Raw genomic sequence first — 72,089 nt, forward strand, 5'->3', positions numbered from 1 at the left:
TCTCTCATGTACCTCACAGCATCAAGGCCAGACATAATGTACCCTACGTGCCTGCTTGCTAGATATCAAGTTAACCCGAAGGCCTCGCATCTTGCTGCTGTTAAAAGGATTTTTCGTTATTTGAAGGCGTACCCTGACACCGGTCTGTGGTACCCTAGGGATAATAACTTTGAATTGGTAGCTTTCAGTGATTCTGATTTTGGCGGATGCAAAATCGACGGCAAATCCACAACGGCTGGATGTCAGTTCTTAGGAAATCGCCTAGTCACATGGCAGTGCAAGAAGCAGACGTGTGTAGCTACATCAACATGCGAAGCTGAATACATTGCTGCCTCAAGTTGTTGCTCCCAAGTTCTTTGGATTCAACAACAGATGCGGGACTACGGTTTTGAATTCCTAACTACTCCTATTTACGTTGATAATTCTGCTGCTTTAGATATCACTAAAAATCCTGTGCAGCATTCAAAGACCAAACACATCGAAATCAAATATCACTTCATACGTGATTGCTTTGAGAAAAGGCTAATCGATGTTGTTAAGGTCCACACCGATGACCAACGTGCCGACTTATTTACCAAAGCTTTTGACAAATCTAGATTTGACTTCTTATTATTGGTAAACGGCATTAAGGTCAAGCAAGAGTAAACCAACATCGGAAAATCATTTTTTGTAAATATCTTTGTGTGTTTTTAAATTTATCCTAGTTTGTTGATTTTAGGGGGAGTAAATCCAAAAATCTGAAAATCCAAAAACATCGAAAAATTTCAAAAACACAAACAATAGAAAAACAAAAATGAGTTTCCTGGCGAGCAAAAGAGAAAATGATAGTACATCAGTGGTCTATCCAAACCTCTTTAAACCATTAAATGCAAAACGATAAGCAGCTCTATATAAGATGTATCGGTAGGCTCACAATCTTTTTAAAGTGTGCAGGGTGATATAAATCTTAATCGACTGAAGACCAGGTGGGAACCATTCATTGGCATATGGTCTTAGTACCGAAATTTCGTTTGATAGATTGCCGAGGTTCTGAGATATTCGGTCTTTATGCTGCTTATCATCTGGGTATCATGGTTGTATCTTTTACCGAAAAATAACGGGGACGCAAGTCTAGATCTTCCATGATACTATACATACGTGTACATATTGCATACTGCATTCGACCTCAATAAGTGATAAACAATCACATGTCCATATCAAATAAGTGATAAAAATATCACATCTATCCGGGTGTCAAGTTCGTCTCTCTGCTGTACGGAAGTACTGACCTGTTCACGGACTTGCACCTGTGCCCTCTGCATACGAAAATCAAGTTCCTCATCAATAAGTGATTATATCACATAGGACTTGGTTTTCAAATCAAAATAAGTGAGTATCTCACAATTTATACGGTCAAACAGATGATAATCGGTATACTCACCGGTAAGATGAACTCTCGTGCATACCTTGATACGGGAATGTGTCGTGATGTGGATGAACACCGGTCGGTAAGTATAAATCATACCTTAACGTATCCTCTAAACATGATTACATCTGATAAGTTGAGCTTAAGTGGACAACAATACCGATAATTGTTATAGGATGCTTATCTTATTGTTAACTAACTGAACAACAAGAGTGTTTTGGCATGACCGTACACTGATATGATTCTCTTACCCTCGAAACTCGCAAAAAGAACGTCTGTATATATTTATTTACTGCTTAACCTTTATTATTTCTTTTAAACAGTTTCGTCGTTTGGTGCATATCAGCACGACATTAGCGGTGATGTCGTTTGATAACACTCAAAGGATTTTAACTTGTTGTCTTTTAATTTCAAAAATACCAAAAAGATTTTAGGTGTGTTTTAATATAAACTTTATAAAAGCCAAAAAGATTTTATTTCTGTTTTATTTTCGATCGTACGATGTTGGAGCTCAAGTCTTCGTTACCTGAAACCTGACTGAAAACCGAACTGACTAAATCTTCATAAACGGTCAAAATTTGCATGTTTTGAAAGTTAAAATCTGAAATTGATAAATTTATTAAACTTTCAAACTGTCGGACGGTGTTTGATTGTGACATGGTCATTCGTGTGTCATTTGTTTATACTATATTCCAAGCAGTTGTTCTCATTATGCGTTTAGATTTCTTGCATGTGCAGATTCTAAAGGCTGGGAGAACATAGTCGATGACAAGCTCTGGAATGAAGACACGACGAGAAGGCGCTCAAGTGATGAAAATGATCGAGTTGCCGTTGGCCATTATCAACACCACAAGGATCTCACTTCATAAAGATAAAGTCTTTTCACGAGCATAACTCAAGGGGGAGCTTATGTTAAGGGGGAGTTTGTCAACACACTTCCTACATGATACGGGTAGTTTGTTGATACACTCTCTGCTTTCAAGACGTGAAGACTTTGAAGATCCTCCGACATTGAAGACTTGAAAGGACATCAGAGTTTTGATAACTCGAAGACCAAAGACCGTCGAAGTTCAAGATGAGTTTACAACCATAGAAGATAAAGACAAAGCTACAGCCAAGGGGGAGTTTGTTGGTGCACTTGTGTCTGTACTTTGTCTGTATTCGGTCTGTATGTAACAATGTCCTGATTTGTGTTGTAAGTTGACCAAGTCAACCATCCTCCGGTTTGACTTGGACAACAGTTTGTATATTGAAAGATGTTCTGATCGAAGGATGATGTAGAGATCGAAGGATAATTTGGATCCTTCGATCTCATCGAAAGATATGCTTCGAATGATAGACCTCGAAAGGCTATCCTTCGAGGTCCTTGCTAATCCTTCGAAAGCATTGTATCCGAAAGATGATCCTTCGGACCATCCTTCGGATCCTTCGATCTGGCATCATGGGCTGGGTATATATATACCCATGCAATGTATGTGTGAGTTAGTTCTGCCATTTGCACATCCGAGAGATAGAGAGCTTTGAGAGCATTCTGTCCAGGACTCACACACACACACTTAGAGAGTTTATAGAACATTTCTGTAAACATTGAGCTTGTAACCGAACCCTCATTGCATTAATACAAGTTGTGTTAATCGGTGAACTTGTGTGTTTGTTTCTCTACTTGCTACTAACTCGGTTTGCTTGCTAGCTTGGATTCCGCACTCGCTAGTAGGTTTGTATAACAAGGTTTAGGTTCGTAATCCTCCACGAAAAGGGACCTACACATTCTTACGTCTTTTCCCGTCTACCAAACATTGCAAAGTAATGATTCATTCTATTTTTATATGGGTAACCAAACAGGACAATGGAATGGTAATGATCCATTTCATTCTCTTGTTCATTCCTTTCCTTCGTCTATTCCATTCATTCGTTCATTCCATTACCTCGTACCAAACATACCCTTAAGGAATTATTCTGGAATATATGAAGATGATTAGAATTATATAATTTTTATTTTTTATTAAGAGAAAGGTGCCCAGATAGTCTATGTGGTTTGCTTCGATTTCACCTTTAGTCTCTACATTTTCAAAATTACAGCTATAGTCCTCAACTTTGGTAAATTTGTTCTCGGATGGTACCTGGCATGGATGGGGTTAGTTTTCTCAGTTGGATGTGAAATTACAAAAATACCCTTATTGTTAAAAAAATAACAAACAAAACAAAAAGAGTTAATACAAATTAATTAAGGTGGGGCACATTTTTTTGATTAAAAACCTAAAATAGTTCACCATCATCTTCTCCATAACTCCACGTTCACCCCTCAACCACCGCCTCCACCCCTCAACCACCGCCTCCACCTCCTCCAATCACCGCCTCCATCCTCCTCTGGCCCATAAAGTCAGGAGTGGTGTGGATCTGTGGCACACATTAATTCTGTTGCCAAGAACAGCACACACACACACATGAACCTGCCTGCAAAAAGACAATTCGAACATACAAGAATTTTTGGGATTCAAAAGAAGGAGTGCGGCGGAAGGTGCTGCATCGATTACAATGACATTCATGACTTGTATTCATCCCCAATATCCGTTTCTGGTTCCGTATAAAGCTAAACATATCTTCACTTCCACTTCTTCAACCGGCGTAGCACTTTAGGTATACCGTATACTCATTTGTGGGTGGTGATGTGGTGGTTTGTGGGTGGCGACAGGTTTGTGGGTGAGTGTGGTTTGTGGGTGGCAATGGTTTATTGATGATGGTGGTCTGTGGGTGGCGGCAAGTTTGTAGGTGGTGATAATGGTGGTTTGTTGCAGTGGTGGTGATGATGGTGGTGATGGTGGTTTGTGGGCGACCTCTTAGGGTTTTATAAGGTACCTATGTTGACTTTGACCAGCAATATCATTATTTTATATAAAAACGTGAGCCCCATCTTAATTTATTTTGTTTTATATTAAGTGCATTTAGGCAATTTCACACACACTTAAATGAGGAAACTAACCCCCATTCCCGATAGGGACTATCCGAGAATGAATTTGCCAAAGTTGGGGGTTATATTTTTAATTTTAAAAATGTAGGGACTAAAGGTGAAATCGAAGTAAACCATATAATTTTTTTTGCTTATTTACATTTAAATATAACTTATAATAATTTTACTCATACTACTACTTTACTCGAATCAATCTGATTTCGAATTGGATTTGATTCGGTTTTTTATAATTTCAAATTCAAATAGGTTCAAATTCGAATTCAGTTGATGAACATCCTTAGGGTGTAAGGGGTGGAAGCGATAATCATGGAACCAGCCGACTTATTGGTTCATTTGCTGGACTAGTTGAATGTAACTAAAAAATCGAATGACCTCATAAGGTCTTATTTCGAATCTTATAACTTACAAAAAAGACTAAACAATTTTCCTGAACTTGGTGCGAACACCAAACATGTCTCTAGCTAGACCGCCCAAACCGCCCTACCCAATTAGAAATGTTTCAAACCCACAAATTTGCCCATGCCCGGTTCTCAACTTCCTATAGATCTTATAATTGACATTTTTTGCCCTTCATGCATGAAGGGTCGTCTTTAAGGCGTTTTTCTAATTGCCCGCGTCTCAAATGCACTTGTATGTGTGCGTGTGCGTGTGTGTATATATATATATTATCTTGACACAAAAGAGTGTGTTTCTTTGGAGTTTAGAAGTTAAATTTTCATATTGTGCTAATTTTACTCATTTTGTTTCAGTTCTGAAGCTGAGTTTATCGTAAAGGTGGTTGAAACTGTGAGGTGTAATCTTGATTTGAAACTATCGCGTAGAACGCCTACTTCATCATGGGTGGCACCTACCTCATCACGTATGACAGCTACAACATCATGTGGGATACCAACCTTATCATGTGTGGTGCCTACTACATCACGTGCGACGCCTACTTCATCAAGTTTGACACCTACTTTGTCACGTGTGGCACCTCATTCATCATGTGTAGTGCCTACTTCATCACGTCCTACTACATTACGTGCAACACCAATTTCATCACGTGCGATACCTACTCCATCACCTGTTGTGACGCCTACTTCATCACATACGAAACCTACTTCATCACATGTGGCTCCTCACTCATCACGTGTAGTGCCTTTTTCATCACATGTGATGCCAACTTCATCACGTCCTACTTCATCATGTGTGACGCCTCCTTCATCATGCGTGGTGCCAACTTCAACACCTACAATGCCCACTTCATCATGTGTGGTGCCAGCTTCATCACCTGTGGTGCCTAAATCATCACATGTGGCACCTACTACATCATGTGTGATGCCTACTTCATCACGCATGGCGCCTCATCCATCACGTGTGGTGCGTACTTCACCACGTCATACTAAATTACGTGCAACACCAACTTCATCATGTGTGATACCTACTCCATCACTTGCTGCGACGCCTACTTCATCACATGCAAAACGTACTTCATCACGTGTGGTGCCTATATCATCACTTGTGGTGCCAACTTCAACACCCATGAAGCCTACTTCATCACATATGACACCCACTTTATCGGGTGTGGCGCCTACTACATCATATGCTATGCCTACTTCATCATGTGCGACGCCTACTTCATCATGTGCGACGCCTACTTCATCATGTGTGGCGCCTCATTCATCATGTGTGATGCCTACTTTATCACGTCCTACTACATTACGCACAATACAAACTTCACCACGTGTGATACCTACTGCATCACCTGCTGCGACGCTTACTTCATCACATGCAACACGTACTTCATCACCTGTGGTGCCTCATTCATCACCTGTGGTGCCTATTTCATCACCTGTGATGCCTACTTCATCATTTCCTACTTCATCACGTGTAACGCCTCCTTCATCACGTGTGGCGGCAACTTCAACACCCATTACATCTACTTCATCACCTATGATACCTAGTTTATCACGTGTGGCGCAGGCTTTATCACGTGTGGCACCTACTAAATCACGTGTAACGTCTACTTCATCACGCGTGGCACCTCATTCATCACATGCGGTGCCTACTTCAACATGTCCTACTACATTACGTGCAACACCAACTTCATCACGTGTGGTGCCTATTTCATCATCTGTGACACCTACTTCATCACATGTGACGCCTCCTTCATCACGTGTGGTGCCAATTTCAACACCTTTGACTCCTATTTCATCACCTATGACACCTACTTTATTACGCCCAAACCATACTATGAGATATGACGTCTTTCTAAGTTTTAGAGGTGAAGATACTCGTTTTTCTTTTAGTTCTCATCTTTATGAAGCATTATTGCGAGGAGGAGTTCGTACTTTCAAAGACGATAATGCAATCCCAAGAGGTGAAGTACTCAAATCGGAAATTGAGAAGGGAATTATCAATTCTAGGGCTTCAATAGTGGTATTGTCCGAGAACTATGCGAAATCTAGATGGTGCCTTAATGAGCTTTGCTTGATCCTGGAACAAAGAAGGAGGTGTAATCATATCGTATTACCTGTTTTTTATCATGTTGAACCCTCACAAGTCAGGAATCAGTGGCAGTGTTTAGGCATAGAAGCAAAAGAAGGGTCAAAACGGACCTTTAATGCTTATGATGCGAGACGGTGGAAAGAAGCCCTAATAGAGGTTGCTAATTTGACCGGGATGGTTCTTTCAGGGTATGCATACTTTCTCTCTCTATTAGTTTTACATTTCAAGCCTCAGGAAACTACTTTATCAATTAATGCTATTAACCTACTAGGATTAGTCTAATAGAGCATTCAAATTGGAATCTCTATATCATCGATATTCCTTAAATTTAAGGAAAAAGTTACGGTTTTTATCAATTTTGCACTTGATCCGAATCTCTAAATTGGTATATAGTGACTTTCAAAATACAGAGACCCACTATTCATTCGTCATATCTATTTACTATATTTTTTGTGAGTGAAAAAAAAAAAAGAAAATAAATAAAAATAAATAAACAAGTAATATAAAACCAAAATGATTTTTAACTAATATATAGGGGATGAGGATTTCAACGTGAATGCTCTAGTTGTTGTCTAGAATATATCATATCCACGAATCTTGTAGGAGTTCTAAAGTGTTTGTCAAAAGTTTTCTTGACTATAAAAATCATCTTATGAGCTTAATAATCAATCCATTTTTTTTAATAATTCTGATGTTGCAAACCTAGAAATCTAGATTTGAATAAGTATGCAAAAAGTAGTTTTAGTAGAGGTGTTATTTCTGACATGGTAAGGAAATTAAATACAACCCTAACTTAACACGAAATTCACACGTTTAAGTTTCGTTATATGGATTGGGTTTGTGTCAACCGGGACGGGTTAACCCATTTAACTCATCTATATATATTTTTTTTTTCAGAAAGTGTTTTATGTCATAGATTAATTTGATTCTGTAATTTATGCCACAATTATAACTTAAAAGTATAAGATCTTTTAATTAAAATGTAATTGTTTTATACACATTTGTTGATACACTTTATGTGGACGCGACTCGATTCGATTCGGTTCGGTTTGGCTAGTTTAGGTTCTGCTCAAGATCTACGTCGCGACATCCCTTCGTTGTGCGCCCCAAAGATCGACACACGAAGCACGAAGAGCTGCGAACCTTCCGAAGCGCCACATCACCATGACATCACCATGATGTTGTCATGTGATAACCTATTATTCCATGCAAGAATGAAGACAACGTGAATTAAAGATTTCCTCCTGTTAATTGTTGTTGTTTAAGTGTATGACGAAGAACTGCATGTCTGTATTGACAAAGAACCGGGTTTAACTTGAATGACGAAGAACTACATAAGATTAAACCCACGAAGAACCTCATGGCAAATGACGAAAAACCATTTGATTAAAGACCTTCTTCGTCAAAATAGGTGACGACGAAGAACATCTTTGGTCATGTGTAGTCCTTCGTGGGTTCAGGTCAGTTCTTCGTCGATCTGTAGAGACACTTGGCTATAAAAACAGAAGTGTTTCACAGAAACAAACGAGCGAGCTTGAATGAGCTTAGAGAGAGAGTAGTGAGAGAAAGTTCCGGTGTTCTTTGTATTTTATCAAATCTTGTACCGAAAGTTTGTCTAAATCAATATACATCTTGTTAAACGTTGAATCCTGTTATTGTGTTTACTCTCTCGCTCGGTTTGTGTCTTAACGGGATTCCGCACTCGTTTTGGCACCCGAAACAAGAAATCATCGTAGTCCGACGATCCGTATCGGGACTTACAAGTAGCGTAAGGCTCGATTTCTTTGAAAACCAAGTTTCCGGTGTGATTTTCGAGTGGGTTTTTAAGTTTTTCTTGGTTAAAAAATCCAAAACCCAATTGTGTTTCTAAAAAATTCTGCTTTAAAGCTCGAAAATCTATGTTGTTTGGCGTTGTTTTGCTTAAAACTTGTTTAAAAAGGTTGGAGATTATCCGATACAAGTTGTTTTGAGTTTCGACGTTAAAAATTGTGTTTCGGAAAATTTCTCTGGTGAAAATTTTGGCCGGAATCATCAAGTTGTTCATCTGATATTCAAAGTGTTCTTGATATATTCATATTGTTCTTCATATAAGATCTGAGTTTGATCTTATTTGATATATATGTGAAGTGTTTTAATATTTAAATATATTAAGTTAGAATTTTGTGTCCTAATATCATGATGGATAGTTGTTGACTATAGTGGATAAGGCAAGGTGATTGTTGACAAATTTGTCGATTTTCAAAATATCTAACAGGCTGTTGTGTCACTTTGTCAACAAAGAATCATAGTGATGAACAATCTATTCTTCGTCAAAAGGTTTTAGACTACACTCTTCGTCAATTTGTGTTTGACGAACAACCAACCTTCGTCGATTAATTTTTAACGAAGAACTCTGTTCTTTGTCGCCTCATCTTTGACGAAGAATCTCACTCTTCGTGGATAGTTCTTCGTCACCCATACTTGTCACATTTAAACAGAAGCTTTCAAAAACATACTTAACAGTTTGCAAAGATGTTTCCAGTGTCCAATACAAGCCGCTTTCCCCAGTCAGCTCCTCAGGTTTTCGATCCAAATGCCTATCTCCCACCACCATAACTTGTTGCACAATCTCAAGTCCATTCACAACCTCAATTCGATCCAAGTGCTTGGTTTCCTAAACCACAAGTTGCTACACCAAAACCTAAATTCGATCCAAGTGTCTGGTTTCCTAAACCACAGGTTGCTACTCAACTTCAACCTCTATTTGTTACACCTCAAGCCCAACCTCAAAAAGGCAACCACAATCCTTTCAGAAATCCAACAAATACATCCACGTCCAACTCAAATCAAACTGATGAAGGGTGTGACTGGTTAGTACAATGTGGAGGTGGAGATCGAGGAACTGCGTTTTATGCTGAAATTGTCAGGAATGTCAATGATGGTGAATCTTCAGGAAATGATGACAGTTCAGGATATAGTGGCAGTACTGTTGAAGATGGGTCAGGTGTGAGTGATTACAGTTCAGAATCGGACGTGAAGGAGGGAATGGATTCTGAAGCTGATAGTTTGTCCAATGATGCCAAGGAGATGAAATGTCAAAAATCAAGAAAGCTGCTGCTGCATCGAATGACATGGAGAAGTTCTTATCTGAAGATGGATCTTTGGTGAACCTGACGGAATCCCCGTTAAGACACAAACCGAGCAAGAGAGTAAACACAATAAAAGGATTCAACGTTTAACAAGATGTATATTGATTTAGACAAAGTTTTGGTACAAGATTTGATAAAATACAAAGCACGTCGGAACTTTCTCTCACTACTCTCTCTAAGCTCATTCAAGCTCGCTTGTTTGTTTCTGTGAAACACTTCTGTTTTTGTAGCCAAGTGTCTCTGCAGATCGACGAAGAACTGACCTAAACCCATGAAGGACTATACATGACGAAAGATGTTCTTCGTCGTCACCTGTTTTGACGAAGAAGATCTTTAATCAAATGGTTCTTCGTCATTTTCCATGAGGTTCTTCGTGGGTTTACTCTTATGTAGTTCTTCGTCATTCAAGTGAAACCCGGTTCTTTGTCAATACAGACATGCAGTTCTTCGTCATACACTTAAACAACAACAATTAACAGGAGGAAATCTTTAATTCACGTTGTCTTCATTCTTGCATGGAATAATAGGTTATCACATGACATCATCATGGTGATGTCATGGTGATGTGGCGCTTCGGGAAGGTTCGCGGCTCTTCGTGCTTCGTGTGTTGATCTTTGGGGCGCACAGCGAAGGGATGTCGCGACGTAGATCTTGAGCAGAACCTAAACGAGCCAAACCGAACCTAACTGAATCGAGTCGCGTCCACATAAAGTGTATCAACAACATTTGTATTTTTGTTGTAACTTTTAACTTCAAGGGATATTGGATTTAAATAACCTCAACTTTCACCGGTTCCGATAGTATTCCCAACTTTCGATTTGTAACAGAACACTCACAACTTTCAACTTATTTTTCTCTGTCACTCACAAAATAACTGATCTCTACCCAGTTAGTTTTTTCTGATATGGCATCTGACATGACATTTATGTTGACGTTCCATTTGACATGACATTCTTTTGATGACATGTCATTTGGCATGGCACCTTTTGCTAACGTGGCATCAGATGTGCCATATGACGTGGCTTTTTTTTTATGTGGCATCTGATGTGACACTTTTTTGTAATATGGCATCTGACATCTGTTGGTGCACTTGTGTCTGTACTTTGTCTGTATTCGGTCTGATATAAACGATGTCCTGATTTGTATTGTAAGTTGACCAAGTCAACCATCCTCCGGTGTGACTTGGACAACAGTTGAAAGATGTTCTGATCGAAGGATAGCCTCGAAGGATACACCTGATCCTTCGAGGTGATCGAAAGATATGGTTCGACCATGGTTCGACCATTAGACCTCGAAGGATGATCCTTCGAGGTCCATGCTGATCTTTCGTGTAACATGTGGTCGACAGATGATCCTTCGGACCATCTGTCGAATCCTTCGAGCAGACCTGCTGAGCTGGGTATATATACCCATGCATGTGTTGAGAGTTCTAGAGTTCTGCCATTCCCACACACCCGAGAGATAGAAGCTTAGAGAGCATTCTGCCCAGAACTCACTCACACACTTAGAGAGTTTATAGAACACTTCTGTAAACATTGAGCTTGTAACCGAAACCCTCATTGCATTAATACGACTAGTGTTAATCGGTGAATCTTTGTGTGTTTGTTTCTCTACTTGCTACTAACTCGGTTTGCTTGCTAGCTTGGATTCCGCACTCGCTAGTAGGTTTGTATAACAAGGTTTAGGTTCGTAATCCTCCGCGAAACAGGGACCTACAAGTGGTATCAGAGCCTCGCTCTTTACCTTGTTTAAAACCGGGTTGTTTACAAGTTTTGGTGTGTTGAAACACTTGGTTTTGCACCTGTTTTTACTTGTTTTCCTGCACATTCTTTGAGTAAAAACGTGTCTAAACTAACCGGGAGTGTTTTAAAGTGGGTTGGGTAACTTGAAAACTTGTTTTTGAGTGATTTGGTGAATTCCGGCAAATATTCCGGTTAAGGTTCCGGTCACCGGTTTCTGGGTTAAGTTTTCCTTTTTGGGTAAATTACCTTTGAAAATCTTGGTTGGTGGGAAAGTTGTCAGCCTGCCATACCATTCTGCCGAAAGTTGACTTACCTACCCATCACCTTTTCACCAACCCGTCACATCTGTGTCAGTGTGTCAGTGCACATTCGAAAGATATCCTTCGACATCGAAAGATATCCTTCGACATCGAAAGACAATCCTTCGATCAGTGACAGCTCGATAGATAAACATCTTTCGAGTAGTCCTTTGAAGTTCGAAACATATCTTTCGATCAGGGAATCTTTTCGAAAGATAGTTGTTTTATCTCGAAAGATAAGGATCTTTCAAGTGTGAATCTTTCGAGATTTTGAGTCTTTCGAAGCCAGTGCTCGAAAGTCAACAGTGATCCTTCGAACACTGTTGATCATTCGAACAAGTGTGATCCTTCGGAAGTTAGCTATTCGAAAGATAAGTGTCCGAAAGATAGGGATTTGACTCGAAAGATAAGGATCTTTCAAAAGGGAATCCTTCGAGTTCTTGAATCTTTCGAGATCATTGTTCGAGAGTCAACAGTAATCCTTCGAGTACTGCTGATCCTTCGAACAAGATTATATCTTTCGATTGTGATCTGTTTATTGTTAACAACTTTCTGTGATTGCAGATCTTTCGACCAGGAACCTTCGGTTGTGTGATCTCTCGGATTATTCACTTAGAATTTATTTTTCTTGTCAAAGATGAATCCGAGTTGGTGGAATCCTGCTCCAGATAGTGGTAAATATACAAGTTCAGGAGTTACTCCTTCATGGTGGGGTACACCGGCTCCTGATAGTGGAAAATACACGTGTACAAGTCTATCACCATCATGGGCCGAATCTCCAGTATCTACATCTTCACAAGCAAATGCTTTACCATCAAATCAATGGGCATTAGTAACGGGTCAAACTCCGAGTGTACAAAGTATCTTATTAAGCGAAAGCGAAACAGGAAGTTTGAATCGACCCCCAAAACTGATGAGTTTGAATGAATATCCAGGATGGGCTGAGAGGTTTAAAACATATGTTCTTGGTCAAAATACGGAACTGTGGATACGTTTCACCACAGATTTCGATCAAGCCATAGAGGTTGCTGCTTCAGAGACTGCGTCATTTGCTGATCTTCCCGAAGATAAAAAGAAAACGTATGATCTGGAAAAGAAAGCATACGCCATTCTCACCCAGGCTTTGAGCAAGGATATTTATCACCAGTTTGTCAGCTTCAAGACAACTAAGAAGTTGTGGGACGGGTTGAAAACAAGAGGAGTAGGGAATGAAGCAACACGTCAGCTGCGTCATGACCTACTCAAGAAAGAATTTGACAGCTTCGCTTGCATGGATAAGGAGTCTCTGGGAGACATGACAAGTCGTTTCTATCACCTGCTTACTGAGTTGAACAATTTTGGAGTTACAACAACTCAAGCAGAGGTGGTGAAGAAGTTTGCTGATGCCTTACCTCCTCAATGGAGTAGTTTCTTGGAAATTCTTAAGTATAACGGAGCGTTGAGAACTACAACTTTTAACGACTTCGTGCAGCTTTTGGAAAACAAGGATCAGGAGGAAACCTTGAAGGCGAAGAGAGTTCCATTGCCACAGAATCCAGAAGTGTATTATGGAACTTCCAGCTCTTCGTCTGCAAGAACTGGTTCACATGCTCCAATTCAAACGGCGTTTGTCACAAGTACAGATTGTTTTGGCAATCCAATACAAGTTCCTGTTAAGCCGCCTCCCACCACAGACATATTTGGAAATCCAATCCAACCACCTCCTCCTCCGCCTCCTGCTCAACAACAACGTGCATGTTATGGAGGAACATCATCTGCTGGTCAACAATCAAAGCCAAGTACAGTACAGCTCGACACTTCAAGCTTCTCCAAAGTCAGTGTAGAAGTAGCCAAGGAACACATGGAGCTACTTAACACTATAGTGAGCGCGTACTGTGGGTTGATAGAAGGTCAGATTGGTAACATTAATCTGACACAGGAAGACTATCGGCAGATAGATAAAGAAGAGATGGACTTGATGGATATCAAGTGGGCCTTTGCTAGTGCTGTGAGAAGAGCAAAGGATTGGATGGAAAGTACTGGCAGAACCAGCTTGGAAAGTAAGAAAGACACCAAGTATGGGTTCGATAAACAAGCAGTAAGGTGCTTCAACTGTGGTGAACGGGGTCACTTCAAGAGGGAATGTGCAAAGCCAGCACAGCATGGAAACCAGAACCCCTTCAGAAACCAGGGCAACCAGCAGAACCAGAACAGGAATAATGAACGTACATTAGTGCCTGTCAACAATCAAGACAACCGGGCACTTGTAGTTCAGATGGATGAAGGTTGCGACTGGACAATCCAGTTTGGTGGTGATGCTCCTAATGGTACAGCTTGCTTTGCTCAAGTTGTGAAGAATATAGTTAACACCAGTGGTGGAGAATCTTCCGCCAGTGGTGGTGAATCGTCTGAAGATGAAGACTCTTCTGGGTACAGCAGGAGTGTTGATGAAGATTCATCTGGGTCAGGCGATGAGAATGTAGGTGAGACATCTGGTGTCTCGAATGATGTTGACTTTGATGAACTGTTGGAGGAAGCTGTAGCAGAAACTCAAGGAAGATCTGTTCTGATGGATCAAGCTGCTTGTACTTCGTCTTCTCTCCATTCAGCCTTTATGGCTAATGTCGACAGTTCTTCAAGTCAGGTATGTGTCGATGAACCCATTGCTGTAAACTGTGATAATTGTGATAGCTTACAGGCTAAATGTGCTGAGTTTGAGGCAAACATGTCTGAGTTGCAAGCCAAACATGATGCTTTACAAGCTAGTTTGTTTGACTTGCAAGACAAACATGATTCCTTGAATGCTGAGTGGTGTGCATTGCAAAGCAAACACGAGGCTTTGCAAGAAAAATATGATGTGACATTCATCCACAATCAGAAGTTGACTGTGGATCTTTCAAAATGCACAGAAGCCAATATGTTTTATGAAAACCATGAAAAGGAATTTAAGTCAATGATTGAGACATTAAAGAAAGACAAAACTGAATTGACTAAAATGGTTTCCAGAAAACAAACGGACATTAATTTGTACATCTCACGTCTTGAGGCAATGCAAAAAGAAATGGTCTGTGTAAAAACGGAAAGTGAGGCAATCCAACTCAAGCTAGACAGCTATTTGAGCTCTAGCTACGTGTTGGATCACATCATTGACGTTCAGAAAGAAAAACGGGATGTCACATGCATAGGATACAAAAAATGTCCACCACCAGTCAGACACAATTATGATGCCATGCCTGATGAGGAGGATAGAGTGTTCTTCGAACCATCTGTTCCTCTTGATGTGAAGGAGTTTGCAGCAGGACTCGGATACCAGAAAGAAGTATCCTCAGATTCGGATGTGTCAGCAGATACATCTGTAACTGCTGAACAGAAACAGGATCCTCCAGTTGAGGTTGAGGATGCTGATTCTTCAGATGATGAATCTGATGATGCTGCTCCAGCAAAGTCTGATGCGGTAGTCAAAAATAAGGACATACCTCTTGAGAATCACATTCTATGTGATCCCCCTGTCACACCCGCTAAGACTGTTGCAACTGAGTCCTCGTCTGAGAAGGAGTCGGAGAGTGTGACCTTGCTGTACACTTTGGTTGGTGATGATAAAATTTACTCAGACAAAGATTTTCCTATTAAGAACGTTAATCAATCCTTAATCGATAAAGTCTTTGAAAATTCGACAAGTAAGTTTTTGGGGAAGAAAGGACCACATGTTACAGTTACACAGTGTCCTCCAATCCCAAAGGCTGAAGTTCGAAAGCAATTTGGCAACAAGAAATTGCCAACAGTGCCAACACAGCAAAATCACACCAAACCCAAAGGTAAAGCACCGGCTCAAGTCCAGAAGAAGCCGAATCAAAAGAAGAAGAAAAATGTTAACTTTGTGAAATCGACGGGAACGGACAAAATTGAAACGTTTGAAAATAAATCTAACTTAGATTTTGTCAAGAAAGCTACTGTTTTGAAAAGGAATGAACAAAACAGCTCAAAGCCTAGTACCTCGAGTTCACAAGGTTCAACATCATCAGCTAAGAGAACACATGATTCTTCGAGGTATGTTGAACGAAGATCATGTTTTGAGTGTGGAACCATTGGGCATATAATTCGAAATTGCCCTTACCTTCATAAGCAAAAAGGGAAGGTTGATGATCCCCGTGACAAGACTGACCGTAAGCCATCTACTTCCACAAAACAAGATCCCCGACTTGTAAAAGAAAGGGAGAAGAAGCAGAAACGCCAACAGGTCAAAAGGATTGAAAAAGCAATTAAAACCGATGTGGTTCAAAAACAATCTGTTTCTGTAAAATCAACAAATTCAAAAACTTCAAACTGTAATGAAGTTAAAATTTTAAAGAATGACACTGATAAAACAAAACAGACATGGAAACCTAAATCGGTTACTGAATCAGGGGGACCATCACAATTTACAAACCATCAAAGACAAGAAGTTATTGTCATTGATGAAAATGGAAGACCCAAGACCACAATGGCTTGGGTCCCCCTCTCCAACTAATCTCTGAGTGAGTGTGCAGGAAGTTCCAGGAGGAACTATTGATAGTCTTAGGATTGTTGATAGTGGAATGTCCTTGCACAAGTCAGGCGACAGAAGAAATTGTTGCCTTTGATGGAGAGAGAGGAATGAAAAGAAAATGTGGCTGAATGAAGTTGCAAAATTCGACCATATGAAGAACGTGCCGAAAACTTGGTCATTCTGGTTTTGATCGGGTCCTCAGGAACGAATAAAATGAAATGTGTGCCGATGCCTTTGCATGGATTGAACATCCGCACACCATTTCTGAAAGAGAAAGTCAAGACCTTCGCTGGTGAAATGTGGAAGACCAGCCGGACCCGGAGCTTTATGAGCTTGTTGCTGTCAAGAGATTTCTCAGTAGCTGCACATTCGACCTTGAAGTTCACACCGGGTGAATATTAAGTTGGGGGAGTGCTTAGATTCCTTGCAATGCACGGAACAGTTGCAGGATACGCCTTTAAATCCTTAATCTCTCCTATACTTGTCGATATTTTAGCTGCTTTGTGAATTGTTATTATCTCGTACAGCACTCTTTGACCTGACACGTTGATCTCGGATATCACCTCACACGTGATTGTTTCAATGTGAAACTCATCAATGTTGTCATGGTTCGCACCGCTTACCGACATGCCAACTCATTTTTCCAAAATTTGTTAAATCTTTTCTGATAAAACTTAATTTTGGTAAACGGCATTAAGGTCAAGCACAAGAGTAAACCAACATCGGAAAATCATTTTTGAAAATATCTTTGTGTGTTTTAAATTTATCTTAGTTTATTGATTTTAGGGGGAGTATATCCAAAAATCTGAAAATCCAAAAACATCGAAAAATTCAAAAACACAAAAACAATAGAAAAACAAAAATGAGTTTCCTGGCGAGCAAAAGAGAAAGTGATAGTACATCAGTGGTCTATCCAAACCTCTTTAAACCTTAAATGAAAAACGATAAGCAGCTCTATATAAGATGTATCGGTAGGCTCACAATCATTTTAAAGTGTGCAGGGTGATATAAATCTTAATCGACTGAAGACCAGGTGGGAACCATTCATTGGCATATGGTCTTAGTACCGAAATTTCGTTTGATAGATTGCCGAGGTTCTGAGATATTCGGTCTTTATGCTGCTTATCATCTGGGTATCATGGTTGTATCTTTTACTGAAAAATAACGGGGACGCAAGTCTAGATCTTCCATGATACTATACATACGTGTACATATTGCATACTGCATTCGATCTCAATAAGTGATAAACAATCACATGTCCATATCAAATAAGTGATAAAATATCACATTTTTCCGGGTGTCAAGTTCGTCTCTCTGCTGTACGGAAGTACTGACCTGTTCACGGACTTGCACCTGTGCCCTCATGCATACGAAAATCAAGTTCCTCATCAATAAGTGATTATGTCACATAGGGCTTGTTTTCAAATCAAAATAAGTGAGTATCTCACAATTTATACGGTCAAACAGATGATAATCGGTATACTCACCGGTAAGATGAACTCTCGTGCATACCTTGATACGGGAATGTGTCGTGATGTGGATGAACACCGGTCGGTAAGTATAAATCATACCTTAACGTATCCCCTCGCCATGATTACATCTGATAAGTTGAGCTTAAGTGGACAACAATACCGATAATTGTTATAGGATGCTTATTTTAATGTTAACTAACTGAACAGCAAGAGTGTTTTGGCATGACCGTACACTGATATGATTCTCTTACCCTCGAAACTCGCAAAAAGAATGTCTGTATATATTTATTTATTGCTTAACTTTTATTGTTTTTCTTTTAAACAGTTTCGTCGTTTGGTGCATATCAGCACGACATTAGCGGTGATGTCGTTTGATAACACTCAAAGGATTTTAAATTGTTGTCTTATACTTTATAAAAACCAAAAAGATTTTCTTTCTACTTTATTTTCGATCGTACGATGTTGGAGCTCAAGTCTTCGTTACCTGAAACCTGAACGAAAACCTAACTGACTAAATCTTCATAAACGGTCAAAAATTTGCATGTTTGAAAGTTAAAAACTAAAGTTGACAAACTTAAACTTTCAAACTGTCGGACGGTGTTTGATTGTGACATGGTTATTCGTGTGTCATTTGTTTATACTATATTCCAAGCAGTTGTTCTCATTATGCGTTTAGATTTCTTGCATGTGCAGATTCTAAAGGCTAGGAGAACATGGTCGATGACAAGCATTGGAATGAAGACACGACGAGAAGGCGCTCAAAAGATGAAGATGATCGAGTTGCCGCTGGCCATCATCAACACCACAAGGATCTCACTTCATAAAGATAAAGTCTTTTCACGAGCATAACTCAAGGGGGAGCTTATGTTAAGGGGGAGTTTGTCAACACACTTCCTACATGATACGGGTAGTTTGTTGATACACTCTCTACTTTCAAGACGTGAAGACTTTGAAGATCCTCCGACATTGAAGACATGATAGGACATCAGAGTCTTGAAGACTTGAAGACCAAAGACCGTCGAAGTTCAAGACGAGTCTACACTTTTAGAAGAACAAGACAAAGATTAGAGATCAAAGACAAAGCTACAGCCAAGGGGGAGTTTGTTGGTGCACTTGTGTCTGTACTTTGTCTGTATTCGGTCTGATATAAACGATGTCCTGATTTGTATTGTAAGTTGACCAAGTCAACCATCCTCCGGTGTGACTTGGACAACAGTTGAAAGATGTTCTGATCGAAGGATAGCCTCGAAGGATACACCTGATCCTTCGAGGTGATCGAAAGATATGGTTCGACCATGGTTCGACCATTAGACCTCGAAGGATGATCCTTCGAGGTCCATGCTGATCTTTCGTGTAACATGTGGTCGACAGATGATCCTTCGGACCATCTGTCGAATCCTTCGAGCAGACCTGCTGAGCTGGGTATATATACCCATGCATGTGTTGAGAGTTCTAGAGTTCTGCCATTCCCACACACCCGAGAGATAGAAGCTTAGAGAGCATTCTGCCCAGAACTCACTCACACACTTAGAGAGTTTATAGAACACTTCTGTAAACATTGAGCTTGTAACCGAAACCCTCATTGCATTAATACGACTAGTGTTAATCGGTGAATCTTTGTGTGTTTGTTTCTCTACTTGCTACTAACTCGGTTTGCTTGCTAGCTTGGATTCCGCACTCGCTAGTAGGTTTGTATAACAAGGTTTAGGTTCGTAATCCTCCGCGAAACAGGGACCTACAACATCAACTAATTGGGTTAGGGTTCAGTAAGTTTGTAAGCGGCAGAGGAAAATAAGTTGAAAGTTGGGAGTGTTGTGTTACAAATCAAAAGTTGGGAGTGCTATCGGTCAATTGATGAAAGTTGGGATTATTTAAATGCAATATCCCTAATTTTAAATACTAATATACGAAAATAAAATAAAAAAAGTGGGTTAAATAGGTCGTGTTCTATTAAATAGTAAACTTAATTATATTTGTGTATTATGTATTCATAGGATAATCAAACTAATATTATGTATGTATGTAACGAAATAAGCAAAGGGAAATGTCGGTTGGTTGATAGCGTTCGGTTATTCCGCCAAAATCAACCTCCACATTAACCGTCTCCTCTTATGTATATATTGACAGTTGCCGGCAACCATTACCGGCACCAATATATACTGTATCCCTTTCGATCTCATATTCATCCTTAGTGTGTTTGTTATTATTCTCTTGTTCAAAGTTTGTTATGGATTCCATTAACAAGTATTGTGAATCCAATCCTGATGTCCGTTCGAGAGATGATAATCCTCCGCTGCCTAGCCAACCAGTGAAAATTCGTGTCATGTTCGGGTTCATATGTCTTACATGATTTTCAGGTTCAAGTTGTGTTAGGGTTCGTGTAAAATTTTTAAGTTTGGGTTGGGTTGGACATGTCAAACCGTTTAGCAGATCAAATTATGAACATTAACTAAACATAATCAAAGAGGACAATGAAAGAACCAGAACTTTGGGTTCTCTTTTCTGCTAGTTACAATAAGTTTCTTCTTATGAAAATAACATATTTTATATAACAATTATAAATCCTACAAACTCTAGTGCTGGAAAATAATTTTGGTTTACATTCCTCGTGTTTTCCATCTTAATTTTGGAAAATAATTTTGGTTTACAAACTCTAGTGCTGGAAAATACTTTGCTCTTTTTGGACACATTTGGCATGATGGTTAAACTTTGTTTTGTTATCACATAAACATTGCAACTTTCACTTGTTTAAGAGATAGAATTATGGTTAACCATTTGCATGTACTGAGCTCTTATTGGTCTTATAAGAACCTGTGAAACAATTTTCTAAACATGCATATCTTATGATATATCATAATGATTTGCATGAATTACGGTTTATGACATTTCTAAACATGCTTATCTTATGATATTCATGTTTGCATGCATAGTGTGAAAAAATGATCGAGAAGTAAAACAGAACTTGAAACAAGAAGCAATAACAATAGCGTATAGCTTATACAATTTGACCCCTTTCAATGAAGTGGCGAAGCTTGAGATTTCCGACCGGGGGTCGAAAACGTATATACCAAAATATTTCTATAAAACCAGGAGGTTAAAAACGTATATACCCAAAAATTTCTATACGAAAACTACATACTCTCCACTACTCAGCGAAAAGTTCGGGGTCAGCCGCCCCCTCCCGCCCCTACTATCCCACGCCCATGTTTCAATGGAACCACATGAAGAACCTGGACGTCTGACCCTAGTTTCGTTTTTCGTTGTTAAGTTCTTCATGTTAAACACAGATCACATTACATTTTCTTAGTAAACTTCCATTAGGCATTTTTAGTGTATAAAAAATAAAACAACACTACTAACTACAACAGTCTAAATTCTTTAAGAAGTTAAAATGATATCCCTAATTGTGCTACTTCTTCCTTTGTTCTAGGTCTGAAACAGACTTTATTGTAAAAGTGGTTGACACAATTAGCTGTAAACTAGATTTGAAGCTGGTTAGTACCCCGGCCCATCTAACTGGATTGGAGACGCGAGCTGAAGTTATCAATTTATGGTTAAAAGATGAGCGGTCCAATACTAACTTTGTAGCGATCTGTGGTATGGGAGGTAGTGGCAAGACAACAATGGCCCAACACATTTATAACTCAAACAAGCACAGTTTTGAAAGCAGCAGTTTTCTTGAAGAGATTGGAAAACACTACACACAACCTTATGGTTTGATTCAGCTACAAAAACAACTTCTCCAAGAGGTCTATGGGGGAAAGAGTATAATGATGCCTGGTTGTGTTTCTGAGGGCACATGTAAGATTGGGAACGCCTTACAAATGAAAAGGGCGCTTATTGTCCTTGATGACATTGATGATCCAGACCAATTAAGCACTTTGATTGGAACAAATGTGTTCCCCACGAACTGCAAGATTATAATAACAACGAGGCTTCTAGATATAGATAAATGGTTTAGGTCCATATCATGGAGGTGTAGGGTGCACAAACTCGAGTTGTTGAATCATCATGAGTCATTAGAGGTTTTAAGTTTGCATGCCTTTGGATCCAAAAAGCCTATGGAAGGTTTTGAGGAGCTTGCTGTACAATTAGCACAATACTGTGCTGGAAACCCTCTAGCTCTAAAAGTGTTGGGTTCCTCTCTATTTGTTAGCACTGATGACCCACATAATAGAAATTACAGCATAGATGTTTGGAGAAGTAGAATAAATTCACTAAACTCATTAAAAGGAGATCTTGATTGTAAGATCCAAGGTGTGCTACGAAAGAGCTTTGACTCATTGCCACTTCCCAGACACAAAGAGTTGTTTTTGCATATTGCTTGTTTCTTTGTTGGTGAACCTGAATTTGAGGTGGCAATGATATTGGAGGATGACTTGTATGCACAATCTGGGATCATGACCCTCTTTAACAAATGCCTTCTAACTGTGTCACATGGGAGTACAAAACGACTAATGATGCATCAACTGCTACAAGATATGGGAAGAAAGATAGTTTTTGAAGAGTCCAAAGATCCTACAAAACGTAGTAGAGTCTGGCATGATGTTGAATCTTATCGTATGTTGACAAAAGGATATGTAAGATGCTTCTAATGTATATGTTAAGCTAAATTTTCCTTTCAGAACCTCTTGCTTCAACTAGCATTCTCTAATTTTATGTCTTTCTCTATTAGGGTTCAGATACAATTGAAGGTCTAGCACTCAACATGCAAAAGGTTTGTCAAGAAATGGGACCACAGGTAAGACACTACAGTAAACTATAGTTTGGTATTATATGTTAATCCATAATCCTTATGGTTAGGTCTATTAATAATTTAATACTTAGTATGATGCTTATGCTATTGTTGCATTGCTCATTAATAGATTGCCCTCGCCAGTTCTTTCTCATTCGACTCCTTTGAGGTTTTGTATGGCTGTCATCTTTATTATTCTATCTTTTGTACATATGGGCGTCCGTGATATTCGTTTCTTAGTGACACTTGAGAGGATAAACTCTCACCCAAATCCAAACTTACCATTGTTGAAGGGGTATGGTCTTGAATAGTATGCGCAAGTGCGCACACAAGGGACCATACCACTCCACGAACTTCGTTGTCCAGAAGGATCTAGAAGGTCGATGAACAAACCTGGACACAGAAGCGGGCCACCACTGATGACGACAGGGAGACCACTAAGGACAACCAAAGAAAAGGACACCACATGGCACCAATCATTGGCTGTTGGATCTTGTCGCAGAATCTCCACGATTCTGTCTTGTCAAAGGGGATAGAATGGATATTCCTCACCATTTGACAACTAGCAAACGACCATCTGGCCTTTCTCTCCTTCACAAACTTTCAACTATAAATAGAGGACTTCACCACTAGGTTCAAGGATCGCTTCTCTTATTCTCTCACTCTATACACACACTTGTTTCCTCAAAGCGAATACTTATTTTCACGCCGAAGGGTGATTACAAGGAGAACCCCCAACCTCTCCTCCTTGTAACGAGTTTACTGATGTTGCTTTCGTTTTGCAGGATCGATAGAAGATGGTCAAGCCGTTAGCAAGGAAAGAATATAGATTGACCCTTATTCAGGAGACGAACCAGCTAAGCTCAACCAAGGGTTTACTTAGTGTTTCTTCATTGGCGCCCACCGCACTTCTTACACCCCTTTTCATCTGTTTTTCTTTCTAACTTTGATCAATGGCTGATCCGGGCTCTTCTTTTCCCACCTTTGGTGAACACTCTCCGTGTAGACCGGTAATGGATAACGCGCACGCCCAGAACCACTAGACGGACAAGCATACCTTAGGGGAATTCACTGAAGCAGGGGTTACTAATGTCCTAGGTAGTCCAACGCGCATAAACGAACAGACTGCCCATGCTGTCCAAAATTTGGGTATGACGAACAACCTTTTCCCTTCACTTCCAGAAGGGGAAACTCCGGCATCGTGGTATGTGAAATCTCAAGCAGTCCTGAACATGGCATATATGCAGATGTGTGCACAAGCCCAGATGACGACACAACAAACACCAGCTCAACAAACAAACGTGCAACATATCTCGCCTCAATCAGCACAACGTATGCACTCAACTCACCAGGAGTTGGATTATTGCACCGAGTCACACCAAAAGACACCCTCGCGCGCCACCGCGAGAGCTACTAGCGAGCAACAATAGTATCCAAGAGATAATTATCAATGTGTTAGTAACACACACAACACATACACTAACACTAACACGGGGCAGTATGATGACACTTACTACAATCTCCCCAGAGGGCGGGCGTACCCCTGTGCGTGACCCCGTCTTGGTCCGCGTAGAATTGTAGATGATTTGGAAGATCATTCAGATGAGTTCGATCTGTCGTATTGCGAAGGAGACATTGCAAGTGTGTTCAGCAGACTCCCCGCGGGACACGAGGCGTACAAACCTCGAGCGTGTGCGGGATACAACTCAGCAGCTGAGTATGATTTCACCTTAAGCTACAGACCGACAGAGGTAGCTGAAAAGTCCAAATTTGCCAGGGAAATAGCAATGGCCACATTAGAAAATATCAAGTTACTGCGTAACGTTGGAAAATTTAATGGTCTTACAGACCCCGACTATCAAATACATATATTCACAAGCTCAGGAGTAGTCGGAGGATGGCTACTCCCAGTATGGTGTCACTTGTTTGTTCAAACCCTTGTTGGTGCAACACGCGCATGGTTCGACAACTTACCTGTCAACAAAATTAAATCTTGGACAAATTTCAAAGAGAAGTTCCTTGCACACTTCAATCAACAACGCTGATACACCAGAGATCCAGCTGATGTTTTAAACATCTGGCGTACAGATAATGAAGGTCTTGAGGAATTCATAACAAGATATAACAAAGAATGTTTAGAGATCGGCAATGTAGGTGATGAGATCATGCGCGCACACTTCATGCGAGCGGTGAAGTGTGATGACTTGATATGAAGATTTCCGGGAAGAGATGGTTGTCCAAAAGATTGGGAAACATTCATAGCTGCGGCAAAGGTCATAGCGCAAACCGAAAAGAACCTGACCAGTGACGAAGGTTGTCAATATAGCCACGGTCAGCATAGCAATTATCAAGAGTCTAATTGACGCAACAAAAAGAGGAAAAATCCTACTTGGAGAGCATCCGGTTATAATGAGAAACCCAATTTCACACGGTCAGCATAGCAATTATCAAGAGTCTAACTGATGCAATAAAAAGGGGAAAAATCCTACTTGGAGAGCATCCAATTATAATGAGAAACCCAATTTCTCACACCACTATTAACAAAATTGGGTACCAGAAAGAAGTAAACAAGAGAATCGAGAAAGGCAGTGAACTCAATTCCACAAAACGCCTTTGGAAGTATTGAACACGGAGAATCAAAATTTAAAGCAGCACAACAAATGCACAATAAGAAAGGGAAAGACCCAAATCTTTTTTCTGTGAATATCACAAGGATACGGGGCACCTGACAGATGATTGCATAAGCCCGTGACAAGAGATTGAGAAGGCGCTAAAGGGCGAAAAGCTCACACACCTGATAAAGAACGTCAGGAAAGACACACGCCAAATACAACGCATCTTCGGCCCAGGCATATTATATTTTCATCGACCTGGGTAGCACTGCCGATATTATATATGAGCAATGTTTTAACCAGTTGGATCCTGAGGACAAGGAGCGCCTAGAACCGGTTAATTACCCACTTACTGGATTCTGCAATGAGGTCGTCTTTCCTCTTGGTTAGATATCCTTCCCAGTTATGCTTTAAAATGGTAAACACTCAAGGACTAAAGAGGACACATTCATGGTTTTACTTGCTAGATCACGCCATGATGTCCTTCTCGGGCGAGAATCTCAAGGTGAATTTAGCATGATCTGCTCTGGATCTCAATCGGCGATTGGCTTCGCGACTGAGACAGGCGTCGCAATCATATATGCAAGCAAAGAAGTATTGGTAACCGAAGATGCGCACCCATCAAAGATAAGCAGATCTACGCCACGCATCGAAGCAGATAATTGGGTTCTTAACAGGAAGTACTCTGACCAGACAGTCACTTTAGGTCTAGCAATTTCAGAAAACATTCGCACCTTCTTAAAGCAGCTCTTGTTCAAAAAACATGGATATCTTCGCTTCGCTTGGACCCCCGCCGATATGGTGGGAGTCCCATGCGACATCGCAGAACACTGCTTGCAAACCTTCGAGTCTGTCAACTCAGTAGTACAAACAAAACACAATCTGGGTCCACAAAAAAACGCGCTACGAGAGAGCAAGTAACTGAGTTGTTAAACGCTGGCGTTTTACGAGAAGTCTGATATCAAACATGGGTGGCAAACCCAGGTGATGGTTCCTAAGTCAAATGGTGGGTTGCGCATGTGCGTAGATTATAAAGATTTGAACAAAGCATGCCCACGAGATTGTTATTCTCTACCTAAAATTGACAAGAAAATCGACTCCTTGGCATCGTTTCGGTTGAAATGCTTCTTAGATTGTTATAAAGGTTATCATCAAGTACAGATGGCCTTGGAAGACGAAGACAAAACAACATTTAGGACCGATATGGGAGGGACTCTTTTGCTATACCAAAATGCCTTTCGATTTACGAAACGCCGGCGCCACATACCAAAGGTTGATGGATAGTATGTTTGGTGATAATATCATAAAACATTTCAAGGTTTATATGGACGACCTGGTAATTATGAGCAAAGAGGAAGATGTGATGTTGCAGAACATCGAGAAAACCTTTAACATGTTGCACAAGTCCAACATGAAGCTTAATCCGAGAAAGTTTTCATATGGCATGGAAGAGGATAAGTTTTTGGGTTTTATATGACCAAAGATGGATTTAAGGTCAAATCAGAAAAGGTACAAGAAATAGAGTGCACGCCGTCACCATCAACCATAAAAGAGATGCAAACTTTGGTAAGAAGGCTTGTCGCATCAAACCAGTTCCTCGCAAATCACGCTGCTAAGTCTTTCCCATTTACCAATTTCAGTGGACCCTAGAAGCAGAAAGTGCCTTTAAGGAAATGAAAGAATTTTTATACAACTTCCAACCCTCACTGCTCCACGAAAAAAAGAACTGTTGACTTTGTACTTATCTGCTTCCGACAGAGCAGTGGGTGCAGTACTTCTCGTTGACCGTGTGGGAGTACAAACTCCAATCTATTATGTCAGTTGTACGCTTACTGACCCAGATCCAAGATGTTCGATGATGGAGAAGTTGGTTTTAGCCCTTGTATACACATCCAGACGATTGCGCAGATATTTCTCTGGTCATGTCATCAACGTCCTCACTAACTAGCACATCGGCCACATCCTAGCGAAGCCAGAGATATAAGGAAGATATGAGGGCATAATTTGGTTTATAAGCCGAGACCGGCAATCAAAGGAGAAGTACTCACTGCTTTCATAACTGAGGTTCCAAATGAAAAAGCCAAAGAGTGCGAAGCAGTCCAGAAGCCTGAGTAAACAACTTCAGATGAAGTATGGCCATTTTCACTAACGGGCGTTAAATGATGATGGAGCAGGTGCAGGTCTGAGATTAGCAAGCCCGAGAAACACGAATTTATGTACGCCATATGCTTAGACTTCAAAAGCATGGACAATGATAAAGAATATGAGGCTTTCTTGGCAGGGTTACGTTTAGCAGTAAAGATGGGGGTTAAAAACTTAGAGACGCATGTCAATTCTCTGTTGGTGGCAGGTGAAATAAACGGTTTTTATGATGCGAAGGGAAACGACATGGCGTTGTACCGTGAACAAGCCAAGTCTTTGATTCAAAATTTCAATCATTCATATTAATAGGAGTGAAAACAAGCCGGCAAACGCACTTAGCAAACTTGCCTGCACAAGCTTTCACCATTTGGCTAAAGATGTGCGCATCGAAGTTTTGAGAAATCCATCGGTCCCATTGCGTCAAGTAAGTGTAATTCAAATGGGTTTACCTTATTAGATGTCACCTATCATTATTTATCTACAATCCGGTATACTCCCGGTGAACAAAGACAGGCCATAAAAATTCAACACAAAGAGCTACACTATCAAATGTCGGATGGCATCTTGTACATAAGATCTTATTTGAGGCCATTGTTACGGTGTGTAGGCCCCAAAAACGCAAACTACCTTATCAGAGAAATTCATGAAGGTATTTGCGGAACCCCTGGGCTGCGCATGGTAGTTGCGAAGGTAATGATTGTAGGATGCTATTAGCCTGGGATGCATTTAGATGCAGTGCAAATTTTAAGAAAATGTAATGCATGCCAACGCCATGCACTAAAGACCTTGCTCCCAAAAAATGCTTTGATTCTGGTAACTTCTTAGCCTTTTCAACAGTGGGGGATTGATATGGTTGGCCCATTCCCTGACGCTCCTGGAGCAGTGAAGTTCATAATAGTTGCGGTTGACTATTTCACCAAGTGGGTGGAAGCCAATGCATTGGCCTCAACAACAGCCAAGGTGGTGCACAAGTTTATCTAGGAGCATATCACCTGCCGTTTCGGGCTCCCCTTGCGTATCATCACTGATAACGGCACCAACTTCGCGGCTGAATATCTTCAAGATTGGTTCAAAGAGCTGAACATAGAGCTTGTTTTCTCCTCTGTGGCATATCCCCAAGGGAATAGTCAAGTGGAAATCATCAATAAAAGCATTATGGAAGGAATCAAGGCATGTCTCGGAAAACAGAGGAGAGGATGGGTCGACAAGCTCCCGATCATCTTATGGGCTCATCGAATCATGCCTAAAATTATCCATGGAGAAACCCTTTTAGTCTAGTTTACGGCTCGGAGGCGGTAATCCCAACAGAAATTGGCCTCCCCTCACCACGCATGTTGGCAATTAATGCCGTGGATAACGAGATAGAGCTCTGTCTAAACTTGGATTTCTTAGAAGAAAGGCGCAAGAATGCGGCCATCAATGAAGCTAATACAAAACCAAGCAAGAGACGTATTACAACACCAAGGTGTGCATATGCACCTTCAACCCAGGAGATTACGTCTTCTGGGACAACGAGGCCTCTAACGTAGAGCACCCCGACAAACTTGCCCCCAGCTGGGAAGGACCTTACGTCATCGATGAGGTCCTAGGAAAGGGCGCATACAAACTGCGTACCTTAGGTGATAAGATTGTCCCAAGGACCTAGAATTCACAGCAGTTGCGAAGATGCTACATGTAAAACACAACTACGACTTGTAATTACGGCCCTGGGCCCAACACATTAACTAATACAATAAGTGTTGTTTACATTATCTTCTACACTATTTCCTTTGTTGAAATTCATTTACAAATGCGTGTACCACTTTGGGTATACACAAAAACATTATGGAAAACAACGACTATACAAGTGCATTGGATTTTCAAGGCTCATCGTACACAGTAACGCACAGCCGGATCCGATTGGCCCACTTACATGTCTTAGCCAATATTTATTTTTGTTACCTGCAGAAAGTAGTTTACTCACGCACACATTGTAAATATAGAGTTCATAGTAACAAGTAACATTTAATATGATTGCCCAAGGTTGACAAAACGCATTTAACCAAGGTTTAGAGCTTCAATAAGCTATAAATTAAAACAGGTTCGACAGAATTTTAAATTGTTTGAATACAAACGACTAATAAACCAGGTAAAATATGCTCAAAAGAGACTGTTACACGGCCATAAGCCAATACACGGCATACAAGCTGGTTTGCTAAGGTCTTCATTCCACAAGTGGCTCACTTGGACCCGCACCACCTCCAGCAACGGTCTCACCTTTCGTTCCACCATCTCCTAACACTATACGGAGCACATCCACAACAACCCTTTTCAAGGATAACTTCTCAATAGCCTTGAGAATTCCAAACTCCAGGTTATGGAACTCTTGACGCCTATCTAGGAAGTGGGTGGCACAATCCGTTTTGTGCAATTCAAAAGTGTGTTCAGGCTATCAGAAACGACTAGCACCTATGTCCAAACCAGGCAGGCTATCAGAAAGAAAGAAACGACAACATAGTCCATATATCTTTTGCTTGGTGTCCGCTTACCGGATTACGGGGCTGATTGGACTTGACCCTCTGGCCCTTTCCCAGGCTGACCATCAGCAACATGCTCAGTCACAGTTGCCACACTTTCTACGTCCATGGAAATGGACTCTCCAGTCGGATCATCGCCAGCACCTACACGCGTCGAGTGAGACTGATGCACAAGTCCGTCAGATGAAGCAATTGATTCCTCACTTGAGAGGAGGATGGTTTCCTTTTCAGCGGGGGTCAACATAGTTTTCAGTTTTGCAATAACGGGAGGATTCGCACCTGTGTGCGCTGGCATAAACGCTGCTAAACTTTCTTCAGATGGATGGTGGAAGTAATATTTTACTTGCTCCAACCACAGAAGCTGCCCTTCGGGGAGTATTTTGACCTTCATGTCCCCACCAACCTTAACATCCAAGGCATTCATCAAACTATACGCGGAAAACATCAAAGTAATTCACATAAGAATAAACATAAGTACATAGAAAAGAAGTCACAAACTTCGAATCTTACATCTGCCCAAAAAACCATATGTTGGGGCATGCCTAAGGTTCTTTAGTGCCCATACAACAGCGACAAATGCCATCTCATCAAGTTGAAGCATGGGGGAGTGCTGGGCATTGAAAGTTTTATACCACTGCTCCTCAGCAAACGCAACCACCGGTTCCTTTGGCACCTTCTGAAGATCATAATCAAGATCATCCGAATATTAATCTACCGCGTTTTCATTTATGTTTTTCGTTTTTATTATGTTACGGGTCAAAACGTTAATTAGTGTATAGTTTGTCTAGTTTCGAATTTGAGCCGTAGGCCACAAACTGTGTCAAGTTTAGTCCGTGTCATTATTAACTCGTTCAGCCCAGCCCAGCATGACAACAATTTGGATCAGTCCAATAGTAGAAGCCCATCAGCAAGAAACGGTGTGTTTAACAATACGGATGCAGCGGTTATGAAGCAAAGGACAAGACGGTTCATAAGGAAGTTAAACAACTCGTACCTGTTCGATCAAAGAGACACAACGCTTCATCAAGTATAAATAGGGCTGTTAGTTATTCGTTTATGTACATGCTGAATTCTGTTTTCATATATACATATTCAGAAGTTTATTCGGTTAGTTTTATTATCATTCAGTATAGTTACTGTTTGTTTGATTCGTGATGAAGTATTGTCAAGTTTGTTGTTCGTTTGAATGTGATTGTGAATGCGGTCATAACTCGATCCGTTCCGACTGGTCCTGGGTTTCCGATGACGATGATACCAACATTGGTATCAGAGCCAAAGGTTTGACAGGAACAGGAAAGGGTTGTGACAATGATGGAAACCGTTCTAGGGGAGACAAGGGAAAATCGGTTGAGACCGACTACGGTGTAGATATTGTTCGTAGTGGAAAGTGCGGCCAGGCAGCGGAAGGGATGAATGAGTACGCGCAGGGGAAGCCAACCATACGAACTGGGAAGTCACCGGTAAAGAAGTTTCCAAAAAGAATGGTTCCAAAAGGGTTCGTGAAGAAATCCGGAATGAAGGGAAGTGCACCGGTTGGAAGACCATGGAAACCGGGAATTCGTTGTTTCAAGTGCAAGCAATTTGGTCATATCGCATCGATTTGTCCAAGTAAGTATGTTAATTTATCGCCATTACCGGTTGAAAGTGATTATATGGTTAAGGATATGTGTGGCGGTAAATAGGATTCGATTTGGGTTGTTGATCCTACATACAAAACACACGTGACGGGAAACCGGAACGTGTTCAAGTATTTCAAAAGGCGGCACTTTGGGTTAGTGACAAACGAAAATAGGAAGGAATTCTCGTTTGTGCATGGTATTGGAGAAGTTAGAGTCCCGGTGGATGGTAGGGACAAAACAATCCCATGTGTGAGTTACGCTCCTAGTCTAGACAAGAACGTGTTAAGTCTAGAACAACTCCTGTTTCAAGGAATTGAAACGGTTACAATGGGGGATACATGTTTACTATAGAAGATGTTCGGAAGTTGTTCGAAGGGGTTTGATATTTATAAAGATAAGTCGGAAGTGGACTTAGAACAAGATTATCTCAACACGTTTTATGATAATCTTGATGTTGACAACGGGTACAAGAAAGAAAAGGAGGAGTTTCAAGAGTGTTTGGAAGATTACTATGAGAAGGAATTCGAAAAGGAAAGGAAAAAGAGAAAGGCGTATGGTGAAAGTTCAAGGGCAGGAAAGAAAGAAACTGTTTATTCCAAGAAAGCAAAGAAGGCGCTCATGATATACCTCGAAGGTGAAAAAGATAATCCGTATGAATCAAAAGAAACGCTTCGGGAACGAGCGTTAATTCTTTCACAACTCGAGGAAGATGTTATCGAAAATAACGTGATCATTGAAAGTTGCCTAGAAGCGAAAGATCTCATCACGTTGCACGAGGAACTAGAGAATCATCAAAGGTTCTATGATGCACCATTCGAGGATGTTTTAATTTGGTTTATTCCAGGTTTTCTTGGAATCGTATGTGAAAAAGCAATGCCACCCGAATTAATCGATGGTCGTGAAGTTAGTCTAATCTTGTTACATCGAATCGTGAGGCTTAACGGTGGATTCAAGGAAGTAATGGAAAAGAATTTATGGGACGTGATCGCGGCTAAGTATGGTTATGAGCCGGACGATGCACACGAAGTCAAGGTTGCCTACATTTACTACTTGGAACTAGTCGAATGGTATTCGAATTCATGAAGGGCAAGCGTGGGAAGAATGCAAACGTCATGGCTGAAAAATCAAACAACAACGGTTGGCTCGAAGAAACGAGTGATGACGAAGTGGTGGTCAAGATAGAGGTCACCAAAAATTGCAAGGAGTGATCAAGATGCGGGCTTCAGATGTTCTCGCTTAGGGAGGTGAATGAAGATCATAATCAAGATCATCCGAAGATTAATCTACCGCGTTTTCATTTATGTTTTTCGTTTTTATTATGTTACGGGTCAAAATGTTAATTAGTGTCTAGTTTGTTTAGTTTCGAATTTGGGCCGTAGGCCACAAACTATGTCAAGTTTAGTCCGTGTCATTATTAACTCGTTCAGCCCAGCCCAGCATGACAACAATTTGGATCAGTCCAATAGTAGAAGCCCAGCAGCAAGAAACGGTGTGTTTAACAATCCGGATGCAGCGGTTATGAAGAAAAGGACGCGACGGTTCATAAGGAAGTTATACAACTCGTACCTGTTCGATCAAAGAGACACAACGCTTCATCAAGTATAAATAGGGCTGTTAGTTATTCGTTTATGTACATGCTGAATTCTGTTTTCATATATACATATTCAGAAGTTTATTCGGTTAGTTTTATTATCATTCAGTATAGTTACTGTTCGTTTGATTCGTGATGAAGTATTGTCAAGTTTGTTGTTCGTTTGAATGTGATTGTGAATGCGGCCATAACTCGATCTGTTCCGACTGGTCCTGAGTTTCCGATGACGATGATACCAACATAAGTACATAGAAAAGAAGTCACAAACTTCGAATCTTACATCTGCCCAAAAAACCATATGTTGGGGTATGCCTAAGGTTCTTTAGTGCCCATACAACAGCGACGAATGCCATCTCATCAAGTTGAAGCATGGGGGAGGGCTGGGCATTGAAAGTTTTATACCACTGCTCCTCAGCAAACGCAACCACCGGTTCCTTTGGCACCTTCTCCTCAGCCTGTCTGAAGCGCATTTCAATTGGAATCACACCACGGCGTATGTAGAAGAACTTATGCTTCCTGTCATGAAGACTCTTTGGAAGGTCTTTACTGCATGGTAACACATTCCCGGTTCAAGAATTGAAAGAGTAAAACTCAACAGTTACAGAGACATAATAAAAGACACTGACATCTCGAACGTCAGGATTAAATTTTGTGCTCAACAAATAAATTCAAATGCGTAATTCGGGGCAGGACAACCCGGCTGATTTGAGAGATATGAAGCCTATATTGGGCCAAGATATTACCAACAAATTTTGTCATACGTAACCTGAAGTTACCTTTTTTAAAAAAACGAATAATACAAGGTTATAAACACTGGACAGTCGCCGTGCTACCAGGAGGAGGGAACGTCGCTTCCCAACTTAACTTACCAGGAATTAAAAATTCTAACATGGTTGCAAAAAATCATCCTCCCTCCAGTTTATGACCGCCTGATCTGCCTTCAGTGGTTCTTTAGTCTTCTTCCCTTGCGGGAGCCTTCAGGCTTTGATGAAGTAGACATAATGAAGAGATATAGATTTATGAGGAGAAATCAAGATTTTAAAGGAAAAACTCTGGAGAGATTAAAGGTGAATTCAAAGAGAGAAACTTGGAAGTTTTTCTCCACGTATGGGAGGTCTTCGGTATTTATACCCATTGCATTTAATATAATGGGGAATTGTATCGACAAGTAGGGAGCTTTCCTCCAATAGCCGGGTGACACGTCAGGCGGGAGAAACCGAAAGGAATTTTGCTAAGGGCTTTCATCAAACATATGGTGATGATTCAACTGAGACGTTTAGCCCTATGGTTACTATTAGTGGTGAATCAACGATTGGTTTCATTGAGTTGAAATACAATACATGGAAACAATATAAAGGAAAAGATACTTACAAAGAGACCCCTAAAGAATAGAATAAATACAACAATAATTAATGATATTTAAAGTTACATATTATCTAACATCCCCCTGCAAGCTGAATGGTGGTGGACCAATGCGAAGCATATGTCGAAGAAAGTTGAACTGAGAACTAGGAAGGCTTTTAGTAAAAATGTCAGCCACCTCAAGCTTGGTTGGAACAAATTTGGTAACCAATTTTCCAGCATTAACTAATTCCCGCAAAAAGTGATAATCAAGATCTATGTGTTTCGCCCGTTTATGAGCAACAGGATTTTGATTTTGAGTGAGAAAGATGGCACTTTGATTATCACAAAGGATGGTTGGCCTGTCGGGGGGAAGAGCATGAAGTTCCTGAAGTAGATGAGTAATCCAAACAATTTCTGCAGCAGTGTTAGCCATAGCACGATACTCGGATTAACAACTAGATCTAGCAACCGTCGGTTGCTTCTTAGCACTCCAAGAAATCAAATTTCCACCAAGAAATATAGAATAACCATAGGTAGAACGGCGAGTCTCCAAACAACGTGCCCAATCAGCATCAGAGTAACCAAGAAGCGAAGTGGAAGTAGGACGACTGTAATGTAACCCAAATGCAATAGTTCCTTTAAGATATCGCAAGATTCGCTTCACCTCCTGAAAGTGATCTGTAGTTGGAGCATGAAGAAACTGACTGACTTGATTGACAGCATAAGAAATATCAGGTCTTGTGATCGTCAAATATTGGAGAGCACCTACAATCGATCGATAGAAAGTAGCATCCGAAAACTTGGTACCTGTAGAGACAAAAGAAACATTGGTGCTAAAAGGTGTTGGAGCGGGTTTAGCATCCAACATTTTAGCACGAGTTAGAATGTCTAAAGTGTATTTGGATTGATTTAAGAAAAGGCCATTTTGAGTGTAGGTAACCTCCAATCCCAAAAAGTAGTTGAGTTTTCCAAGATTCTTGATTGCAAACTCTTTGTTGAGACATGAAATGAATGATTTGATAGTTGGCTGATGGTTGCCTGTAAGAATGAGATCATCAACACAGACAAGGAGATACATCATACGAGTATCACGTTTGTAGATAAATAAGGATGGATCTGCACGACTACAAGAGAAGCCATTGTTTAGAAGAAACAAGCTCAACCGATGAAACTAGGCCCTAGGAGCTTGTTTCAAACCATAAATGGCTTTTTTTAATTTGCAAACGTGAGATGGAAATTGAGGATCGATGAAACCCTTTGGTTGCTCCATAAAAACATTCTCAGTTAGGTGGCCATGTAAAAAGGCATTATTGACATCAAGTTGATGAAGATGCCAATTATTAATAATGCTCAATGCTAAGATGGTACGGACAGTGGTGGCTTTAACAATAGGGCTAAATGTATGACAGTAGTCAAGACCCGGAATTTGACTGAAACCTTGAGCAACAAGGCGAGCTTTGTATCTCTCAATGGATCCATTGGCTCGAAATTTTGTTCGAAAAATCCATTTGGATCCAACAACGTTAGCATGTGTCGGACGAGGAACAAGAGTCCAAGTGGCATTTTTATTCAAGGCATTAAATTCTTCTTCCATGGCATGAATCCATTTGGGATCTTTAGATGCAGTATGAAAAGTAGTAGGATCATTTGCTGCAAATAAGGCATGATGCAACGGAAAGGTGTTTGTGTGAGCCAAGTCAAGGCAATGACGCGGCTTAAAAATTCCGGATTTAGCACGAGTGATCATGGGATGAGTAGGAAGCGGTGGCGGAGCCGGAACCGAAGATGTAGGAGTGGAGTGGGAAGAAGATTCATCAGACGAAGAGCTGTCCGACGAGGATGAAGACGAGTGGCTGTCGTGAACGGTTAGATCATTAGACGATGACTGGGCCGAATTAACAGGAAAACCCGTGTGAGGGTTAGACCCAGTAGGAGTAGACTGAGTGGGGTCAGTCATGGCAGTTGAAGATGGTTGTTGGGTTGTTTGGGCTAGAACATTGGGAGTTGGACTGTCTAGAGACGAAACAGGCCCATCGCCAGACGAAGTAGGTAGTGGGCTGCTAGCGGTTGTTGGGCTGTGAGGTGAAGGTGGGTTAACAGTAGACATAATATTTGGGTTTAATGTAAAGGGGCCAGTAGGAAAAGGAATAGGTATGGGATGTGCAACAGGCAGAGGACTGGAATGTTTTGTTGAGGTAACAGCGGGTGTTGAGGGAATATTTTTAGAGGATGGAACATGGGACGACACATCAGAAAAGGTAGTGATTTCAAGTAAATCAATGTTCGTTGTAGATGTAGCGGTATTATCAAGTGGAAAATAATTTTCATCAAAGCGGGCATTGCGAGTGACATAGACACGTGATGTAGAAGGATCAAGACATTTATAGCCTTTATATTTGGCACAATAACCAATAAATATACATGGTATGCTTCTAGGGGATAGTTTATGAGAGGCATAATCACGAAGGCAAGGAAAGACACGACATCCAAAAGGTCGGAAAAAATTATAGTTTGGTTGTTGATGATACAAAAGTTCAAATGGTGACTTTCCTTGCAAAATTTTAGAAGGAAGGCGATTAACTATAAACACCGTCCACGAGAAAGCATCAACCCAATAGTTAGTGGGAATTTGGGCATGGAACAACATAGTCAAGCCGGTCTCGACAATGTGAGGATGCTTTCGTTCAACCCTACCATTTTGTTGTGGGGTATAAGGGCAAGACATGCGATGAAAAATACCATTTTGTTCAAACAATTTTCGAACACGGTTACTTGTAAATTCAGTTCCACCATCACTTTGGAAAATTTTGATTTTGGTGGAGAATTGATTTTGAACAAAGGGTATAAAAATCAATAAGGCATCAAAAAAATTTGACTTAGCCTTTAGTGGATATAACCAAGTAAACCGTGAGTAGTCATCAACAAATGCAACATAATATTGAAAATTTCCAATCGACTTTACTGGAGAAGGTCCCCATAAGTCACAATGTATTATTTCAAGAGGCAAAGATGCCCGTTTATCATTAATCAAAAAAGGTTGTCTTTTTGCTTTTGCAAGTTCACACGGGGAACAAAGGCCCGGTTTAGGTAATACGGAAGTAACAGACAAATAACCATTATTTTTCAACATAGAGATAGTATCAAAATTGACATGCCCAAGTCTAGAGTGCCATAACTCAAAAGAAGCTTTTGGACAAGAGGATGAGGTGACCAAGGCTTCATGAGTTTGACGAAGAACATAAAGGCCGTCTTCACGGCACCCTCGGGCTAGGGTTTGCTTGGTTTGGCGATCCTGGATATAAAAGTAAGGGTTAGAAAAGAGAACATCAACATTATTATCTTCGGTCAGTTTGCCAATAGATAAAAGATTTTTAGTTATAGAAGGAACCACCAAAACATAATTAAGAGCAAGGTTACCTAAAATTTTTGTTTGCCCGATGTGAGTAATAGGGAGAGACTGACCATTACCAAAATAAACTTTTTGGTTACCTTGAGTGGGAGTGGAGTTCTGAAGAGCGGTGTTGTTGGGTAGCATATGGGTGGTAGCACCGGTGTCGGATGTCCAATCATGAACGTTAGCATTTACGTGGCATTGAGCATGAAAAGCATGAGCCAATTGTTCCGGGTTGGGAGAGGCGGTTTGAGCAAAGGAAGCTAGTTGGAAACATTGAGCAGCAGAATGACCTGTTTTATGGCACAGTTGACACATGGGAGGGCGATTTTGGCGCCCGAAATTTCTGTGTGCACCCTTGTTATTGTTAAAACTATGTCAATTGGGCCTGTAGTGGGCTGAAGATGGCCTATTTGGTCGAAAGGAATAACCAAAGTTATTGGGCCTAGGAGTGGTATTTTGGGCTGTGAATGCAACAACAGTAGGTTCAAGATTGCCATGTAAATTTTTTATAAATAGTTCATGGCTCTCGGCACTAGCAAGAAGATCAACAAAAGAGGGAATAGGACGTACCGATCTAGTGGATGTGGAGAAACTTTCAAAAGACGTACCGAGTCCACAGAGGAACCAATGAAGTTGATCCATAGCATCAACCGGGTGACCAATGGCACTAAGCTGATCACAGATGGCTTTAAAGGCGCGACCGAATTCAGCAACCGGTTTATCACCCTTCTTAAGGGCGCGTAGATTATCACGTAAATTCTGAATCCTCTCAACCGAGGCATTGCAAAAAGCCGCTTCAAGGGCTGTCCAAATTTCCCGGGCCGAAGTAAGGCCAACAGTAACCGAAAACGCCTCTTCAGTTAACGAGGCATTTAGGAGAATAATAGCCTGTTGTTCATCACGAACCCAAGTGGCATATTCAGGATTCTGCACTTCTTTGTCATTTGATTTAACAGTTGGGGATGGCGGAGAAAGAGTGCCATCAACATGGGGTAGTAAGAATTGATACTTGAGGATGGGCAACATCTGAGTTCTCCAATTGATATAGTTTGTTGGAGAGAGTTTGATGGCGATCATGGGTGCAAGGCTAGACATTAGAGGGTTTGAGGAAGAGGAAGCCATAGATGATGGAAGGAAGGATTGAAAGAAAAAAAAAAGACAGAAGAGGCAGAAGTATAGATTGAGAGGGAAGAAGGGACGAAGGGTTAGGGAAGAATATGATCGGGTGAGGAAAGTAAGGAGACTTGGAAACTCAACTACTTTAAATTATTGGCTGATACCATATTAGTGGTGAATCAACGATTGGTTTCATTGAGTTGAAATACAATACATGGAAACAATATAAAGGAAAAGATACTTACAAAGAGACCCCTAAAGAATAGAATAAATACAACAATAATTAATGATATTTAAAGTTACATATTATCTAACAGTTACACATACTACTATCCGACTTGCATGTCAATTGTTTTTTTTCACACTTGTATATAGATAGGTCGATGTCAACATTGCCTTTCTTAAGGGTGGCTTATCCAAAACTATATACATGACACAACCTCTTGGCTTTCTTGACCCAACCCATATACATGAAGTGTGTGTGTGTTTTTTTGTGTAGAATGCAATTTTTGGCCTCAAATAGGGGCCTCAAGCTTGGTTTTCCACGCTATCTTCTGTACTGATGACTCTCGATTTGTAACAGTTTTTTTGACACCTCTGTATTTTTCTGTAGCCATGACCTGGTTATGTGGTATGTCTTGGTATATCTTGACGATATTATAATTACTTAGAACTCACTAGCTTTTGCTGAAGGACTATTGAGCACTTAATCTTATTTTATGGGTCCATGCTACTTTTTAGTAGTTTCTTTATAACTTTTTGTTTTCTTTTCTGATATGTATTTGATAATCTTATTTAAATTTTTTCTGCTATGAAGTATGTACTTATTTTAATGGATTTATATTATCACAATCATAGATATTTCAGATATTTCAAACATTTTTCTGTTGATGCCGTCATGTTGGTATGTATATATATGAAATTATATAACAAGATAGAACCATCAGAAAAAAAAAAAAAAAACAACTGTGCATGACAATCCCGAAGAGTATTTTCTTTAACAAACTAACCGGTCCAATAAATTTATATAACAAGATAGAATGATAAGAATAAGAATTATAGTTGAATATTACCCGGTAAGTATTGGGCCGAGTATGAGACACGGTTTTACAACCACAAGATAGAATGATAAGAAAAAGAATTGTACTTGAATACACTCCCATTATCATCCCTACTCAAGTAAGAGGCATGATAGTAAATTTACTTCATGCAAATGTGCAGGCATTGGTCCTTGAAACAAGTTCTCTTGGAAAGATGGACAACCTAAAATATCTATGGCTGAAAGATGTGAAATTCACCGGGCCCTACAATGTTTTTCCAGAGTTAAGATTGTTGTCTTGGCTTGGATGTCCTTTGAAAACAATTCCCCCTGGGCTTTTGATGAGCAGCTTGGTGGCTTTAGATATGAGTAATGGACACTTGGAAAAGTTTGACTCACCCATGGTACAAAGAATTATTTCTTGTGTTTATCACTTGACCTTTTAGCTTCTATGTTTTAGTATGTGAATCATAATTTATACTTGTTATTATTGGAACAGGTTCTCGACTCACTCAAGATACTAAATCTTGAAAGTTGTTGTAAACTTGTCGGCGTCTACAATCTTTACAAACTCCCTAAACTTGCGTGTTTGTACCTTCACAACTGTAGCAGTCTGACTCATCTTTGTAAATCCATAGGAGACCTTGAGAGTCTTGGGATATTGGATTTAACAGGGTGCACCAAGCTATGGAAGGCTTCATCAAATTTCTGTATCGGATTTGTTAATCAATTGCAAAGGCTAAAATCTTTACAGATTGGTAGATTTCAAGCACAACCTTTGTTTTCCTTGCCCTGGTCGTTACAATATTTGCATCTTGATTTCTGTGACCTTGGGTATAACAATGATTTGAATGTGCTATTCCATCCTGAATCATTATTTTGCTTGACATTAAGGTGTAATCCATTTGAACGTCTTCCTAGTAACTTTAACCTTAACATGCTTCGAGTACTCTCCTTGTCTTTATGCCAAAACCTGAAGTCTCTCCCATGTATCCCAAAAACGCTAGAAGAGTTAAATATAGATTGGTGTATATCGTTGGATCGAGTAACATTCCAGTCAGGTCTTTTCAGTCTGCAGAGGTTTTCTTATGAAGGTTGTTTCCAACTGTCTGAAGTCGAAGGCCTTTTTAAACTAGTGCCTATAGAAAAAATTGATGAAGCGGATCTGGGTCACATGCGTTGGATCAAAGCATATCAAGATTATAAAGTGGACCTCGTCGGTGATGAAATTACCAAAAGAAGAGATTGGCGTATGCAGGTTAGCTCTTCTTATCTCCCTCAAATACAAGTTACATGTATCCCACATTCTCACCTGCATATTGTTTAACATACTACTAACAGTGGCGGACCCAGGAATTTTTTCATGGGGTGCGAAATATTCTTAAAGATTTTAGCCCCGTAGGTATATAAAAAAATTCGGTTTATATCGGGTCGGTTCGGGTCGGGTCATGTAAAACAAAAGAACATCAAGCTAAAATTTATATAATCATCAAAAACATGTCAAACGTCGTTACAAGCATATTTAAAATGTCGCCCTACGGGTATTCATTTTTTGAAATCTATTCAAAACTTCTAGAGCTACTTTTCTAACCAAGTCTTTTTCTATATAACATATACAACTAATTTTCAACACTAAACACTTAAACAATAATCACTAAACTTCATAATTTTCAACATTAAAATCAAGTCCTAGTTTTAATTGTTGATTCCTTCTAACTAACCATTTAAACACACTAAACTTTAACTAAAACAACAAAATCAGCCAACTAAAGTTTCAAAAAACAACAAAACAACTTAAATTTCAACCTTTTTCAACAATTTTATTTCTCCTAAAAATCCAAATAAAACAAGAAAACAACAAATAATCGAACCATACCGGAAAGAGTGATGAAAATGTTGTTTTATGAGTTTGGTGGCCGGAATTGCGGTGGGTTGGGTTATTATATTTTAGTTCAAATTAGATTATTAGATTGGGCTGGGCTTGGATTATGGTGTGTTTATTGGGTTAAAGACTTAAAGGTTAAGAGACAGTTAATTAGTTAAGTCGAAAGTTAATTAGGTTGTATTTAAAAAAAAAACAGTTTTTACATAAAAAAATTTATAAATTCATAAGATTTTTTTCCTAAGGGGGCGGTCGAAAATTTTCAAGGGGTGCGGACGAATATTTTCAAGGGGTGCGGCCGAAATTTTACCAGGAATTTAACACTAAATTTTCTTTTTTCAAGGGGTGCGCCCGCCCACCTTGATGTATATATGGGTACGCCCCTGACTACTAACTAAATTTATGTGGCCTAGATGTTGTATGAATATGGCATAATGAGCACCTATCTGCAAGGCATAAAGGATAACAACACTACGACCTATGAGTATATGTCATCGTCCAAATGCTTGTCCTTTCGTGTGCCTTTGAATCATGAGAAAAACAGGATCCAAGGATTAAATGTAAGTTGCATATACAAATTATCAGGATCAAAGGATAATGATGAGTTGGCTTTGTTGGCGAAAATCAGCAACAGAAGCAAGGGTCTTACTTGGGTATACAATCCTGTGGTGTATTGCGCACCCAGAAGTGATGAAGATGTTGTGTGGTTAAGCTACTGGCCAATTGGAAACATGTTAGGTGTTGGTGATGAAGTCAATGTGGATATACATGTGCAGATTGGAACGATGATAGTAAGTGGTTGTGGTGCCAGCCTTGTTTATGCGGATAGTGAAGTAGATCAAGAAGATAATTGTGAGAATAACTTGATGAAAGAGAAAGAAGTGATTGGAGGAGACCTGTCTGAATTCGAGGTGACCACAGGAGGCTACTATCTTTGCCGCCGTGATTTATTTGGTTCAGAGACCTCGTCTTGGTTGGAACGGTTGTTTGGTGATAACGTTTATTATACAGGTAAGTTTTTAGCAAGTTAAAATGGTTGCTTTAGATTCTAAAGTCTCAAATTCTCACAGATTCGCATGGATGGAGAAAAACTCGACAGACAATGTCATTATATCAGCCACACAATTCCAATGTATGTATGTATATAACTTTTCTTAACATGAATTACCATTAGTTTTCTCTGGTACAAATAAATCTTTTATGTCAAATATCCCTTTGCCAGTTCTTTCCATATATAGGAATATGTGAAGTTAATGCATGAGGAAATTCCATGGTGGTCGAGTGACGAGTGATGGGAAATTTTATGGACTTTCGTTGAATTCCTTCAAATGTTAACTGAGCGCAATCTAATTACCATTTAAGCTCAGTGACCATATGCAAATATATTTTTTTGAACGGTGACTTTCTTTTTGAGTAACCCAATGTCATTTAATGATGACTTGAGTCATTTTTAATATATAACTAATTTCCATTACACATGATTCTCCAAAGGTTTTTTTTGGCTCTTGTTATCCTGTGTTTTTTATTTTGTTGCTTTCTTCGATTTTATTTATGTGTACATTTCAGGAAGTTGAAGTTGTGTTGGGAGTTAGCTTTAATAGTGAAAGTGAAATAGGCAAGATTGAGAAAGCAGTATCTAGTGTTATGGGCGTTGAATCTATTTCCACTCGTAAAGAAGTAGGAAGAATAACTGTGGCTGGGCGTTTTGATCGTGAAGAGATGGCAACCAGAGTAAGGGAATTTGGAAAGAGGGTTAACATCTTATATCTTGATAATGTTAATTAATTTCATCATAGAATTCATTTATGAAAGTAAACAGTCTCACTTATTGGAAGATTCGATTCCAATGATAATGTTAGACTATATGTTGTGGTTTAATGAAAAAGTACATAATGTCCTATTACGGTTTAACTAAAAAGATAAATAAAAGAAAAAAATCAAGAAAATCCAAAATTGGTGATTGGTTGAAAGGATTATGGGTTCCATCTCTCTTCACCCTAACGCTCGTTATGAGGGTGGCGCTCCCTACGTTGATGATCTCCTTTAATTAGCATGTTTTGGTGTTTAACACCCATTGTCGGTTAGGTGACACTACAAGAAATGACCACCTTTAGCGGTGACATCCAAGTTGTCGCCGCTAAAGGGTCGATCCGGAACGCGGTGTCATGACAATGGGCGTCACCCCACAATACCAGTCATATAAGACAGTAATCTCTAAAATGTCCTACTTATAATTAATGGATTGAGAACATATGTAGGGTACTTACCTATTCTCCCACACTTAGGTAAGTGAATAATATATGTGTTGTTTTAGTTTGACATAAAAAATAACTAGTGAGCAGGGAAAGCCTCATTTTTAGAACTCATATATTGGGAGATGTTGAAGAAATCATCCAACTTTAGATAAAGAATGATTAATGGCACACACAAAGGTGAAAATCTACGAGGAAGGAAATCATTGCATTTTTTGAGCTCGTTGAGCTCATAAGGGTAACCTACATACGTGTTACTCTAGCTTCCATAAAACTCTGAATCCACATTTGAAGATTCAAGGTTTGGAAAAGGTGATAGACAGAAGATGAAAATCTGCAGTGAAGGAATTGTCCCAATAAAAGAAATAATGGTCCTAATTTTTAAAAGTGTAAACTACACATGTGAAGGTTCAACGTTTACACCTACAACGTGTGGGTTTGTGGATGTCTGAATCCATGTGGTAAGTTTGGTGAAGTTTGCCAAGAATGTGGCTCAACTTTGTGGGTGTCAGGATTAGGTGAAGTCGTTCGTCACATACGTGTTTCGGACGAGAAAAGTGGGTGGCGGGTGATGTGATATTTTGATGGCGCACTTTGCACCACGCATTGCCTCGAGTCCCCTTTGTACTTTTGGGGGTTGGTTCAAGTGGCTCGAATCGGGTTTGACTGACCATGGTTCTAGGACGGGTATGGGTCTTGCGAGTTGGGTCAGGAACACCTGATGATGTCAGCAATAACACCAGCTGCCATCATCGCTTCTTCGGTAGCAGCTTGGACCTTCAGCAATAGCACCTCTTGAGTGCTGTCACGCTAGTTCTACCCTCAAAACTGCAAATGGGTTCACACTAGATCAAACCTCAATAGTGCTGATGTTTCAGGACTGGTTCGAACCTTGAGTACTGATTATGCTTTAGCACTGCTCCGAACCCTAAGTACCGTTGCTGCTGATGAGTTCAGTACCTTCAGTAGTACTACTACTGGTGCGTTCAACAGTATTTCTGAACAGTTTCAACTCATTCCATTAATGAAAGGGGAAATTACCAAAATGTGATCTTCAAGCGTCCATGGAGTGGCGCCTCAACCATTGGAGGCCTCCGTGTGTTATTTATTACGCCTGTTTAAGGGGTGCTGACTCCTAGTGGCTTGGCCGGCTCCTCTTCTACCAAGATCTTGTTTCTTGCATCGCATGTTCTCACCACTGTTTATGCAAAATCAAATAAAAATAATTGCACTAACTTGATTTCAATCTTCTGTTAGAAATAACCCGTTGATGTGGCCTTACGGATCATTTTGTAACATTACCAATATGACATAACTAATCCCTGACAATTACTTGATGGTAGTAATTGTAATTATTGATTAGTTTAAGGGGCAATTATGATTTCCCTTTAGATACCTTTAATAGGGAATGTAAAGAGTTTTCATAACCTACCATCACTTATGATCATTATATATTGATCATTGGTATTTGATAAAAAGGTATGAAAAACTCCTTAAGAACACCAACACTAAAATTCTCTCTAAGGTGATCCATCAACCCAAGGTACCATAACGGGAATCATGGCCTTATCTTCGTCTTCAAAGATGACCACTCCCACAAGTAAGTGTCTCTAACTTGGTATCTATATTTACGTTATGATTGAATAAACATGATTAGGTTCTATATTTTGACCCATGTTTATAGGTATAATCAACATGTGGTATCAGAGCAATGTTGATTATATCAAAATTCAATCACATGAATCGATGTATTCCTTTGAGTTCGATAAATATGTTTGATGGATATTAAATATAAAATTGATTTGTTTTCTTTGTTTTAATAATTTATATCAGAATGAGATAAAGCAAATCAATTTTATACAAACTAAATTCTGATGAATTGTTTTAGATTACTTTGGTTATTCATAATCAAGATTGTAAAGTTGAACTAACGTTTCATCAGTATCAATATGTCATTTAATATTAGTCAAATATTCAAAAGGCTTTTCATTCTTTGAAAATATTAAAATACCTTCGAACAGTTTATTGGAGTATGGAATTTAATTAATTCTTTTTGACATTAATTTGATATGTATTAGAGTAAGGAATTTGTTTCCTACTGTATTATGTTTAAAGAGGTGGATAATTGATTGCCACATCTTTTGGGTTTTACAATACTCTATTGCAATTCTTTATTCAATATGATTAATTAGTGAATTAATGGTATATTAATTTTATATTAATGGTATATTAATTATTGCAATTCTTTATTCAATGTGATTAATTAGTGAATTAATGGTATATTAATTTTATATTAATGGTATATTAATTTTTAACTTTACGTAAATTTCCATGCCAACAAGAATCCGTCAATTGGATTATTTCTTTGATTGGATTTAGTTTTGCAAAAAAAAAAAAGGATTTAATCAATTGAGATATTTTATTTTGCAATCGATTTAATTTTTTTGCATATCGTTTATATGACAATCGGTTTTCATGAATATTAAAAAGGCATAATTTGCAAATCACTAAATTAGCATTATTTTTTATAAATCTATTGATGATCGATTAAATCAATTTATTCTAAATGTTGGTGACTTATTTCAATCACACACCAACAAACCTATTGATGGTGATTTAATTTGGTATAGATGAAAAGTATTGAAATCGGCTAATTAGTTAATTATTTTGGCAAAATTATCTTGCAAATTATGAAATCGTTTTGCAAAGATGTCAAAATCGGTTTGCAAGCCTTATTTATTTATTTACTTATTTTTGCTCTAATATGGGACAAACTTGTGAATGGTCCAACTTAAGTATGCAAGTTAAATGGCGAACTTCAATGATCGTTGATTGAACCAACGGGATATCATTTGATTAAACATTGAAGCTTTAGTTATGCCATCTTATGTAATTATCTGTATTAGCATAATTTACATAAATATTTCATTTCTGGCCCAAAGGTGTTATGTTATATTTATGTGCTTTACCTTATTGTGTATGTATGTTTATCATGATACATGAATTTTGGTCAAAGCCAAAGCGAAGCCAAAGTTCATGTAGAACATTGAGACAGTCTATATTTATGTGTGTTCATAATATATGAATTTTGGTCAAAACCAAAGCGAAGCCAGAGTTCATGTAGAACACTAAAGACGATCTATTATTTTATATCGTTCATTATGCGTGAATTTTGGTCAAAGCCAAAGCGAAGCCAAAATTCAGGCAGAACATTAAGTTGGTTTTATTTATTTATGTTCATAATACATGAAATTTGGTCAAAGCCAAGTCGAAGCCAAATTTATTTAGAACATCAAGACAATCTGTTATTTATGTACGTTCATAATGTCTGAATTTTGGTCAAAGCCAAAGCAAAGCCAAAATTCAGGTAGAACCTTATATTAGTCTGTTATTTTGGTGTTATAGTAGACTATATCTTCAATATAATAATTTGTGTCTGCCTTACTTGATTACCCTATAATGTAAATCACTCCAAGTTTCTTCCTAAGTTTGTATCTCATCTGTTTTATCCACTCTAATTTCAAAACCTAAAATGTTTTGCTTACTAAAGAGTTTCTACAAAATTTCATCTTGTTGGATTGTTGATTATTTCTTAAGATATGATAATTCTACTGCTTTTTTCTGATAAAAGTTATACAGAAGAAAACTAGAGCATGACTAGTGGGATAAGTCAAACATTATATCTCTTATGATAATCAAGAACCCACTTAATTATTGCTATCATGTGAGCTATTCTAGATTCTAAATTTCCTAAGACTAATTTATTTTCTTTGGAAGAATCAAAATAACTCCTAAGACGCATACATTACTCTAGATTCTTACTATAAAGTTAGTGGCATATGTGAATACATCATCATGTACAATACCATGACCCATAATTTAAAGGTTTACACATGGAAATCAGTACACTTTTCCGGTGCATTACATATAACTTTTCCACTAATACCATAAGTTGCCTTAAGAATCATCTATACCACTCAAGAGTACCAAAGGAAATTGAGTGTGTTGATTAGCAGCATATATACAGGAAAAGGAATGCATGAAACTGGAAATTAGATGTTGTTCATCTCACCGCCACTAAACCTAAAAGGAGGATACTTTTAAGATTTGGAGACAGTGTACAAGTTCTACTTCCAGCTATAAGTTTCTTCAAAGGAAAGTCTCACTGCAGACTTATGTCATTAAACTAGGCATGAGCATCACGACCACCCATAATTAAATGGGACAGCTGGCTAAGATAAGTAGTTAGATATTTATGATATTTAAGTCTGCTAATGATAATATTCCAATTAACACATGATGGGTTAAGTCTAGTTCTATACGGTTACTTACCAGAAATCAACAAATAATTAATATGAGAGTTAGTGGCAAAATTTTATGGTAAGACTATAAGAACCATAATAAACTGTTTTATAATTGGGTTTTATGATACCTTATATATTCTGTAGATTATTCAGAATTTAGTATCAATATAAAAGCTACGTTATGACAGTTGTGAGGTTTGCATGGTTAAAACAAAGTCACTCTTACCTTAAACTCTCATATTGTTGGTCATCTCAATCTGGATAGAAACCTTATAAGATAGAACTAGATGATGCTACACTTTTCCACAACCTTTTGTTATCATGAAAATGAAAATTTAACAAAAGAAAAATGAGACTTACAAATTCTATCCATTAAGACCAAATTTCATGAGAAATCATGACTAGTTTAATGAAGGATGAAATATTATCAAATCTCATTCTTAGAGACTTATGAGCATGTGTATAAGCCTTAATATTTAATGGCTAAGGGAATAAATTAAGTTCCATTAGAAATTATATTTCATTGGAACTTATCCCAAAATGGAATATTCAGACATTATTCATTTATCATAATATTTACTTGTGTCTAATATGTCCCTAATGGATCAAGGCATTAAAGAAATTAATTCATATATACTATGATTCCTTCTAAATATGTCCCTCAAAATTTTTATAAACATCTGGACATTAAGGAAATCAAGTTTAACATATATGACATGTTCCACAGCACGTAAATCATTGAAACTTATCTTGTATCATTTCTAGAGATGTAAAAGGTTAGTGGGAGCATTAAATGCCTTTATCTTAACTTGTGAGAGTTGCAAGAGGTAGGGGAGTGAAAACTTGTTACTACCTCAATTTGCACCTCTTGTACAAGACATTGCTCCTTCACAACTTTTCTCTTTAAGAATATACTGCTACTCTAACAAAAGTTTCATTGTTGCTTAAACGTGGGCACACTCGGATTTCTTGCCAAACTTGTAATCCTCAAACAGAGAAACTACAATGAGTAACTTCTTTAATTTGTTTCTCTACTAGAATTTATTGGTCTTCTAATGTTGACCATAATCATGCTAAATTGTTAAATATTTCTAAGTCAGTGGGAGCAATAAAAGTCCTTATCAGGACTTGCCAGAAGTGCAAGAGGCGGGGGAAGAGACCTATTAAATTTTACTCAGATTACACCTCTTGCACACCATACTGCACCAACTCTTACGCACTTAGAATCTTGAAAGTGATAGCAACTTAATCAAGAGTTAATCCATAAAACTGAAACTCATAATACAACCCAATAATCAACTACAGAGGTCATCTAGGTTTAAATCCTCCTTGGTTGAAGTTGAAATGGATATTGGAAAGTTTACTGGTCCTACTTCCTCTAATTAAGCCATTAGCATCAATCAATTTTCTAAATGGAATAAGAATTGTTATTAGCAAATTTGATTTTAACGTTTGGGATTTGGTTGAATTACCTAAGGGTGTTCATCACTAAACAAAATTTGAATGCAAACGTTAAGACGCTAAAAATATGATTGATTGTTAAAGGTTATGCACAGAAGAGAATTATTTATCAAAGAATCACCTTATCTTTCTTACAAGATGTTTCTTTGAGGACCATTGTTGTTCTAGTGGCTCATAATCATTTAGAGCTACATTATATGAACATTAAAACAACTTTCCTTAAACAAAGACTTACATGTTCATAAAACAACCTGAAAGTTCTAAACTGTAGGTCAAGAACACTTACTTTGTATGTCAATTAATTCCATGTATGGGTTTAAGGCAAAAATCAAAATGTTATGAAATCTTAATGCATTATATTCATCAAGAATTAAGTGGATTTATGTACCTACCTCAAGATGAGTGGGAGAAACTAATGTAAACTTATCCTTATATAGAGAGCACTTTTTGGATAAGTATATGTTACACAAGTCAAATAATTTCTCACATATATTTTGATATAATGAATCTCGGAAATACCACTTACGTGAGAGATATCAAAATATACCGAGATAGACCCAATGGGACATTAGTTTCGTCCCATAAGCCTTACTCTAAAGCGTGCTCTTACATGTGTAACAAACAATATAGCTCTCCTTTAGAGGATAAAATAATAAATGAGATTATTTCCTTATGCTTCATTAATTAGAAGCTTTACGAAGGTTCAAGTCTATACTCGTGTAGATATTGCTCACATTGATGAACATTAGACCACTCTAGATTATTGTGAAACATCTTACGATATCTTTAAGAAACGAGAAAGACTATAAAGAAGGGGTTGATTATTCTTACCTTGATTTTGTAATATTCAAAAGAACTTAAAAGTCAATTTGGGGAAATCCTTATGTTTGCAGACAAATTTATCTTATGGAGGAGTCAAAAGAAACTGTTAACAACAACCTAAATTATAATGACATAATATGTTGTTAATTAACAACGCAATTGTCACTAAATATTGTTGAAATTTTATCAGTAGACTCATAAACTTATTAACTCCATATAAGTACTATATTGAAGACTTACTGTGAAAAGTCAGCTACCTTATTTCCTCGAACAGTAACAGTTCGAGAGGTGCTGCATTAAACTTAGATACAAAATTATTGTTCGTTTATGAACAAGAAGAGGAAACTAATTATTTGTATCGAATACATTACATTCATGATATGCTTGCGGATCCGATAACTAAGGTCTACACCCAAAGTCTTTTTAAGAGCTCATAATAAAGACGGGTTTTACTAAAGGCCTTACATAATAGCATATCGTACATATGAATGATTAGTTATTATTTTTCCTCAATTATACAATTCGTTTGTCTATAAATACGTATGTGCACCTAATGACGTATAGACAAGAATTATACAAATTAATTTTAAAGGGCTTACCTTAGTCATTTTGGTCTTAAATTTATGTATGTTTTGATTTGGGGTTGTAACATGATTAATGGGGGTCTTGAGTTGAGAATAACTCAATGACTGTATTTTTCTTTTGCAATTTCAATTTGAAACATTGATTAATGTTTTAACTTGGCCAAACTTACTTATACATATCACGAATGATCACTCGGCCAAGTGGGAGAATGTTAGAAATAACCCGTTGATGTGGCCTTACGGATCATTTTGTAACATTACCAATATGACATAACTAATCCCTGACAATTACTTGATGGTAGTAATTGTAATTATTGATTAGTTTAAGGGGCAATTATGATTTCCCTTTAGATACCTTTAATAGGGAATGTAAAGAGTTTTCATAACCTACCATCACTTATGATCATTATATATTGATCATTGGTATTTGATAAAAAGGTATGAAAAACTCCTTAAGAACACCAACACTAAAATTCTCTCTAAGGTGATCCATCAACCCAAGGTACCATAACGGGAATCATGGCCTTATCTTCGTCTTCAAAGATGACCACTCCCACAAGTAAGTGTCTCTAACTTGGTATCTATATTTACGTTATGATTGAATAAACATGATTAGGTTCTATATTTTGACCCATGTTTATAGGTATAATCAACATCTTCTTCATCCGTTTTCAATTATTTATTTCATGTCTTGCCTAAATACCCCACTTCTATGCATCCAATTCTTTCTTCCTCTCCAAATCCCAATTCATTATCGCTCTTCTGTCGTTGAGTTTGATGATGCTTCCTAGGAAGAAGAAATCAAGGATAAAAAGTTAAGGGAGATGGAGGTACATCCACCGCCAATAAGAAAGGTGGGAGGGCCGTCTTTGAGGGAGTGCGGGATGGGCGACGGCCTAGGGCCTAGTCATCCCGAGGGCCCGGATACATATTTTTATTAAATTTTTATTATATATATATTGAATGAATGAATAAACTAATAAAAATACCGTAAATGAGTGAAATGATATGAATAAAACAAGTCTTCTTATATGACTTCAGCCCAAATCCAACATTAACATGTTGTGGGCCTCAACCACATAAACAATCGTATCATTTAATCCATGACAAAAAGCAATTCTATTATATGCGTTAAATATATTATAAATTACAAATTTTCTTCTGAACTTGATATGATTAAATTATAACTTATTATTTTTTTTTAAAATGTTACTTCTTAATATTTGATGTTTTCTGAAAGAGCTGGTTGAACCTATATAAGAGACATTTTCATATCTATACATAGTATTTGTTTTGTCTTTGGGTTCATAACAATTATTGTCGCATTATAGTCTATATACTTTTTACACATGAGTTATTGGCGTTATATTCTAGGGGCCCGATTTTTTTTCTCGCCCTGGACCCAAAAAATTATCAAGAATTTCAAAGACACACTGAAAGGTGGGAAAGTAAGCAAGGCAAGAACTTTAATACTCTAATTGACATCAATTTTAGGGTTTTTGTTTTCTGTTCTGGTGTTACTTTGTTGTTTATGTTTTTTTATTCCTAAAAGAACCGGTCATCAAGTTGAGCTGCATGCATACATTGATTACCCTATGAAGCCATGTATCCATTGCGGGTGTGGTTCGTTAATGCATAATTCAAAGAATTCTTCCAAAATGGATATAGATAATTGAAAAACGATGAAGAAGATTGAAATCAAGTTACTGCAATTATTTTTATTTGATTTTGCATAAACAGTGGTGAGAACATGGGATGAAAGAAACAAGATCTTTGTAGAAGAGGAGTCAGTCAAGCCACTAGAAGGAGTCAGCCAAGCCACTAGAAGGAGTCAGCCCGGCGCATCAGCCACTAGGAGGAGTCAGCCAAGCCACTTGGAGGAGTCAGCCCGACAAATCAGGTTGTCGGACACGTGTCGGTACCCCCTTAAACAGACGCAATAAATGACACACGGACGCCTCTCATAGTTGAGGCGCCACTCCATGGATGCTCCAAGGTGACATTTTGATAATATGAGTTGGTCAACTGACATTTTGGTAATTTTCCCAAATTTTGAGTTTGACTACTTCAAACCAATTAAATTAATTCAATTACAATTTAATATTAAATAAGTTTTGTTGCCATGTGTATTTAAAATAGGATCGTATTATTGGTACACTTTGCAAAATTAAGTCGATACCACTAATACCAATAGGGGTCGTATAGGCCTATACGACCCATATTAGGGTAAATTCAATTTCCAAGGTTAGTCGAAGGCCAACACGTCCCTAATCTATTGAAAAATCAAAACTTTGGCATGATTGAAAATCGAGGAATGGGACTAGTTGACAAGATGCGGGTTTCACCCCTAACATGACAACATCGTACCCTAAGTGTGGTTGGTACTCGTTGGATCAAGAAAGTTAATTCCGACACTTTGACGAGGGTCCACTAGAGTTTGAATTGGAAATTTACCATCAAGATGTGGATTCCACCCCTAACTTGATGGCGTAATTTTGTGCAAAAATCAAATAAGCGGATTGAGAGTCATTCACCAAAGTATGGGTTTCACACCTATTTTGGTGAAGTCGTCTCGTTTGTACAATATGAGTGTCTTCAAGTCTTCAACGTGTATATTGTGTAAAATGTCTTAGGAAAGACATATGTATATGTATTAAGACAAAAGGAGAGGTAGAAGCAAATAGGAAGAATTAACATATTAACATATTAAACAAGAATCAAGAATGGTCAAAGTTTGGTACTTACTATAGACTAGGTCGAACATGGCAATTCTATCTAATTCCCTATAGTTATGGCTCTGATACCAATCTGTCACACCCCTACCGATGGGGGAAACATCGGTGTGAGACGAACGAGATTGCTCAAGAATTCATAACGCTAAGTGATAATAATTAATTCAAAACTGATTTCTTTCATTGATAACAAATTTGTCGAGTACAATACAAAATCAAATACAACAATCGTTTCAAAAATTTCAACAACATAATAAGAAACAAGTACAACATTGTTTGAAATGATACAACATAATTCATCGAGTACAACAACCTATCTAGTTTAACAAAATGGGTCTCTAAGGTATCCCTACTAGATTTCATCGTCTCAACATTATCAACCTGCAATATGTTTAAAATACATGGTTTAATACGAAAGTATTGACGAGTATACAAGTTTGATACATAACAAAAGTATAAAAAGGTTTAAACAAATCCACATGACAAAATAAGTTATCAAGATTAACGTAAAACTGGCATGCAAATATTCAAGTCAATCCTCTGATTACCACAAGTATTAAACTTAACATGACCACAAGACTACGGGCGGTGCCTTACTCCTATAGCGATATACATGTTAAAGGGAGGCCCGTACGAAGTTAATGACAAGTTTATCACATAGAGTATTCTAGAAACACGAAACAAGTATAACGTATTAGCATGCATGTATTGGATTGTTTGTGCGTCTGTATAAAAGTCTAAGTGTAACTGTGTAGGTTTAATAGTAAACATATAGCACCCAAAGTGTGAAAAGTAAAAAGGGCGTTCGAGTATACCCACAGTTTTGCTAAATCTTCCTTATTTAATCCCGATAGAGTTGAGTTGTTGACAAGCATAGGAACGCCAAGGTTACCCTACAAGGGGTAAACGAAGGCGTGAGTTACTGGAGATTGAACGGAGGATTTGGATTCGGAATTAAAGTACATTTTTAAGTATGAAAGTATAATTAAACAGAAAATATATTTTGTCCAGGAACTCGTTTAAGACACTGAGTTTTCTGTGATTTCACGGGTCCTGATTTACCTGTTAGAACCAGTAACGAGGAACGCGAAAACAGAATAGACGGAAATGGAACAACACAAATTGTTCGGGTGACTAGATAGTTCACACGACAGGGATCCTTTCGTGCGACGGGGACCTGTTTGGTGTGAACAGAACTTCGTTCGAACGTTTTAACCATTAAACAGTTATGTTTAGGTGTCCAATTGTGTTATTTAATTATAATATATAGTCTAATAGTCCAGAATGTTCATACAGTTCATAGTAGTCATGGATTGAGGTATTAACCCCATTTACAGTTCACCAAAGGACAAGTCAGTTAACAAAGTTAACTTAACCGGTTGGTCATGAATAACAGAAATGTAAATAATAGGAATTAACTTGCAAGTTGGTGTTCCTGATAGCATACCTCTTTTTTCAAGCCTTTCATTGTAGCTAGACGGACTTGTACCCAACGCCACGCGAATATGTTTGCTTTTTTTGGCGCCCACTTAATCCACTCAAAAGGATAATAAGGCGCCACAAATCTGTTCAGGGAGCTTCTTGTTAATAAAACATGTGATATCCGGATATTGAGCATCTGGGAATAATACAGGAGCATTAGTAGAGCTTCCTACTGTAGAAGTTTACTATTTTATGAATTTCTTCATGGGTTGAACAAACTCTTTTTTTAAAGTATATTTCATTAGAATGAATGCCAACCTTAAATCGAGGCGGCCACAAACACAAAAGTTACATATTTACAAATTTGCACCATAAATATCCAACCGACTTAACCTCATAAATAATCTCCTCAATCTTTATATTCTTGTTGTCGAACTTGACTCTGTTTCTCACCCTCCAAATGCTCCAACAACCAGTCCTTATTAAACCTTTTAGAGTTTCTTTTTGAAGACCTTTTAAACCGACATGTTCATGAATCTTCAATGTGACAAATGGCAATAAACCAGCAAATCCGTACAAACTAATCACTATTTTATTTACATAATCTCATGCATTTAGCATAATTTAATTACGTAACAGTGTCGTTAATTGGATAACAAGGTTAGGACAAGGAAACAATGCTAAAAATATGTTGGTTTTCGCCACATTGCGAAATCAGGCAAACAATGTCCTAAAAGTGTTGGTAGAAAGTGCCACGTGCACTATTCACGGTTACACTATTCATGCCAGCAAACCGTGAAATCAGACCGAAACACTGAAAAACGACACTCGGATAACATAACTGAGTCCATTTATATAAGAAAACATTATTATGAAAACACATCTTGCAAAGAAACAAGACTTTCCAGTATAACGCCCTAATCTCAAAAATGTCTATTTCGGCTAAAAATATAGCACTTTTAACTTGTCTGAACCTATAACAAAGCATTTCCGGGACTCCGGAATTATGTCACTTGATGAAAAACACACTACAACATTTTAAGGATATCAATGAGATGACCAGAATCATAAGCTTCCGATATTATATCGCTATGCATTAAACTAGTCCGTTAGCGGACCGATGAGCTAGTAAGCAGTATTTCTGTCATCGTAACAACCAAATGAAAACTCTGGTGAACTAGTTAAGCCTAATTTGGAACTCGGAACCACTTCCTACATCGTTCGGATGTGAAATAACAACTCGCGACAAAATCCGTCGGTACGCCACAAAAGTGTCGTAAATCCACCGACGACCGAACGAAAGGCATCCAAGGCATCAAAACATGATTTTTACTAGTTTAAGGATCTAGTTAAAAATAATTTTGGTTCCGAAACACTAATTACCTCTTAATGGTGTAATTAAACCCCTAATCACCATACTTTGCTTAACTACCAAAACATCTAGATTTTTAATAACTTTTATAAAAAGTTACACTTTACCCCCCCCCCCTTTAATAAAATGGTCAAAGTGGGTCCCACCCACTAGATTTCATGTTGAAAAATTAAGATTCAAAGTATGGAACATGTGGTGGTAAGTCTTGAAAAGATCTTGGAAAATTATAGCATTTATACACCATCATCATCATTCATTACACTCAATTTTACCCATCTTTTTGAAGTTGCAAAACCCTCATTCTTGCTCCCATATTCATGGCTCCAAGAACACACCATAAACACCACCATAAATAACCATTAAACACCATAAATTACTCATATTTAAGGCACTTTAAGGTCATTAATGCAAGGGTTAAGCATGGAGCTTCATTAAGGACTTTCATGGAGGCCTAATCTTCTCTTAATCTTCTTAATCATCTTGTGCAAAGTTGTAAGAAATCTTCTACTCATTTTTAAGCTCCTTGTTTATAGTAGATTACAAAAGTACAAGTTGGTTATCTTGAAAATCAAGAAAAATATAATCAAAAACCCTAATCTCAAACTTAATAATCTACTAATCATAACTTATTATGTGATTATTTGTGTAGATTAGTGTAGTAGTTGGTGTAATCTTGATGATTATGTTGATTTTGTAAAGATTAGTGATTTAAAGTTTATGCTTATGATGATCTTGTGATTAGTTTCATGTAGTATTTTAGATTAGTGTTAATCTAGCCATGTTATACTTAAAAAGGTGATTTAAACATATAAATGTTTAAATCACACAAGATCATCAACTTCAAATATTATGAGCATGTGTATGTAAACATGTTTAAGTAAATTTTAAACCAAGAATAACCATGTGACAAAGTCTTAAAAACTCTATTGAACTTGATTTTCACATAAAGCAAGCTTATAGAAATTTTTACTTTACAAAGTGTAGCACAAAAAGGTCTTGAGAATTTTTCTCAAAAATTGGGAAATTTTAAGAATGAGAAATAATTAGAATCAAGTTTATATAAAAGATGAACTTGAAAAATGGTTGTTTTAAGGTCTTGGATAGATTTGTGCAAATAATATGCTTATAAGAATTTGAAGGTAAAATTATGTGATTAATGCTTGAAAATGATTTTTGAAAAACTTGATGAATTAATGGTGATTTGGAAATTGATTTGGTGATTTAAATGCGTTTTGAAAACGTGGGAAACGTCGTAGTTTAGGGGAAACTCTTGCGAATTTTTCTAAAAATCTAATCGCGATTAAAAATGGGATTAAAGGGTGATTAACAATGTTAAACGCGATTAGTGGTCATAAACGTCATTTTGGAAACCCTAATGAGAATATTTAAGTCTTAAATACTCAGTAAGTTTTATGGACTTAAACTTATTCTTTTACAAAAATAAATGGTTAAAAATGTAACCATATATGTATATATAATTTTTGGTAAAAATTATATATTTTTATTGGAAACTTGTCAAGTGCATGTAATGCTATATGTGTATGTATTAGATACCTATAGGGTGATCAAAATAAATACACATACATGTTCCTACATGGTCCAAGAAATGCTAGTAACCGGACAATTAAATAAAATGGCCAAAATGGAAATACATAACACTTTACGAGAACAAATTGGGCGTATCGACATCGTGAACAAGTTACTACAAATTCGAGCCTAAAATAACATATTTTAGACATTAAAACGAGCGGATATCTAAACGATCGATAACAAGAATCCGGAAAGTCGAAAACTATACAAATTACCAAGTATTTTCCATAGGAAAAATGAACTTATTTAAAGTATACTACTTGGTAACATTTTGGTAAAAAAAAATTGCAAGATTATGTTAGTGGACTCATAAAGTTAGAATTGGGCCTATCAAAGCTAGTATTGGGCTAGACCCAAATTCCTTAATACATGGGCTAGGGCCCAATGACAATATAACATGGGCTCGGCCCAATAACAATAAAACATGGGTTAGGCCCAATAACATAGATAACATGGGCTCGGCCCAATGACATGGGCTCGGCCCAATAACATTAAAACATGGTTTAGATACGATAACATAGATGACATGGGCACGGCCCAATGACATGAGCAAGGGCTCAATTACACGCGCGCGCGGCACGAAGACATATGAAGGGTGAAGCCCGTTCACCTATAATTCAATACATATAGAATACATGTGTATACATAACAATCGAGCGAGTAAACTATCAACGCTCTAAAATACAAAGTTGTTCCAAAGATGACAAACGAGAACATAATAAAGAATTCAAGATGAACAACTTGTACGAGGTCCGAAAGACCTAGTGTCTAACGAGATTAGTACACATGTAGGTTATTGACACGTACGGACGCTCACTTAGATTTCATAATACACGAAACGCAAATTTGTGAGTTCATGTCCCTCCTTTCACTGATTTCAATGTTTTGTTTTCAAAAACATCGAGGGAAAATACATGCTAAAACTATTGGTATGTTAGTTACGGAGTAGTAGATAACATGATCAATGTGTATAAGTAGGATGATAACATTAGTAACCATTAATCACTTAGTGACCAAGGTGCAAAAGGTGTAGATCTATTGGGCTTGAGGCACGCCCCACTCCTAGTTGTTAACCGTGGAGTGCTTTTGTGATCCCAAATGATAACAAAGTGTTCTCAGTTGAGTTATTTACTTATGGTACATTATGTCAGGGGCTCGCTACCCACTGATAGATCCCTAACAGACTCCATGAATGAATCAGAACATACCATGATTATAAGATTTCATTTTCGTGAATACTACGATTACAAGATTTCATTTTCATGAATACTACGATTACAAGATTTCATTTTCATGAATACTACGATTACATGATTTCATTTTCATGAATACTACGATTACAAGGTTTCATTTTCATGAATACTACGACTACAAGATCTCATTTTCATGAATACTACGATTACAGGATTTCATTTTCATGAATACTACGATTACATATGATAACAAAAACGGCATGAACTCGCTCAACTTTTATTGACTTTTTTAAAACTACATGTATTTCAGGAAACAAGTCTTGAGCCGGTGATACATGATTGGATGCAATGATTACCTTTCTTACGTCACACGCAACACGCTTCCACAACTAGCAGGGTGTGACATTCAAGAGATCCCTAAACGAAAAAAAAAAAGGTTTGGGATTTTGCACCAAACACTAATACGAGACCTAAGAATAGAGGAGATCACACATGAGCAAAAGATATGTTCCACACATTCGTCACCATCGTTGCATAACACACATGTCGAGTCTTAAATCCCAATATTCCTCTTCGATAAATCGACTAATTGCGTCGGGGTTTAGTTATTGATAATTTAATTGCCGACAAAACAAGGGTTTAGTTACCATGCAAAAGATATGTTCCACGCATTCTTCACCATCCTTGCGTAACCACTTTAAAAAGTGGTTTATTTATTGATAATTTAATGGCCGGAAAAACAAGGGTTTAGTTACCAGATATTAGTTTTGAACTTGGGACCTCCTCTATGGATGTGTACGAGCGTAACCAGTTAGGCTGGCTTGCTATTAATTACTCAAGCAGCTAATAATCATTATCATCCTTTAATTCAGGTACACAAATTAAAAAAATAACAAAAATCAATACACCCAAGAAAATGGGCCCTGCGTTGTCGCCCAATTTGCCCTTCCCATGTGACGACCTATCTTAGATAAAAATGATGTTTTTTTTTCAGTCAAAATCGAAAACCAAACCGAGTTTGAATTCTGTTTTCGGTTCAGTTGTTTTGAACCACATGAGTTCAAATTAGTTTAGCTTTATGGAAAAAAAAACTTCAAATCGAAAAACTGATTGTGTTAAGTACTTGGCTAGACATTGATACTAATTAAATTTATCACCTTATAGTTTTTAAAATACAATGCTTTATAAAATTTCAAGTATAGCGTTATGACGTGCTTATTTCCATCTACATCTAGATAATTATTTTACTCAAAACGAAGTTGTGAATAGTAATGTATAGGTAATCAAAACATAAACGCAGGGGCGGACCTACCTCTTTGGTAGGGGTAACCCCCGCTACCCCTTGGTCGGAAAAAATTTGCAAAAATTAGTGTAAATTTTGGAAAAATTTGACGTTTCTCCGATTTCGTTACGGCTTATTTATAACACGTTACCCCTTGGTCGGAATTCTAGATCCGCCACTGCATAAACGTACATGTCATCAAAACTACGTCCCAATTTCTTTTATATGGAAGTGACGTCTTTACATTTTCATTATTTTAATAATAAAATACAACATCTTATAAATTTCGAATATACCATTGTGAGTGAACGCCGGTATCATAATGGTACAATAACAAAACGAGCCTAACATAACGAACCAAACCAAACCGACATCGACCGAAAACTCAGTGCAAAGCCCATAAAATCTCAATAGTTTAGTTAAAAACCAATAATTCATTTTGCATTATTCCCCATAAATAGAAAACCGAAAATGACACAACATTTTACTAAAAACAAAAAATAAATAACCAGAAGTAGTGGCTTGAGGCTGTGACTGTCGCTCCTTTATCTCCTTTCCCCAAAACACATCAAATCCCAAATTCCATCAAAATCATCACCGATCTCACCACTCTGCATATCAACAGGTATACATACACATACACATCTATATACATACATACAAACTCCACATTTTGCTCAATAATTCACACAATCTTGTAGCTTCACTGATTTTGCAAAATGGGTTCATCGGTTTTGCCACACGGGTTGGATTTGTTAAGCATTTGAAGGATGATTTCAAGGAATTGTTTCACTTGTTGGGTTAATCAGTCAATGGATTACATGGGGTAAGTACTCGATTTCTTTTCCCCAAATGTGTTTCGATATGTTTTTGAAATGGGTTTGTTTCAAATATTGAATTTTTATATGGAAGTTTGGATTTTGTATTAGTGTAACATTAGCCATTGTAGCACCCTAGTAAATCCCACATTGGTCGTGTGGCCTACGAGATACTTGGGCGCATTAGCTGTGGAGCGGATGAAAGCCCCACAGTTAAGCGAGCCTAGGTGGGAGTAGTACCAAGATGGGTGACCTCGTGGGAAGTGTCCATCAGTGCAACCAAATATAAATCCGTAAGTTCCTATTGGGGCAAAGGCAAAGCGGACAATATGTAAAATGGAACCTCAAGTTTATGCATAATGTGGGAAGCATATAGGTTTTAACTTTTAACCCAACAATTTGGTTTTAATATTTTATCAATACATGCATTACCACATATATTTATATATATACGCCCCGCTTGTGGTATGTTCATATAATGTATATATGTGTGGGCGCTCGAGGGCAAAAGTGAAAGTGCTCTAATTTTAACGTTATTTTACTAATTTCGTGAAAATAACGTTAAAAGAGGGGATGGTTAATCATGCATCATGTGGTGACGTTGATAGCCGAAAGACAAGGGGTACATGCACTAATCGGCGTTTGTCTCAATTGCTGAGTGTTATGTGCCTTATGTCCAAGGCTTGATACAAAACTACTATCGAGTCGGGGGGTCTCACTGGAAGCAGCCTCTCTATTCCTACGAGGTAAGGCTGTCTACATCTTACCCTCCTCAGACCCTACCTTAGCTTTGCTATTGGTGGGATATACTGAGTATGATGATGATGATGATGACATATATTTATATATATGTGAATCGGAACCAAGAAATATGTTGAGAACTGTGAGAACCGCATAATGCATTTGTACCAATTGCCTTAGATACCACTACCTCTAACTATCTCTCACGCACAATGTACAAGTGTATTAAGCGGTTCCCGTAGCTCTTAACATTATACTGGTTCCGAAACGAACGCATCCCTATGCGTGTGTATATATGTTTATATTCATGCACACACATATACATACATGTATGTACGTTTGTCTACATACGCTTGTATAACTGTATACCGAGGAAAACATTGTCTCCATACTTCATGATCTAATTGTTTTTCTGCCACTAGTCATGATTTTGGGTCGATTCTGACTTTTTTTTTAGTTAAGTGCCATTTACATCCCTGTGGTTTGTTCACTTTTGCTATTCCAGGCCAAATTTTAAAATTGCACCGTTTTTCTCCCTAACATTTTGGAAACATGCCATTTCAGTCCAAAAAAAATAACCACAGTTAAAAAATTTCAGTTAACTTAGGGGTAACCACAGTCAAAATTGCAGCTGGCCGGGATCGAACCCGTGACCAGCTGCTTAGAAACAAACAAATTTTACCCCTAAGCTAACTGAAATTTTTAACTGTGGTTATTTTTTTGGACTGAAATGGCACGTTTTCAAAATGTCAGGGAGGAAAATGGTGCAATTTTGAAATTTGACCTGAAATGGCAAAAGTGAACAAACCACAGGGACGTAAATGGCACTTGACTCTTTTTTTTGCTACTCATTTACTCTTCATGAATGATAAAAATGGCATCAATTTTACATTACAGTTGGTCAGCTCACTTTCGGTAATTAAACAATGAGGTATAATGTTTAAAGAAAATAATTTGTGTAGTACCGTGGTCAAAAGTTCAAATCATACATGCGTACGAGTATACATAATTAGTGATGTCTATTTTGCTGGTTTACTTTGGAGGTTCAGGTGGCCAAATGGCAAAAAGTGGGGTCGGGCTGGTTGAGTAAGGTGTCAAAATGCTTAACGTTTGTAGAGCAAGTTAAGTTGCTCGCGTTGACACACAAACACTTTTTAATCTTTCTTATTTTTATAATCTTATAAGTAATTAATGTGCTAAATAGGATTACAAACACGTGTCATAGATAATATGTGTGTGTGTATAAGTCAGATCAAATAAGAAGTGGCGCCCCATTTTTTCACTCTGCAGGCGAACCACCCTCTATGTATATATACATATATATGTATGGGCACGTTCACTTTAGAACCACAAACAACTTGAGATTACTTGGTTTAAAAAAACGTGACTGAGCCGCACCCCAGCACTTAAGCCTACACAAGGCACACATCTTACAAGAAGCGCACCCGAGGCACATTATTTTGGCAAAAAGTTGAGCCTGAGGCGCGCGCCTCATGTTTTTCCAACATTGTTGTGCAGTAGATTGTTGTACAACATGCTTTTCAGGTCGTACATGTATGTAATTTCAATATTAAAACATATATAAAGCTTATTTGTGTCTAAACATTGGGTAAATGATGATAGAAACCTATAGGAAATATATAAAAAGTAAGAGTTAATTACTGTTTTCGTCCCTGTGGTTTGTCAAAAATCACTATTTCAGTCCATTAGTTTAAAAATTGCGATTTCAGTCCCTGTGGTTTCACTTTCGTAACCATTTCAATCCATTTATTCTGTTAGTACAGGGACTGAAATGGTTACGAGGTGGACTAAAATGGTTACAAAAGTGAAACCACAGGGACTGAAATCGCAATTTTTATACTAATGGTCTGAAATAGTGATTTTTGACAAACCACAGGGACGAAAACAGTAATTAACTCTAAAAAGCTATATAGTTATTTACGCCTCGGGTACGAAAGCGGTGCACTTTCGCGCTTGGGTATCACGTGTGTGTTTGTGTGCGCGCGTGCCGTGTATGTATTATAAAATGATTTCATGAATACACTTCCGGTGAATGTTGACCCATTTGACCCGATTCCATTTTATTTGATTCATTAAGTTTCACCCATTTGACTCATTTGAAACAAATACAACTAAAACTAGGTCAAAATCACTATTTCAGTCCACTAGTTTAAAAATTGCGATTTCAGTCCCTGTGGTTTCACTTTCGTAACCATTTCAATCCATTTATTCTGTTAGTACAGGGACTGAAATGGTTACGAGGTGGACTAAAATGGTTACAAAAGTGAAACCACAGGGACTGAAATCGCAATTTTTATACTAATGGACTGAAATAGTGATTTTTGACAAACCACAGGGACGAAAACAGTAATTAACTCTAAAAAGTTATATAATTATTTACGCCTCGGGTACGAAAGCGGTGCACTTTCGCGCTTGGGTATCACGTGTGTGTTTGTGTGCGTGCATGTCGTGTATGTGTTATAAAATAATTTCGTAAATACACTTCGGGTGAATGTTGACCCGTTTGACCCGCTTCCATTTTATCCGATTCATTAAATTTCACTCATTTGAAACGAATACAACTAAAACTGGGTCAAAATCATCTCCTGTACTTTTATTAAGAGTAGTCGTTTGTAACAGAGCAGTGGTTGTTTTGGCTGCTGTTCTAAATCGATGCCAGTTATTGCTGTTGATGAACCATCAAAGGGCCTTAGAATTCAAGGCCGAGCGGTGACAAAATCTAGTCTTTCAGATGATTTTTGGAGCACAACCACATGCGACGTCGATCTTGCTGCAATTCAGTCGCAAAAAAGCGTATCGTCTATCGGTGGCAGCAGCACCAACATCCAGCCAGAGTTTGTAAACCGTGGCAAGTTTTACATTTATCCCACTCATATTATTTCGAAAAGATATGTTATAAGCTATTTCAAAACGGGTGGGTCAGGCAGGCTGGGTAATGGGTCGAGATGCGTTCGGTTCAACACATGAAATTTATATTAGTGTGTTGAACTGGGTCTGGCTAGAGGTGCACAAATCGGTTATTATGAGAAACCGGTTCGGTTAACCGAACCGGTTTTCAAAAAAAGAAAAAAACAAAAAAAAAACGGTTGCTGCTTTAACCGGTTTGGTTAATAACAAGTTTTTTTTCTCATTTTTTCCAGTTATTCACTTTAACCGGTTCGGTTGATAACCGCTTTTTCCCGGTTTATTAACCGATTTTATCTATATTTTTGGGTTTTTTGGTTTAACCGGTAAAATCGGTTAAAAACCAGTTAAAAACCGTTTCCTTCTAAAAAATCCATCACCGCTTATAAACCTACAGTTAAAAAACTACTAACCGGTTACTTTTCAATCGGTTATTAACCAGTTACGGTTTTGGTTATTTAACTAGTTATTTTGTGCACCTCTAGGTCTGGTTCGGCACAAATTATTTAAATAATCATATTTTTTAGATAATTTAGGATGTTGTAAGTATTTAAATACACGTTTGAGTGAACCGTTACAGTCTGAGATACATCTTATTACTTGACCCGTTTTGTCAAACAAATCTATAACCCAATTGACCCTTTTTCATATAACTGCGTTGAAATTGCCACCTTTGTTTTAAACGTATAGTGAATCGAAAATGTGCTCGTTTGACCAGAAAAGTCAAACGAAGTATATATTTTGGATTTTGGAACTAAGCATTGAATTTGTTCACATTAATCGTTCTTTTATATACGACATTCCTGTTCTTAGTTTTGTATGGCATTGTTGAAAGTAGGTCTGCTGCAGTGGAATCAATCGAGGCTACAGTGGGTTGACCATAAAAAGTCAAAGATTAGTGCAAAAACTCAAGAACACATTTTAAGGTTCCAAGATTTCTACTATTTGTTTACTTTACTTACTATGTTTTTATAATTGTTTTGAGATATAAAAAATGGAGGGAGAGTAAGCGTTCTTTATTGAATGTTTACAAATATGGCATGCTCTCGGAACAATTACGTTTAAAAAAGATAGCTTTTAAATTCGGATATAGTGGAAAAAGTGTTACATACATTGGAAAAAGGTGATATCGGTAATGCCATTGTGTTTAATCTACTGTGTTGTTATAGGGACACTACATACGAAAGTTTACTTGGTACCGCCGAAACATTTCCTCATTCAATCCCTCTCTCGGTAAGTTGCCGTTCCATTTTCTTTAAGATTCTCTACTAGAGGTGGCATGTTGGGTAGGCCGGGCGAGTTGGGAAACGACTCAAAATGGGTAATTTTTGTAAGGGCCAGGTTGGGTTGACTTGAAACAAAAAAAGTTTGTTTGATTTTATTAGTAAAAAAGAGGGTTGCGGACAGTGGAGGATCTAGAAAATCCTTATAGGGGCAACATTTCAAAAAAAAAATGGAAACGAAATCGAAAAAACGTCATTTTTTTTTCAAAATTTGCACTACTGTCGGAGCGTCAAGGGGCAACGGCGGTTACCCCTTGTCAAGAGGTAGGTCCGCCCCTGGTTGCGGAGCAGCTTGTTGTCTGTTTACCTGTCATTCTACTGTAAATTTCCCTCTATATGGGTTTGATTTTATTATTAAAAAAGTATCCATATGTGGAAAAACATAACCAAAATCGACATTCATAAGTATATGGGTAGAAATCACCACCTCTATTTTCAACTTTCCGTTCTTGCAATAAATTGTGGCAAATCGTTCGTCAGGAAATGGTTGGATTCTTGGTAAACATATGGGAGCAAGAAGGATTGTACGAGTAAAACAACATTTTACGCTACAAACATGTCGAATTCTCTGAAAATCTCAAATCACTTCGCGTATATAGCATTTCCAAGAATGTTTATCGTGCATATTCGTGTATCGGGTTTATGTTAATTTGATGTATGAGGTTCATAAGCTGCTACTTTCATCAATCTTTTTTTCGCTTCCTGTACATAAGTTTCTTGAATGTTGTAGCAACTCAAATTCAAGAAAATGGAAGCTAAAAAAAGATGTAGACTTGAATTTGTGTACTTGATATGATCTTTATGGTTTTTGGTTTAAATGTAATGTGTAAATAAGTGTTTATTGTGGTGAAATCTTCATGGCTTTTGATGTTTATTATAGACATGTTTTTTTCTTCAAATAAATTAACTTGTTATCTATGATTGTTTTTTCTATTTTTAAATAACTAAAAGTTAAATAATAAAGAAAATAAATCTTGATTTCTCTTTTAAATAAAAGTTCAAATTCTATTAAAAAGGGACTAAACTTAGCAGGTAGAATTGGTGATTGATAAAGAGTAACCAAATTGCAATAAGAAGACACGGAGTGGAGCGTGGTTTTTGGCGTGGAGGTCTTAACCATGCCTGTACACCGGCCCATGCTTGTCGTGGTGGTTTGGGCGCTGGACTCTTCACCAGCGTGATGAAGAAGATGGTGATGGGTGTATTGTTTTGATTGCGTGATGGGTTTTTATTTGCTTTTCTTTTTTTTTTTAATATAAAAGAAATATAAAAAGTGTATGCCACGTGTCACATATCGCGATCCCTTCATGTCTCGTTCCACTCTGCCCTTTTTTGCACCACGCCCCTTTTCTGACGGGTGATGACGTAGCTGCCACATGGCGCTTCACGCCCTTTCATGCCATCCCACTCCGTTACTCCGTATAGTCTAAAAGAAAAATCTATATCTATCCTATATAATAAGAGAAATTATTCGGTGACACTTTTCATCATATTAGACCATCTATCTTTTGGTTTTTCCGTCAATCTCTCCTACTTAATTATAAATAAGTATTATTTAATTGAATATCTTCTACTTAATTATAGATAACACTCCTACTAAATTACTAAATTATAGATGATTATTAATTAGTTTAATCTCTTCTGCTTGATTATAGATAATTATTATTTAGTTTAAATTTAATGTATGATTCAAATATTGAAGAAATTATGCATAGTGTTACATATGTTTTTCATGTGTCAAACTTTGTATAATTCAAATATTTAAGAAATTACGCATAGGGTTCTATATGCTTCTCATGTGTCAGACTTTTGGTTATGAGTTAGTTTTTTAGGTTGATTTTAAAGTATATTTAAATATAATAATATACGTGGGATGTATTTTTTAGTTAATCTATATTTGTATATGTGTCACGCTTTTGGTTATGAGTTATCATTTGTTTTTTAGGTTATATATATACACACACAACTTATTAGCTATAGTGCTTGATAACTTGATTTGTAGTTACTCAAAACCTTAACTATAACCTATCATGTGGTTAGGAGTAAATGAACATCTAACTTAAAACACTTTTTTCCTTATTTTTATTTTCTAAAAACATATAGCTGCTCATTTTATCTCCTATTTTTGATTGCCTTTAAGATGTAATGCATAATTTTAAAACTTATTTAATTGTGATTTTAAAATATCTAAACACATGAAGTTTTTCTTAATTTCAGAAAAAGTTCATTTAAGTTACAATTATTTTTAAAAACATTTCATTCCTTACCAAAATGTTAGTTGACCATTCCAACAAAATAAATTTGGAGACGTTTACATTCAATGTCGAGTCTTTTGCTGCTTTGTAATTAGTTATTTTCTCCGTTGCTATGTAATTATGTTTATCGACGTACTTACGTTATTTTTTTAATAATCTAACGCACGGGTTGGCTACGGATTTGTTTAATTTTGTATATAGGGTTTTGAATGTAATCAACAACATCAAGGTTTCATTTTTCTTGTATATAAAGTTACATATGTTTAACAATGTGTGGTCCCCAGCTTAATTTTTGTCACAGTTTTGCGCTTCCACCGAAACATGTGTGCTTACGTTTCATTGTGCAAAGCAGAGCCACTTGAACGTTCGACCCCAGATATTTGCAAACCTTTGCATGTTACGTCCTTTAACCCTAACTTAGTTAGTTTTCATGGTTAAATATGACCAAATGGACCCCAGATAAGGGTATTTTGGTCATTTTATCATAAATACTAAAATAAACACTCTCTAGAAACCCATGCTCTCTCTAAAACACACATACACACACACTCTTCTCTTTCTCTCTAAAAATGCTTTCTCATCTCTCTCTCTAAGAGCATTCACATCCAACCCCCTAAAATTATACATACATTCCACTAAAAAACAACTCCTATATCAATATATTTTCACTAAAAACAAATACTTTTTCTCTCTCCTTTTCAATTAAATAATATTTTTATATCTTTATCGTTACATTTTTCTCTCTCCTTCACTCACAACCACTTTCAATATATATTAAAAAAATTATAGTGGGTGAACAGTGTCCCCCCAAATATACAGATGAACAGTAACATTTTCTCTCTCCTCCACTCACAACCACTTTTTATACTTTTTATATTTTAAAAACACCACACTGAGAATATGATGCCTTGGATGTGAATGCTCTAAAACCCTGTATAACCTAACTGACATTTAAGATAGTTCTGTTGAATTTGTTGATTATTGATTAGGGCTTTGGGTTTCTTGTGGTTTAGGGGGTTCGGTTGTCGGATGGGGTAGTGGGATTGTCAGATTGGGTGGTGACAGGACGGTGGTGACGTTGGGTTTGGGGTTTTAATCATCGAAGATAGGGAAGAAGCGGATGTGGTTTAGGAGGTTTGATTGTGGGTTGACAGTGTGGGGTGGTGACATGGCGGCGTTAACTGTGGGTTCAGTGTTATGGTCGCCGGAGATGGGGAAGAAGGGGATGGCTATGGTGGGAGAGGTCTGGTGATTAGTGTAATTGTTTGTGTTGTAGGACGAGGTTGTGGTGTCAAACAAACTAGGGATGACTTTGTTAATGTGTTGGAGGGACAGAGAAGAGGCAATACGGAAGCGGAGTCGGGTTGTCGTAGGAGAAGTCCAGCGAGGCGTGGTGGTTGTTTAGTGGTAGTGGCCATGGTGAAATGTAAATGAAAGATTTGTGTGGAGTGGAATGAAAATTAACAACAAAGTCGATTTGGGGATCATTAAGAGGTTTGTGGATAGAATCACCCTTTCCCAACATGTAAGCTTTGAAATTGAAGGTGGGTTTTATTGAAAGTAATTTTCTTCAAAGATTAGTTGTTCTTCTTTGTGGGTTGGTGGTGGTGGGAGATGATGGTGGGTGGTGGTGGTGGGAGAGAGATGGAGAAGAGAAGGAGAGTATTTATTATAGTATTTTGGGGTAAAATGACTAACACCCCCTTACGTGGGGTCCACTTGTTCATATTTAACCATGAAAACTAACTGAGTTATGGTCAAATGACGTAACGTGCAAGAGTTTGCAAACATCGAGTACGCTTTTTGTACTTTTTAAAGGTAAAGGATATTGTTTGCAATTTGGTGTCAACACAAAGAACGATTTTTATAATTACTCTATTTTATAAATGAGTATTAGTTTAATTTAATTAGCAAATATAGATGAATTCAATAAATTAATTAATTTTACGATTTACTCGTATTCCCCTTATAATACCACTAGATTATAACCCCGTGTATTACACGGGTTGAATAAATAAATTTTATATTCTAAATAATAAAACAATATATTTTTAAAAACCTTTTTTATTGCACAAGTTGAATAAATATAATTTTATATATTAAATAATAAAAAAGTTATATCTATAAGAACAATATTGTACAGGTTGAATAAAAAAGTTATATTTTAAAAGCACGTGTATTACACGAGTTGAATAAATGTAATATTGTTTACCAAATAATAAAATAATACATCTTTAAAAAACCTCATTTATTACACGGGTTGAATAAATGTAATTTTATATACCAAATAATAAAAAAGATTACATCTTTAAAAATATGCGTATTACATGGTTTGAATAAATGTAATTTTCTGTACTAAATAATAAAAAATATATATCCTTAAAAAACCTCGTGTATTGTATGAATTTTTTTCTAACCTTTTTGGCCTCTAACGTCTTTTTTAACCTTTTTGGCCCCTAGCATTTAATGGATGTGGTTAGTGTTAGGGGCCAAAAGGGTTAGAAAAGAAGACGTTGGGGGATTAGATATTAAAAAAAATGGGTTAAAAGGGTAAAAGTGATATAACTACAGTGGCCAAAATCGTAATTTTCTTTAAAGAATTTTTAAACATCTAAGCCCCAACGTCTTTTTTTCTAACCTTTTTGGCCCCTAACGTCTTTTTTTAACCCTTTTGGCCCCTAACATTTAATGGATGAGGTTAGTGTTAGGGGCCAAAAGGGTTAGAAAAGAAGACGTTGGGGGCTCAGATGTTAAAAAATTATTTTTTGGGCTAAAAGGGTAAAAGTGATATAACTACAGGGCAAAATCGTAATTTTCTCTAAAAATTTTTATAACATCTAAGCCCCCAACGTCTTTTTTTTCTAACCTTTTTGGCCACTAACGTCTTTTTTTAACCCTTGTGCCCCTAACATTTAATGGATGGAGTTAGTGTTAGGGGCCAAAAGGGTTAGAAAAGAAAACGTTGGGGGCTCAGATGTTAAAAAATTCTTTTTTGGGCTAAAAGGATAAAAGTGATATAACTACAGGGGCCAAAATCATGATTTTCTCTAAATAATAT

At 37.8% G+C, this 72,089-nt stretch overlaps 3 protein-coding genes across 4 annotated transcripts; 2 read left to right on the forward strand and 1 right to left on the reverse strand.

The window, feature by feature from the left end:
* Nucleotides 1-35,012: 35,012 nt before the first annotated feature.
* LOC110875405 (uncharacterized mitochondrial protein AtMg00810-like) lies at nt 35,013-35,642 on the reverse strand. The gene has a single exon (XM_022123602.1). The coding sequence runs from the start codon at nt 35,640-35,642 to the stop codon at nt 35,013-35,015; it is 630 nt and encodes a 209-aa protein (XP_021979294.1).
* A 4,472-nt stretch (nt 35,643-40,114) lies between these two features.
* On the forward strand, nt 40,115-43,780 carry LOC110875407. Its single transcript, XM_022123604.1, has 7 exons — nt 40,115-40,150; nt 40,296-40,517; nt 40,613-41,371; nt 41,455-41,515; nt 42,581-43,006; nt 43,066-43,127; nt 43,562-43,780. The coding sequence occupies exons 1-7, from the start codon at nt 40,115-40,117 to the stop codon at nt 43,778-43,780; spliced, it is 1,785 nt and encodes a 594-aa protein (XP_021979296.1).
* A 17,706-nt stretch (nt 43,781-61,486) lies between these two features.
* On the forward strand, nt 61,487-67,650 carry LOC110877316. Of its 2 annotated transcripts, none has more exons than XM_022125468.2 (6): nt 61,487-61,634; nt 61,711-61,835; nt 65,209-65,437; nt 66,332-66,419; nt 66,663-66,726; nt 67,257-67,650. In XM_022125468.2, exons 3-6 carry the CDS (start codon nt 65,242-65,244, stop codon nt 67,308-67,310), a joined length of 402 nt encoding a protein of 133 aa, XP_021981160.1. In that variant the 5' UTR covers nt 61,487-61,634; nt 61,711-61,835; nt 65,209-65,241; the 3' UTR covers nt 67,311-67,650. The 2 variants fall into 2 exon arrangements, with proteins under 2 accessions (XP_021981160.1, XP_021981159.1); XM_022125467.2 differs by having other exon boundaries at nt 65,214-65,437.
* Nucleotides 67,651-72,089: the final 4,439 nt, after the last annotated feature.

Source organism: Helianthus annuus, chromosome 9 (assembly GCF_002127325.2).
Source record: "Helianthus annuus cultivar XRQ/B chromosome 9, HanXRQr2.0-SUNRISE, whole genome shotgun sequence".
Taxonomy (NCBI): domain Eukaryota; kingdom Viridiplantae; phylum Streptophyta; class Magnoliopsida; order Asterales; family Asteraceae; genus Helianthus; species Helianthus annuus.

Coding starts and splice junctions, on each gene's coding strand:
- LOC110875405 (XM_022123602.1), bottom strand. CDS start 35,642: ATGTATCTCCTTGTCTGTGTTGATGATCTCATTCTTACAGGCAACCAT.
- LOC110877316 (XM_022125467.2), top strand. CDS start 61,780: ATGATTTCAAGGAATTGTTTCACTTGTTGGGTTAATCAGTCAATGGAT. Junction 65,438..66,331: donor GCCAGAGTTTGTAAACCGTG/GCAAGTTTTACA, acceptor TGTTGAAAGTAG/GTCTGCTGCAGTGGAATCAA. Junction 66,420..66,662: donor ACTCAAGAACACATTTTAAG/GTTCCAAGATTT, acceptor GTGTTGTTATAG/GGACACTACATACGAAAGTT.
- LOC110875407 (XM_022123604.1), top strand. CDS start 40,115: ATGATAAGAATAAGAATTATAGTTGAATATTACCCG. Junction 41,372..41,454: donor GAAGAGATTGGCGTATGCAG/GTTAGCTCTTCT, acceptor TACTACTAACAG/TGGCGGACCCAGGAATTTTT. Junction 43,007..43,065: donor TGATAACGTTTATTATACAG/GTAAGTTTTTAG, acceptor AAATTCTCACAG/ATTCGCATGGATGGAGAAAA.